Below are 72,089 nucleotides of genomic sequence, written 5' to 3' on the forward strand. Positions count from 1 at the left end.
ATTCATTTTTAGCACTTCATCCCTAACATAAAAAGCATCATCTCTATCCTTCTGAGTTTGATGGAACATGACTAACTCTTTTTCTAAGAAATCATTTCTTTTCCTAAAAGCAAGATTTTCAGAAGTTAATCTTTCACATGTTAAAGTTTGATCTCTATAACTAACAAATATGGTTTTAAGATATCTTCTCAACTCATTAATATCATCAGTATGAAAAGCATAAGTAGTCTGAGGTACCTTTGTTTCAGCAGCTTCAGAACTGCTCTCAGAACTTGATTTATCAGCATTTGCCATCAATGCATAGTTCTCCTCACTTTCAGAGTCTGAGGTGTCTGTCCAGCTTTTCTGCTTTGTGACAAGAGCTTTGCCTTTGTCACTCTTGGTTTTCTTGCAATCAGGAGATATGTGGCCTTTCTCACCACAATTATAACATTTAACATTAGCGTAATCTCCTCTGTCAGACTTTCCTCCTCTTCCTTCAGATCTTCTGAAATTCTTCTTATCAGAACTTATGCCTTTCCTGGAAAACTTCTTTCCCTTCCTGAACTTCCTGTATGCAATCTTTGTGATTCCTTTCACCATAAGAGCACACAGCTTCATCATCTCCTCATCAGCATCAGTTTCAGGCAAGCTTTCAGAATCTGAGTCATCATCACTCTCAGAACTTGATGACTCAGTATCAGACTTTATGATAAGAGCTTTACCCTTGTCTTTCTTTGAGGAAGGTGGTTTGGGGGATTCCTCTTCAGCCTTGAGAGCAACTGTCCTTGACTTTCCTCCTTTCCTCTTGCTTCTTTGTTCCATCTCAAGTTCATGAGTCTTGAGCATTCCATAGATTTCATCAAGAGTTGTTTCATCAAGATTGTAGTTGTCTCTTATTGTTGTTGCCTTCAAATCCCAACATTCAGGAAGAGCTAACAGGAATTTAAGGTTTGTATCTTCAAGATCATACTCCTTATTAACCAATGACAAGTCATTCAAGAGTTTGACAAATCTATCATATACATCAGTCAATGACTCATTAGTCCTAGAGTCAAAGTGTTCATACTCTTGAGTGAGTATTGTCTTCCTGTTCTTCTTAACTGTTTCAGTTCCTTGACACCTTGTCTCCAGTGCATCCCATATCTCCTTAGCAGTCTTGCAGTTGATTACCCTGTTTGACATTACATTATCAATGGCACTATGCAATAAGTGTCGTACCTTGGCATCCTTAGCAATAGATGCTATATCTTCAGCAGTGTAATCACTCTTTTCCTTTGGTACGGTCTTTGCTGCTTCACCTGCAACTACAACAGCGAGCTTGGTAGGTTTGTGAGGCCCTTCCTTGATTCTATCAAGGTATTCTGGATCTGTTGCTTCCAGAAACATGGTCATCCTTACCTTCCATATGGGATATTCAGATGGTCTCAATATGGGAACTCTGATAGTCTCATATCGACTCTGAGTTGATGTCTTTGATGATTCCTCAGTTTTGGTAGGCTTAGTTGGAGTTTCTGTGTCAGACATGATTGTGTTTGGATCTTTAACTGTATGTATGTTAACAGAAGGCTCTGATACCACTTGTTAGGTCACACTTTCACTGTAGAGGGGGTGAATACAGTGTTTATTACAATCAAATCAAACTTCAAGAACTTATGTAACAGAAAACAAACTTTATTGAAAAAATAAACTCTGTTACAATCTGGAACTGTTATCTCTCAGTGATGAACAAAATATCACGAGAGCTGCTAGGGTTACAGTAAATAATATTCTCGATAATGATAACACTTATAGTGTAAACCCTATGTCTGTGTTTATATATTACACAGTTACAAAATAATCGCTAATTGATATGGAATATAATTCTGCTTCCTAATATATATCAATCAGATATCTTTTCTTCCAAGTATTCCATTCTTTACGGAATTCCTTCTTCATGCATATCTCTTCTTATGTTTATCTTGATCTTCTTAACTTTAATCAGCTACTGTCCTTATCTGATCATCCTTCAGCACTTAAGTTCTGATATCTATCTCCTGATGTTTATCTCCTGATAACATAAGTAATGATATCCCTTAAGTTCTGACGTCCAGTATAAGTACTGATCAGTTAAGTACTGATTTGTTCTGTTCAAATAAGATCTGAAATCTAAACATAAAACATGTTAGCCATGACATTATCAAATATATCTAACACATACCTATCAGGTGTGTAATTGTTATGTTTATTAATCCCTACCTTCCCATTTTTTTTAGATTTTCTTTTAGTTTCCTTCTTATCCTCAACCAACTTAAGCCTATTTTTCAGCTGATCTAAAGTCATGTGTCATATATTCACCTTACTGACATCTTTGGATGTGCTAGCTCCTTCTTTGACAAAGTTCTTGAGAGTTGAATCATTCTTCTTATTGAGATTTTTATTTTTAAAATTACTTGCCTGTTTTAATTGATGAGCCTTCAACGGATGCTCCTTTTCTTCCTTCAACGGATAACTTTCATCATCCGTTGATTCCACATCCGTTGACAATCCATCAATTAACCCTAACTCCTTTTTGTTTTTCTTTCAGGCATCCTCACAGAATGATTCAATTCCCTGAACCTTGGCAATCTGAACGCTAACATCCCTAGATGTTTTCCAGGCCTTGATTACCTCTTGCTCACTTTCTAACTGTTTAGAAAGAATTTCTACTTTCTTAACAGCTTCTTCTAGTTCACTTTCAATAGTCAAGCATTTAAGTTTAATCTTTTCAAGCTCAATTACCTGATTCTCTAACACAGCATTCCTATCACTTAAAAACATATTATTCTCTTTGATCCTAGTGTTTTCTTTAGCTAGTAATTTAAGGGAAACACGCAAATGATATAATTCATTGGACATATCATTTATGGCTTCATTGCATTCATGTTTAGAAAGCTGAGAGAGATCAGTAGTAATTACCTGGTTGCTTGATGAACTAGTTTCATTTTCATCAGAATTAGCCATCAGGGCTAGGTTGACATATTCCATATCATCATCTTCATTGACCCCATCTGCTGCCCAATCATCTTGAGTGAGAAAAGCTCTTTCCTTTTGTTTGAGCAAATCAAAATACTTCTTTTTGTAATCAACTTGCTCAAATTTCTTTTTATCAGAGGTTGGCTTCCTACACTCACTTGCAAAGTGTCCACTAATGCCACAGTTGTAACATTTGAACTTTGATTTGTCCACCATATTTTTGTTTGGATTAGTGAATTTTGTATTTTTCCTGAACTTCATCTTTGCAAATCTCTTGGCAGAAAAGCCAGATGTTCATCAATATCATCAGAGTCATCCTGACTGGAATTGTCTTCATCCTCAGCTACTTGCTCTTTACCATTGCTTGATTCTAATTTGCTTGTGCCAATTTTGAGACTTGGCATTGTCTTTTCCTCATTCCTGGCTTCAACATTCTCACTGTCAGCTACAAGTGCAACTGATCCTCCTTTTCTCTTTCCCTTTTCCAACAGCTCATCTTGCTCCATCTCAAGTTCATATGTCTTCAAAATTCCATATAATCTTTCAAGTGTGAAGTCCTTATAATCTTGAGAATTTCTTAGAGAAACAGTCATAGGCTTCCATTCCTTTGGTAGAGACCTTAGAAATTTTAAATTGGAGTCCTTGACTTGGTAAATTCTCCCATACAGCTTCAATCCATTCAACAGTTTCTGAAATCTGTTGAAGGTATCATTCAATGATTCTCCTTCTTCAAAGTGAAAATATTCATACTGTTGAATGAGAAGCTGCATTTTGTTTTCTCTAACTTGCTCAGTGCCTTCACAGATAAGCTGCACAGTATCCCAAATTTCCTTAGCAGTTTGGCTGTTGATGACATTGTCAAACATATCTTGATTCAGGCCATTAAACAGAATGTTCATGGCTTTCTTGTCCTTGTGGACCTCTTCAATATCTTCAACAGTCCATTCTGCCTTTGGCTTGGGAATAGACTGTCCAACAGCAACTGTTGCAGTAGCAGCTGTTGCCACCTTATGTGGGATGTGAGGACCATTTTCAATGCAGTTGATGTAGCTTTCATCTTGAGAGAGAAGATGTAAATGCATCTTCACTTTCCAGTGATGATAGTTATCTCTTTCCAGGATTGGAATCTTTACACCAATATCCTTCTTACTCATGATGTTAGCAGAATAGATCTTTAAACTCTTTGTATGTTAAGAGCAAGCTCTGATACCAATTGTTATTCCCAGTGGACTAACAATGAGATTTACAGAAGGGGGGTTGAATGTAAATCTCAAAACTTTTTCAAGTTTTGAGTAGTTTCTAAGGCTAAATGTTTTAGTGAACAAATGTGTGTAAATTGCTTGAAGCTAATACAGACATATATATATATATTCAAACACAAATATAAAGAACACAAAGAACTTAAAAACTTTTCTGGTGGATTTGTTGTTCCACCAGATATGTGTTATTTCAGAAAATCTGTGATTCAAAGAATTAAATCACAGCTGCTTCCTAGTACAAACTAGATGATTTTCTCTCTGGATATTTCTAAACAGCTCAGGAAAATTCTTATCTAATTACTAGCTGCTACTTCGTTTATATATCACCAAGTTTACAAGTGAAGACAAAACTGTAAAATACAATTAAAAAGATTCTTCACATGTTTCTTCTTCATTTCTCTATCAAATGCAATTTAGGCTTGGCTGTAGATCTTTGAATACTTCCTTATTTGCATCAGAATGGAAATGCTGCATTTTCTTGATTCCTCCTAGAGGCTTCCACATTCCAGTTTGTCTCTGTGAACCCATGTGCCTCTGTCAGCTTGTGAATTGTCACTATCAACTGCTAATGAACTAAGCATCCGTTGAAGCTTTCATCCGTTGATGCCTTATCCGTTGAGGCTTTATCCGTTGAAGCTTTATCCGTTGATGCATTATCAGTTGAAGTCTTTATCCGTTGAAGCACTCATCCGTTGATGGATATTATCCGTTGAAGCATTAGAGACATCCGTTGAAGCTTTGTTTCTTATCCGTTGAAGGTCTTCAATATCAGTTGATACTTCTTCACTTATACAAAATTACAAGGCATGAAATATTTACAATTAGCCCTCCTATTTGCATATCCACTAGTAGTCGACATGACTGATAATTTCCTACAACATCTAAGAATTACAACTTGAATCCAGAGAATGAAATGTGCTACAATACTAAACTTATTGCTAAGTAAAGCTACTCCTTCGACGGATAGCCAAGATGGTCTTATCCGTTGAGGCTACAAACACTAGATTTCTACTTAAGTGTTTTGTTTAACTTATCATCAAACTAATACACATATTCCTAACAAACACTCACTGCCATGAACCGACCATTACCATGATTAGAATGTTTGTGATTCAAGCTTAATTTTGATATGTCTTTCGCTTAGATCCGATTTACGGTTTAGGAGAAACGACCGTTTTAAGTAACGGCATTTCGCGAACAAACCTTTACCCCTCGCTTTACTTTGAGACCTTGTTTAATTCCCTTAAAAGACTAATGGGAATACGAAACAATTATGTAAGGTGGATTAGGCAGTTGGTAAAGTACTCGCAAAAAAGTCGCCTTAAAATTTGTAATGGTTAATTTATTAAAATTGGTGGAGTCGAGGGTACGCGAGCGATTAACGCAAATCGTTAAGCGTATAAGCGACCGTAAGCGACGGTTAGGGTATGAGTGAGTTTTGACTAGTTTCTTAAGCGACCGCGGTCTAATTCCGGATTATGTTGTTGTTCATAGGTTACCGGACCCACTCTAAGCTTAAGTCTATCCCGGAACGCTCAGGCAAGTTTTCTACCTGTTATACTGTTGTTGTGATGTAAATATATATATGCATTATCTTGTGATAAGTGCATGATTGTTATTAGCAAATCTTGCGATATATTGGAGCATGTCAATATGATATATATATATATATGCATGCCTGTTTCGTAATCTTGATATCTCATTGTTGATTCAATTGATTATAAACTGCATAATACATATGATATAGATAAGCAGTACTTGCGTTACCCTTAGTATAGCAGACCCAGAGTTGAACATTTTTCTAAACCGGGAGGCGATGTTCCCGAGTATATTATATATATATATATAATTTTCAAAACTATTAATGGAATAATTTTTATTCGATAGTTTTAAATTATAAGTGAATATTAGTTTGAATATTCATTCGAGGACTTACGACTCTGTTTATTTTATTAAATAATATTCATTATTTTCTTAAAGAATAATGTTTCGTTATTCGCCAAGTATTCGAGAAATGATTGATATCGTCAATCAATCTTACCTTAAATATTTTCATAAAGTTATTTTCAAAACTTTTACTTCATTTGCTTTGATGAAAGCTATTGGTTATTTGAATATTATTTATAGCATAATATTCAGATATTCTTTGATTATTTTGGAATTGATTTATTCTATCAAATCATCCTTATTCCAAACGCTTTCAAAAATATTTCCGAGTCTTCAAAATGATTTTAAAGGCTAGAGCGGATCCCAAAACTCGTTTTCAAATTTAATATCTTCCTTTCAAAGGGGACTTGAATACTCGCTCAAAAAGTCTGAGGGATCCGGATTTGTGGTGTATTTTATATTCACAACGAGGTTGCTGTTTTGAGAAAATAATTTGATTACTTGCCCAATGTTCGGGAAGTAAGTCCATCTAATTGAGTCGGCATTAGCGACAGGCCGGGGTACGGTCTATCAAGGTGTAAGAGGCTGGGTGACAGTCAATCAACGCGTGAGTGGCCGGGTAACGGTCTAGCGCAAGGTCCTAATACGGCCAGGGTGATGACCGGCGAGGAATTCATTCATCTACTAGTAGAAAATGTTACTTAATGGGTATCTTTGCCTGATCAGCAAGATATCGGGTTTATGCCAAAGTTTTTCTTCTTTCCAAATTCATTGGGTATTATAACTCTGTTTATACTTTTCGTAATAAAGATTTTCAAGGAAAGTATGAGATATATATAGGTGTATATATATCAGGACTTAATGAAGTATCTCGTAACTTCATTTCTTTTGAATGATTTTTCAAAGATTGAATATATTCAAGTCTTATCTTGTAGTCTCATCTATGTGATGAACTTTTGAAACTGATTATAGCTTGAACGGTGGTAGTTCGAGTAGTATTCTGAGAAGATATAAGTATATTGGAGTATCTTGTAATTTCATCTTTTCAACTTATATCTAGTTAATGATTATCTTATGCATGACAAAGATTTTCAGAAAAACGTTGAGACAAAGTTAGATATATGAGATCACCTTGCAACGATATTTTTATACAGTTATAAACTGGAACTCTTTGTATATATTATACATGTCAGAGGATTTCAAAGATTTTGAAAAGTATATATGTATATATATATACTGAATATTTTACGATTTCGTCGCATTAAGATATCAAACTTGGTTCATTTCTGCTTGACCAAGACTTTCATGAGTACTATGATAATGCTCATATATTGTTAATTAGAGTAAAGTTCTATGGAGTCCACCTTTAATTGGAGTCCTCGGAGTCCATATATGTTCTGCAAGTAAAATATAGCTTAAAATATTGCAAAACATATTATTTTTCGACAAACATCACTATTCTATCAAAAATCTTGTAGATTGCATACATTTTACAAACAGAACATTGCAAAAATATATATTCTACAAAACATGTTTAGTTTGCAGAACATAAATGTTCATGTTGCAGAACATATTGCAGAACATACATATTGTACCGTAAATATATGAGATTTGCATGATTTTGTTGAAGTTATGCTATTTGTGTAACATGTTTTGCAAAATAACACGTTTTACAATATATTTTATTTGCAGAACGTAGATGGACTCCGAGGACTCCGATAAAAAAGTGGACTCCATAGAACTCACCCCTTGTTAATTATTATACATGTTATTTTGGTGGGCTTGTTGTTCACCCTTACTTTATTCTTTCATCACACAACAACAGCTAGGAAAGATGAACGGGACCAAGATCCCAATTCGCGAACAGATTGGAAATGTCATGGAGCTTTCCATGGGCGTTGATGTCGCTGTAGTAGCTGAGGTAGAACCTACCAATAGGCTAGGTTTTCAACTGTTGATGTACCAGACTTATTTATATTTATGAATTGTAATAATGGCAAAGAATATGTAAAGTTATTCAGAAACCCTTTTGAGGTGTAATGACTTATAATTGTGAAATAAAATGACTTGTATTATTTTTGATATTCATCTCCGAGACTATAATAAATTCTAATTAAAATATTAAATCACAAATAAATAAAATCCTCGCCCAGGTCGCCTCGCGTACGCGAGACATTCTCCCAAATCGCCCTTCGACCCGGTCCGGGGTGGCGGCGGCGGCGCGCGCACGCGTGTGTGCGCGTGAAGCACACAAGAACACAATGCACCATCATACACCTTAGTAGTTGTACACTACCTATGTGTGTGATACTATATAAAGCCAACACCCCCTTTATTTATTTTCAATGTGGGACAAAAACACGTTCTCATTTTTCAAACTCTTTCAAGCTAACTTCAACTCTAACTCTCTATGGATTTCATTAAGAAAAATTCTTAAAACCATAGATGAAAGTTTAAGTTCACATATAATGGAACAACTTCCAATCATTAGATTTTAGGATTATCATCAAGAACATAATAAAAATTATGATCTAAAACCCATTTTTCTAACACAAACTTGATCATGCCTCGGATAAAAGTGTAGAAGTTTAGAATTGAATAATGTTGTTTTTAGAAAAATGTTCTAAGTCACATATCGACAAGTCACAGATCAAGATGTATAGAGATGTCTGTCGAGAAGTCAAAAATGACTTGTAGAGAAGTTCAAAAAGATATCGACAAGTCAATCTGCTTGTAGAGAACTGGAGATATCGATAAGTCAAAATTATATGTAGAGAAGTGGAGATATCGACAAGTCAAAAGTCTATGTAGAGAATTGGAGATATCGACAAGTCAAACTGCATATAGAGAACTAGAGATTTCGATAAGTCAGTCCACTTGTAGAGAACTGTAGATCTCGACAAGTCATAATACTTATAGAGAAGTAAAATATTAATAAGTCATTCTACATATCGATATGTGACTTCTCTATACAGTAAAATATATCTCGACAATAATTTCAAAATTCAGAATATAGACAACTTGAAGATCCAAGATTATCAGTCAACAAACCATTCTGTCATTAAATTGGACAGTCTACAAATGCATCTTAAAGAGTGCAAGATCAAGAGTTAAGATGAACTGGACAAAGGAGGGTCACAAACCTGTAAGATTACATGCAGATATGTTGCACTCAAAATGGAAATAGACAAATAGACTTTAGAACATGTGTTACTCCATTTTAGTGTATTCTTTTTAAGCTGTACATGTTGTTCTGTAAAACATGTCACAGGTCCTTTTGTTTAAGGGTAACAAAAACAGATTTATAAATTTGGTATTCTCTTAAGTGAAGTAGATGAGTTCTTATCATTCAATAACACGGATTTGGAGCACAACAAATTTGATTTAAATATAAATCAAGTCAGTTTTGATAAATTACTTGTGTTTTTTACATTTAGTTACTTATCACTGCAAATTCATATGTAGCTGTTAAGTTCCAAATCCTAAATACTATCTGATTTTTAAGAAAGTAAAATCAAACACATTCACCCCTCCGTGTAGAACTTCATAACTAACAATGACATATGTCGTGTTTTTATAGGATATTAACTTAAATGTCGTGCGATGCACGAGTCTCTTTAATATTAATTTTTTTTTTATTTATCTTGTCATATTATAATTTTGAAAGATTTATATAAATATATATAAATTGTAAATATTTAACAAAATAATAGGATACCATGTGATCGTAGTTTAATAAGATAAGTATACTATGTTTAGTATTTTAAGAATTTAGTAATTTAGCGATTATATAAAACTATTTATTTATTTTTAAATAATAAGGTAAGCTATGGTCGAAATTTAGTAAAATAAGTAAACTATATCTAGTGGTTTAACAATGTAGTAGTTTAGCGGATTTATAACACTATTTATTTAATAATCAAATTTAGGGGATAACCTTTGAACCAAATTATAACTCGTTTCGGTTATTATAGTATAGTATAGATTTTTATATTATCTCAGGAACCTCTGAGGAACTTTATTCTCTTAATTTAATTATAAAATCATTAAATGTCTAGAAAGGGGAGGAAATTGTGGGGGAAATTTTTTGTTAAAATAATATTCAGAAAAAAATCTCGAAAAAGATTTCCAAGATAAAAAGTTTATGGGGGAAATTTCCTGAATTCTTTTCCTAGAGAATATACATCATATTTATATTCGAAATGAGATTCTTGTATCCTAATACCGTGAACTGACAGATCTTAGGAAAATTAATGAAAATATTTTATTTAATAATAGAAATATAAAAATAATCGAGAAGGATATTTATCAATAAAATATAAAGTATAGAATAACAGATATACAAAGACGTAAAGAGTCTGGAATGAACATGGGAGTGGTCAGGCTTGAGCTTACAAATATATTTTTTGTCGGGCTTACAATTCTGTATGTATTTGTTTCCCCAAAAGCCAAGTAAAATTGTGAATATTGTATTTAGCAAAAATGAAGAATTGTTGAATATTGTTGACAGTTGACTGCCTTTTTATTGGATTTTTGTCATTCACACAATATTTCTTTTAAGAGGAATCATCTAGTGGAGTATCTGCGTATCAAAGAAAATTACAACCAACAATAATTCTTTTGACAATATTTAATTGTTAACTTTATTTGAGAGTGACCCATACAACAATCACTTTCTGTAATCCTGGGTTAAGCTCAATAATTAGGGACTATTTATGATTCTCTATAGTAGTTTATGAAAGTAGTGTGTTTCTCTTATAACGCGCTTATAAATAAAAAAATAATATTTATCCATATTATTATACTAAAAATGTAATATTAAATTTTTGTTTGTTGATTATTTGATCATTTAATTCTGAGACGTCAGATTAAATTGACGAGTACCGTTAAATATAATCTTAAAAGTTACTATTAAAGCGGAATAAAGTTCGAATCCCAATAGTTACATATTAAAATTATAATTTATAATATATATTGATAATAATAGCCGTACATCACACATTTTATATACTAATATTTTTATATTTTTAAACTTATAAACTAATTATAAGATATCTCATACCAGTCATGTTCTACTTAAACTACGAAAAATACATGAAAACAAAATACACCACCAAATGTAATGTTGATTTTGTATTTAAATTTTGGATATACTATACGACACGAAATACACAAACTAAATATATTTCTAATCAAATATCCAATAACAAATAAATATTAATATAAATAGATAAATTTGTAATAAATACTTTTAAAATATTACATATTTTTATAATATTGTAATTATAACTGATTTAAATGTATATATTTTATATAATTTCACAAATTTTTATCTAAAATCCAATATTTACATTATTTATTTAATTAATAATATTTATATTAATATCAATTTTACACGAAATACGACATGAAAACAAATATATATGAACACGAAAATACCTGAACTCCGAATCAATCAATTTTATATTTAACTTTTGAATATACAACACGAAAAAGTACATGACATGAAAATATACTATACAAGAATGGACCGGTCTACTCACCATGGGGAGGAGCATGCTTTTTTCATACTAAATATTACAAATATACTAATACAGTAAAATTTCGATAAATAAATATTTGATAAACGAATAATCTCGTTAAATAAATAATTTTTTTCGATGTCAACATAATACACACAAGATATTTTTAAACTCGATAAATAAATAAATACGTTAAAGGAATAAGATTTTCCGGTTTCAAACATATTTATTTATCGAAGTTTAACTATATTATTCAACAATTAAAAATTAATAAAATTTGGTTAGAATAATATTTGTTGTAAAACAAGATTACATTGCAATCTTACCCTAAAACATTAAAGATTTGACATATTTTGACTTGTGTTATGGGATATCTAAGTTTTTCCTTAATATGTTTAATTTAAAAAAACATGTAAAATGAGAGAGGGTAAACAGTATTACTCAAAGTTGGAGTATAAATGAGGTTGAAGTTATTTATTTTAGAAAATTCAATTTTTATTTTTTTTAAGAAAGAAATAAATGTATATAGCACAAAATTCAAACACTCCATTTCCTTCCATATCGCTGGCTTTGGGTCTTTTTTGGGTTGCTCATTTGCTGTTAACTTTTCCTCCATTGGAATGCATACCACGAAAATTTATATAGAAAGTGACATCACTTTTTCTATCTTTTTCAGAATAACATACATCACTTGTATTTCCATGTAACTTTTGACTTTGTTTTTTCCATATTTAGGAAACAGATTTGACCGCATATTTATAAATATAAAAATTATTTTAAAAATTAAGTAGGAGTACGTTTTTTGACAACTTTATATACTTATTTTAATGTTCATTTTTCATCTATATCAATTTTCTCTTAATAGTCGTTCGGCTATATTTAGAGTGAATAATTACATACTCGCTGATCAAATAATATAATCTTAATTTAAATGAGTTGTTTAATTATAACTTCGTTAATAAAATTATTATTAGTTTGGTACTTTGTCAAAATACTTTTGGATAATCTGAAAAAATACCAAATAAATTTTATCATTCATGACGATTCTTTCCGTGAAAACCCAAATCATTTGATTTATTTTATTTCTTGTTTGGGAATGATTTCTACCTATTTTGTTTGTTTTCTTATTCTACATCTCATCGGAGATTTGGAGTCTTTCGTTTTCAACAGAACTTATTTTGAATTCGAGAATAAATCAATATTTATTAATGTGATTTTGTTTTTTAGACCTTGGAGTTTTATTTAAATTTTCAGCTTGCAATTTCAGTTTGTTTGTTATACTCGATGAAAGGGTGTTTGTTTACTCCTTTAGGTGTTTGTTTACTCCTTTAGTGTAAGTAATTGTTTGTAGTTAACGATAAATATTTATATACGATTGTATTTATATTCGATAGCTCAAACTTATTTGTTTTTATGAAACATATATTTGTAAATATATCATCTTCACCGTATCGCTTGATTATTTTTTATATGAGGACTGAAAATTGATCAATTTCATATTTATTCGACTCGATCATTTTTTACATGTCACGTATTATTGAACTATCTTTGATTTTCTTTATTTTTCTTTTAAAAAAGAACAACGTATCAAATATTATATAACAATTCAAACATGAGCAAATCAAATTATTACATAATTTTTTAAAATTTTAATATATATATATTTTTAAAATTTTGACAACAAAGACCGAGGCTCATTACTATCCCTTAATTTCACCCCAGAATTTAAATGAATGAATTTTTAAGTAAAACTATTAACGATACTTACTTGAGTACAATCAATTATTCACATGGTAATTTTTAAAGATTGAAAAAAATATATGAATGGAGAGTTATAATTTGAGTCGAACGCTCACATGTTCGTATGCTCGAACTTGTTTAAACGAGCTGGATTTACCTGACTCGTGAAATTAAATGAGCTGAATTTGAGTAAAAGATTTAGGCTCTATTAAATATAAAATTAAATTAGTAAGTTTGCCGCTAATTCATTTAGCTAATCGAGCCGGTTCGACTCGTAAAATTATCAAATTCACATAAAAGTTTAAATTCGATTAGTTAAACCAGTCGACTTAGCTTACTCAATTAATCTGGACTCCAAATTCGGATCATTCGATCCTGATGACAGCCTAAACCCAGGGGTCGGGGTAAAGGCGCGAAGTTCAACAACATTGGTCCAATGGCGAAAGTCAGGTGCGGCGCCTCGGGATCGTAGGATTTTCCATTCATTAACAGCTTTTATACAGGGATAGCAGTAGTAATATACAGTTAAATATAATACACACAATATTAAAAATACAAAAATATTGTGACAAAGATTCATTATGATATAATATAAGTAATTTCCTAGCAGTATCTTTTTTTCTCTATTACAAAAATTGTCTAGGTGCATCACATCCTGCGGCTGCGGACAAACAACTACTTGCAAGATTCTTCTTCTTCTTCTTCTTCCTCCTCAACGAATTCTACATACACATTTACATTTCATCTTCATTGTATATCAACCCTTATACATACAACACCACAGGTAACTCCTCGTTTCATTTTTGTTCTACCATATTGTTTGATGATTTGTCCAACCCATTTTTTTAATTATTTAATAGCTTCCTCAATATCAATTATATGTTTATATCACTTCATGTATTTTCTTTTACAATTTAGTTATATTTTTTAGGATTACCACTGAGTTTTTTGACTCATCTTAAATCTTAAGATGTTACCAGAACCTTAAGGTGTTAGAAGGAGGTCTCTGTGACGTGCCATGAGACTTTTGATTAATTTAACGGGCTGGCATAAAGATTAGTTATTATGTGTGCTTCCCAATGAAACTTTTGTTTTGGTTGGCAGTTGCAGATTCTGGGATACTTGTTTTCTTATGCTTTACCATTAATGGCCTCTACTTTGTTGGCTGTTACCTATTCTCTGTTTTGTTTTTACCTATGTATTTTTAGCCTTCTATTCTCATTACCAAGCTTTTTCTTCAAGAATGTGGGGCCCAATTTTGAAAATCTATGCATGTATATGTACATACATATAAGGTTTTGGCCTTCCACATGTCCTTCTCTTGGTAAAATTTCAAGGGTTAAGTCTCCCAGGATCCCTGTTGTAAGTTTTTTGGTAATTGAGTGCAACCAAAATCTTTTATGATATGCAGATAATTTGTTGAGATTTGGCTCATAGTAATCCCTTTTGTGTGGAGGGGATGTTAGTACCTTATTTTTGCAAATAAATGTGATGCAGAGATATGTGTTTAAGATTATATAGTTTTGCTTGCAGAAGGATTGCAATGACAAGCAGTGTAGCTGCCAGAAGTGGTTATTTGCAATTTAGAGAGTCAGCTTGCTGTGGGAGACAAGTTTGTGGAGGACTGACGTCTAGAATTTCAAGTTTATCACTAAAGAGATGCATACCAAAGGAGCTTTCAAGGTATGTGCGCGTGTATTCAATTTCCCACTTGGCATGTATAACATTCTTGACAAAATTGTTAATATCTCTTCTTATTCACTGCAACTGATATTCCTAAATGTTAAGATTGTACAAGATAATTTGACAAAACTACTACATGAACTTCAGTGTAATGTTTCATCTTTATGCTCCTTGCTCTCTATGTGCTGTTAAAAAGATACTGTTAACTTAATTGCAAGTCTTATGATTAACTTGCCTAGACATCAGGAGATTATTTCAGCTCCTACATGGCTACATCTGGACATAATTTTTAGTTGAAAGATTAGCTGACCGCTGACCTCACAGTTATGTTTGTATATACTTTTTCCGAGGACCCTATTTCTCAGATATGCTTTCTAATAGGCAGATATTGTAATATCTAGCGCAAGAGTATGTATCACATATATGTCATCCTGTTTAAATTATTATTATTTGTAATATAGCTTCTAGCAGTGTAAAGAGTGATTTTCTTTTTTAATGCTACTTTCCAGCTCAAGCAATGTGTCTAAAATCCTGAGGTTCCACAAATCTGGCTATTCTCATTCCCAAATTGTTAAGAAGTTGCAGTGCCATAAAACAGTGGTCACAGCAGGCCCGAGAGATGGTTCCCCACATTACTTTGACTTTGTAGTTATTGGCAGTGGAGTTGCTGGCCTTCGTTATGCCCTTGAGGTTGCAAAACATGGAACTGTTGCAGTGATAACCAAGGCTGAGCCTCATGAAAGCAACACAAATTATGCTCAGGGAGGTGTAAGTGCTGTGTTGTGCCCTTTAGACTCGATAGAGAGTCACATGCAAGATACTATCATAGCAGGGGCCTATTTATGCGACGAAGAGACTGTCAGGGTAAGTTCCCAAGTGCAGAGCTTTTATTTAAATTAGTTATTTAATTGTCTCCAAAGTGTCAGGCATATTCAACATGTTGTCTACATATGTGTATTTTTGGATTATTTGCAACCTTTTATATTAAACAACTAAGCTTCTTGTAATTAAACATACATGAAATATTTTTTTTTGCTAAGCTACATGAAAATTTTAAAAAAAGAACTTAAATTTTATGCAGTCTAGTACAGAGATATGCAAAAGTATTTAATCACTCTCTACAAGCTCTTAGAGTTGGGATTCTATTGGTGTTTCATCCTAGAGATACTCTTTTAGGGATGCCTTAGTCTACGAGCATTGGAATATTGGATTATGGCAGATGTTTAGGTAATGTGTGATCCCTCAGCTTATAAATATTAAGTAAGAAGAGGGAAGTGAACCTAGAAAAAAGGGGTAATACAGAGGAAGATAGTCAAAATAGGTAGATAAATACTTAAAATGCATTTATCAGTTACCAATACACTGCAATCTGCCACAACACATTAATGCCTCGACTTATAAATAAGTAGGAAGAGGGAAGGGAACCTAATAAAAAAAACAAAAATAAACTTGTTGTCCAAATTGAAAATGCTAGGAAATCCTAGCACTTGTTTGTGCACAGTAGTCAGAATTATATAGTTCATGGACTGTATGCATTTTATTTGCATGTTCTGGTTTACATGCTGGCCAAATTTTTCTATTAAATAGTGTTTATTGTAAGGATTGGTTTCTATATTGCATTTTCTTTAAGCATGTGAATAGAAGATTGTTTTTTCTCAGCCATCTGTTCCTGCATTAATATTAAAGAATTTTACATATGTTATTAGCCTGTAATACAATGCCTTTCTTGGTCCTCAATATGTATTTAAAATTTGGCCACACATATTCAGGTGGTCTGTACAGAAGGGCCTGATAGAATTAGAGAACTCATTGCAATGGGTGCATCTTTTGATCACGGGGAGGATGGAAATTTACACCTTGCGAGAGAAGGGGGGCACTCACACCACAGAATTGTGCATGCTGCTGACATGACAGGGAGAGAAATTGAGAGGGCACTACTGAATGCAGTTGTAAACGATCCAAATATTTCCGTGTTTGAGCATCACTTTGCGATAGATTTGCTGACATCCCAGGTTCGATGAATTATTTTTTTAATATTGTATGTGTATATTGCTCCTCAGGCTGGCATCTTAGAGGAATTCCAAAAATATCTATAAAGATACACCAACATTGATTTGTATTCCTGGGATGTAGGATGGTCCAAACACGGTTTGTCATGGTGCAGACATATTGAATACTGAAACAAAAGAGGTGAGTATTTGTTTGTAACTCCTGGCTTATTTTTTTTTATCAAAATTTAGTTTGAGCCATTTAGTCAGTAAACCGTTATCTCTAGATTTATATATCTCATCCACCTTTAATGCCAGGTATTACGGTTTATCTCAAAGGTAACTTTGCTTGCATCAGGGGGTGCAGGGCATATCTATCCGTCGACAACAAATCCACCGGTATAGTGAACTAGATATCACTTGCTGATTAGTAGATGCAATGGTTTCCAAAGATGAATATTATGCATAGCCCTGCTCTAGAGTAGTAATGTTTTTTTTATTCTTGACATGATCTTCCTGTTAGTTGTGGACCTAGGGTGGGAGGGAGGGGGCTTCTGGCTACCTCTAAATTTTAATCTATACTTTTTAAATATAATCTTTGATTTACATATTAGAAGTATAAAACAAGCAGGCCAACTTCATTGATGTTTAATAAGGTAACTTTCGAATATCGAGGCAAAAAAGATACATTACCACACATTTTTGTGCGTGTTATGTTTAACTTTTCAATAGAAGAAGTACTTAATTTTGAGGATAAATACTTGCTTTGATACACTTTCCAATAAATAAGCCCGCACTTTTTGAAAACACTTAAATTGGACACTCCTAGTACCGCGTTTTTGTTAAATAAATATGTCAATGAGGGTTTTTGTTTAATTATTTTTTGTTTTGTATTTAAATTCAATTGTTCAATGAACTAAAACTTGATTGATATAAGGTGCTACAGGGTGAATAATTTTTTTTTGACAATTGTTGTGGTTAGTCTGAGTTTGTTTCAATATATGAATATATCTGTAGGGTCCCAACCACCTTATTCTTAAAACTTATCTATGTTTGTATGCATAACATAATGTTGTATTTAATTATTACATATATTTTTTGCATAATGTTTTTTTAATTTTTTTGTAAGAACGAGAAAAAGATTGTGTTATGCTAAAACAATTTGTAATTATTACGTGATTTACAAAAAATGTTATTTTCTGCATAAGTAACGCCATATTTTATAATTTACAAAAAAGACATTGTATTTAGCAGTAGATTGAAACACATTGCGTTTCCCTTAAACACATTGTGTTTCCCTTAAAACAAATATCGAAGGCCAAATAATGGTTCTAAGTTCTAATTTTGACCCAATAGCTTATTTGATCATGGCCATATTATATATGTGGGAATTTAATAAACATTTCAAGTTGATAGTTTGATAAGAATCTACCTCATGATATAAAGTTCAAAGTTTTATACCTTGAAACTTTTTGTCTGCCACTGCAGGTGGCTACTGGAGATGGAATTGCTATGGCACATCGAGCTCAGGCTGTAATTTCTAATATGGAGTAAGTAAATGTCATGGATTTTATAAAATGTTTTCTTGTCATCTTTGAAGTCAGTTTATGACATATATAGCGTACCTAGGTTCTGGTAAACCATATTTTAATATAATAAAACCAGCAGGTAGAAGTAAAATTAATTTCTTGTGCAAGCGAATCCTATAGTAATTCGTTAAAGCTTGCGAATAATTGCTTTTTACAGTTAAAATATAAAGAGACGATAATATTTGTGATTTGAAACTTTGGTGTATCTTATTTCCCTTTCCCTTTTTAGGTGTCAAATATTTGTATTACAAATAAAAAAAGAGTCAAATATTTCTTAATTTGATTTGTATCCAGTTGTGTTTACACTTGCAATGTTTTCAGGTTTTCAGAAATCCTGTTAAAAGATGGGATAGCAAGTCCATTCTGATTAGATATAAAGTGGGTAGTAAACTATTTAATCGGTAGTAGAAATTAACTCCATTGTTGTTTTTTTTGCTAGATTTGTGCAGTTCCACCCAACTGCCTTAGCTGATGAAGGTCTCCCATCAGTTCCATCAAAGATGCGAGAAAATGCCTTCTTAATCACTGAAGCTGTCAGGGGTGATGGAGGCATCCTATACAATCTAGATATGGAAAGATTTATGCCTCTCTATGATGAAAGGGCAGAACTTGCTCCTAGAGACGTCGTAGCAAGAAGTATAGATGATCAGCTCAAAAAGCGTAATGAGAAATACGTGCTACTTGATATAAGTCATAAATCTAAAGATAAAATTCTCTCTCACTTCCCGAACATAGCTGCAGAATGCCTACAGTATGGCCTAGATATTACTAGCCAACCAATTCCAGTGGTTCCTGCTGCTCATTACATGTGTGGAGGTGTTCGTGCTGGTCTTCAAGGGGAGACAAATGTAGAGGGTCTCTATGTGGCAGGTGAGGTTGCATGCACCGGTTTGCATGGAGCAAATAGACTTGCAAGTAACTCATTGCTTGAAGCACTAGTATTTGCCCGAAGAGCTGTGCAGCCTTCTATAGATCACATGAAAAGTTCTAACTTTGATGGCTATGCTGCTGATTATTGGGAGAGACCTACTGTTCCCATGTCTTTAGGGAATAATGTATTACATAAAATCATAAGAAGGACAAGTGAAGTGCGGAAAGAACTGCAATCAATCATGTGGGATTATGTAGGCATTGTTAGATCAACAACAAGGCTCACAACTGCTGAGCAGAGGATTGGAGAACTGGAATTGGAATGGGAAGCGTACTTATTTCAGCAAGGATGGGAACCAACAATGGTGGGACTCGAGGCTTGCGAGATGAGAAACCTATTTTGTTGTGCCAAGTTAGTAGTAAGTAGTGCGCTTGCTAGGCATGAAAGTCGCGGCCTTCACTACACCACTGATTTCCCCGACTTAGAAGAAAGCAAAAGGATTCCAACAATCATCTTCCCTGGTCCGCCACTGAATAATACATGGAGTTCACGGCAGGTCCACAAACAGCAGATGTGCTAGCAAAGTGAAGTTCTTAAATTATATGTTCTGGCTACTTGTATTGCAGAAGGAGCCATTTGTCATATAGTTATAATTGATTATTTGCCATTTTTAAGAAGTCTTGGGTGCAACCGTGCAAGTAGAGTATGTCTTGGCTGGCTTTAAAATGTTCATCTTGACTTACAGTATTCTTTCAATTTAGATCCCCCTCCCTCCTCCCCACATATAGTTGTAAGTGTAACAATTTAATTATAGCTTTATTATAATTCATTATTCATATACTTCTATTCATTATTTATATACTTCTATTTAGTCCCCTTGCGTATTTGGATACCAATTTTTTTTAGAGGTTGTTATTTACCAATGCAGTAAAAATTTTACTGGAATAGTTATTTAGGGCTATAATTTGAGCCAGTTTTTTATGGTAGACTTCGATGGTAGAGGTTGTTGTGTTTCAGTCATTTCTCAGTCTTACCTACATGCAATTCGAGAGGCTTGTTTCAGTTATCTATTAAAAACTGCTGTGAGAAAAAGTGTTGTGAAGAAAATTAGATGACTGTTTGATAATTTTTTTAATTTATACATATTTTGAGATATAATATATAAAATAATATTTTTAGAAGGTTTGATAATGAAACTCATATGTACTTTTTGTATCCAAAAACATAGGAACATATGTTTGCTAACAACAGCATTTGAACCGAAAACGTTTTTTCAGACAACAGTTTTTAGAATTTATCAAACAACTTTATAATAGATTTTTAATGAAAAGTTGTTATAGCTATTTAATACCAAACGGGCCGTTGACTTATGTGCCATTGTGGTTGAACCTTGAGATTCCGCAGTTCTAGTTTTTTTTTTTTGACGAAAAATGAGAAACTTTTATTAACTCAAATCAGCTGCAACACAATTTTTCACCACAATAGGAACAGACCCCCTATTGAAACTACGATCAGAATAAATATGAGAAGCCCTAGCAAGCTCATGGGCAGCCATATTGGCAGACCGTTTAATAAAATACAACTCCAAGTTGTTTGACTGATTAAACTGTTTACGACACTCCATAATAATCTCTCCAAACTGTGATCTCATGGAAGCTTTACTCCGAATCGCCTGTATAACTACCAGACAATCCGATTCTATCACCACCTTCGACTCTCCCCATCGCATGGTCCAACTGAGGGCCTCTTTAATCGCCATTGCCTCAGCAAGTTCTGGCCTAACACAACCTTGAAAAAGCTTCGATCTTGCTTCAATCAGATCGCCTGTATAGTCCTTTGCGATTAAACCAACTCCATAAGCATTCTGGTCATCAAAAGTAGCCGCATCAACTGTAATCTTAACTGTATTCAGTTGAGGTTTCACCTAATTCTCAACTCCATCACCATCTGCCATAGGCTGGAGACGAGCCTTTGTAGACCTTCCTTGGGCAGCTGTCCATTGTGTAAGATATTCCTTTGATGTTGCAACTACACTATTAACCATCCATGCTTTATTATTCCACACCTTGTCATTACGAGCTCGCCAGATCGCCCAACAAACTGTGACTATCAGAGCTCGATCTTTGTTATCACGCCTCCTTAACACACCTTCCAGCCAATCTGAGAAACTCTGATCTTGATCAATATGAATGTGAATATTAATTACCCTCCAACACTGACTAGCAAAATGACACCCAACTAGAGCATGAAAACAGAACTCGACATCGTTTACACAGACTGGACATAACGTCGAAACTAGAACATGTCTTTGTTGTAGAAGTGTTAGCGTAGGAAGACAATTAGATAGAGCACGCCACACTGGATTTAGCACTTTCGGGGGAGCTTTAATTCTCCACAGAAGCTTCCAAATGCTGTCCGAAAAATGATCACCCAAAACTCCTTTTTGCAATTGCAGCATTTTATACGCGCTCCTGACTGAATAATCATCTGAGTTTTCAGACTTCCAATACAAACAGTCTGTGTTAATCTCTTCTTCAAGGTGAGTATCAAGAATGCATTGTTGATCCCGATCATTGAAAATATCTCGAATTACATCAACATCCCACTCCTTCATATCAATGCACATAAGAGCAGAAACATTATTATTTTCAATAGCTGGAGACACCGTAGTAATACATGGGTTCTCCTCACACTGAAGCCAAGGATGACCTATGATTTTGATCTCCTTTCCCGTCCCTATTTTCCAACGACTCCCCTTCAAAATTACTTCCTTTGCTGCCAAAACGCTCCTCCATATAAAACTAGGGTTGCTCCCTAAACTCGACTCCAAAAAATCAGAATCCATAAAATATCGCGCTTTATACAATCTTGACACCAAACTATCTGGGTTTGTCAAGAACCTCCAACATTGTTTTCCAAGCATGGCTAGGTTGAAGTCCATAAAATTTCTGAATCCCAAACCACCCGCATCTTTGTGAATGGTCAGACGATCCCAGCACATCCATGAGATTTTCGAGTCTTGACTTGTGCTCCACCAGAATTTTGACAAACTTCTCTCAATATCTTTTGAGATCTCCAAGGGCAACAAAAATACATTCATTGCATACGTCGGTAAAGCCTGAACCACTGACTTTATTAATGTTTCTTTCCCTGATTTCGACATCCATTTACCATCCCAACTATGGATCTTCAATTTCACTTTCTCCTTCAAGTAGCCAAGAAGCACATATTTGTTTCTCCCCAATAAATTTGGCAAACCAAGGTATTTACTATGAACATCAGCTTCTCCCCTTTGAAACACTCGGCAAACCTCTTCTCTATTATACTGAATCACGTTCGAACTAAAGAAGATTGAAGACTTCTGGCTATTAATTTTCTGACCTGAAGCTTGCTCATACAAGGCTAATAACTCCAGAACTTTCATTGCTTCATTTGTATCCGCCTTACAGTAAAAATAATTGTCGTCCGCGAACAACATATGAGATATTACAGGAGCTTTACGATAGATTCCGACACCATGAATCCACTTATTACTTTCATATTTACTAATCAGAGCAGACAAACCCTCTGCACAAATAATGAATAAGTAGGGAGATAAAGGATCTCCTTGGCGAATTCCCCTGCTAGGAACAATCGGGCCCATGTCAAATTCCCCATGAACAATATTGTAAGACACAGAAGTGACACATTTAAGAACTAGCTGCACCCATTTCTCACTAAATCCCATCTTCTTCAAAATTGCCTCTAGAAAAGACCATTCAATACGGTCGTAAGCTTTACTCATGTCAAGCTTCAAAGCCATAAACCCTTCCTTACCATGTCTTTTGCGCTTCAGATAATGCATAACCTCAAATGAAATCATGATATTATCTGAAATAAGTCGTCCTGGAATAAATGCACTTTGAGTGTCTGAAACAACCGTATTTTGTTGAGTAACCAACTCATCTAAAACCTTAAGGTGTTAGAGGAAGGCCCCAATAGGATCATATATTTAACACTCCCCCTCACTCGAAAGCCCATTTATGGGTCGAAGAGCTACGGCTCCCTTCTTCCTGAACGTTTGTAAACCCTATAACCATGACATCCACAGATGACCAGCAATCCTCTTCCAATAAAACGAACCCTACAGCCCTACACCCTGCTTATTCCGTATCCAATATTCAATCCAAAATAAGAACCTTAGATGGCACAACTGTTACCTACTCTTCCTGGGTAAAACTTTTCAAGTTTCACGCCATTGCCTACCGTGTCTTGAACCACATCGACACCACCCCACCTCCAGTAACTACGGATTCCAAATATCTCGCCTGGAAAGAACTTGATGCTTTGGTCTCCCAATGGATCTACAGTACTGTTTCTGATGATCTACTCACTCGTATTCTTGACACTGAAGCCACAGCTCGGAATACTTGGCTTAAACTCGAACGTATCTTCCTCAGCAACAAGAAAGCCAAAGCAGTCGCCCTCGAAACCAAGTTCGTGAACCTCACCCTCTCGGCAGTTGTTCCAGTCCTTTCGCTCCAGCTTGAGCGTCTGTCCTCCGCTCGCTCAAACTGCGAGGGAGTCTTAACCGGTGGCCAATGCTGTGGGGTGGCTGGGAATCGAACCTTAGTCCTCCCGCCAGCCTAAGCTCTGATACCATGTTGAGTAACCAGCTCATCTAAAACCTTAAGGTGTTAGAGGAAGGCCCCAATAGGATCATATATTTAACATATTCAACACCTCCTTCAACCTGTTTGCAATAACTTTCGTAATAATCTTCATCAGTACATTACACAAAGCAATTGGTCGTAGTTCTGTGACAGTGCTCGGGTTTTTATTCTTTGGAATTAAAACTATGTTTGTATCATTCAGACCATGCAATAACTCACCCGTCTCAAAAAATGACTTTGTTACCTCCACTATGTTTTTACCCACAATAGCCCAATGCCTTTGAAAAAAGGCAGGAGACATACCATCAGGACCCGGGGCTTTGTCCGGGTGCATTTCAAACAAGGCACACTTTACCTCTTTCTCCGTTACACACATTAATAACATCCTATTCTGGCTCTCCGAAATTGATGTCGGGACACAGTTGATCACTTCTAATGTCTCTGTCTGCGAGGAAGTGAATAAACTCTGGTAGTAATCCATAATATGATCAGCTAGACCACTACTCCATTCTTTCCAAACCCCCTGATCGTCCCTCAACTTAAGAATCTGATTAGTTCTCCTTCGCGTACTACACGATTTGTGAAAGTATTTGGTGTTCTTATCCCCAGATTCAAGCCACAGTTGCTTGGATCTTTGACGCCAAAATATCTCTTTCTGATCTAAAATTAAGAACAACTGTTGTTTAATAGCCTTATAAGTCTCCAACGACTCAGCATCTCTCCTATCCCTGTACAACTTCAATCTTTCTTTGCATTCCTTAATTCTTCTATTAAAACAGCCCGTAATTTCTTTACCCCAAATCTCCAAATTTCTGCTGCCCGCAGTTCTAGTTTAAGATATCATATCAATGATCTCAGACTTTCATATAAATTTTTATTGCCAAACAAGACATTGTGAAAATTCTAGTTTAATTTGATCTGTCTTTCTAATGGGGTCCGTTGGACACACATTAATCACTAACTCCAATAAAAATGGACTCTTTTTATTGATGGAATTGATATGGATACGGAGGGCCATTAACATTTATACATTTATTATTCAACCATCAATAAAAAAACCCATATATATAGGAGTTAGTGACTGTTACGTGCCCATAGAAAATCCCTAATTTGATTTTTAATGCCCGCTCATTTATCCTTTTTGATAAGAGTCACTTGTCTGCTTGAAGCTTTCTCGGTTTTACAACTCGGTCTCTGTCAAAAAAAAGTAAGGATTTTTGTTAGAATTTCTTAAAATTATCACCTATTTCTGTATTCATCCAAAAATTTCACATTTTGATTAATGACATACAGACTATTAAACAATAAATTCATTTCCGATTTTTTTCAGCTTTATTTTGATTATGCTAAATTATCAGATATAATTTGTTTATCTCGCTAAACTACGATCAAAACTTATCCAACTAAATTACGAACACAACTTCTTCCTAAATATTTTATTATTTTTATTATAAATCAATAATTATTATATATTTATATAAATATATTAAACTTATTATGTAATTAGAAAAATAAAATTTAAATATTATATAAATATTAACGGAACCGTGCATCTCACGAAATTTAAGCTAGTTATATATAACTATTGGAATATGATATCAAATAATTCTGGCAAGAAAAAATAGAAAGACGATTTAAGCTTCTTCATAAAATTTCATAAACAGAAAAGTAAGTGCAAAAAATAAACCCAAACCATAGTCCTTAAAAAATAAATCCGAAAACAGTAGTACAAAATTGAAAAAAAAAAAACAATTAATAAACCAAAAACCGTCGGAGCCTGACCCTTTGCTTGATATGGCAGTCAGTTGAACGTCCTCGTCATATCGGGTCGAAATCCCGTTATTTTCGCGCCAACTGTAACAACAAATTACCCTCGTCTTAAAAACTCGAAAATAAATAATATAATCAAAAATACGAAAAGACAGCGAACTTACAAATATTATTTTGCATTCGATGTGTCATCGTTGGTGGGGGGAGATAATAGGTCGTCTTCATTTTGCTTCCACATTCCCATCATCACCACCCCCCCCCTAGCTATATTATACACACACACAAATCTACCGTTTTTAATCCCTCACCATTTTTGTTTCTTCTTGTACATTTTGATCCTTTTTATACGAGAAAGAAACAGTTGAGGAGTTTTTTAAATAACATTTTTCATTCCCGTTTTACCCTTTAACTACCCTTGTCTCCCCCCTGCATATAAGTTTGTATGTTACAAATTTTTGTACATTTCTGTTTCTGTTTCAGTTTTTTCTCTGCAAGTTTAATTTAGAAACACCAGAGTCAGAAGAAAACTATCACCTGCTTCTTGACGTGTTTATTAAGGTACATGTTGGTGTTCGGTTTCGGTGTTTTTAGGACTTCTTAACTGAATTTTTGTATGTTGATCATTGTACATTTACTTAAAATGCAGTTAATTTTGCCTTGCTTGCTTGTGAAATCCTATATGTTGTTCTTGTTAATTCTTTAGACTCCTATGATGAGTAGCAAGATGTTCGTTATCTTTCGAGCCAAATGAATTGTTATTATAAATTAAGTTTTAGGATTAGAAATACGAGTTAGAATGAAGCCCAAACAGATACTTCTCATGCTGTAAACGGCAACATATTCCCATTTTGTTAGGCTTATCTGGATGGAAGAATACAAAAAATATATTTCTTTATTTCTTTGAATTATGACATTGTTCACAAAGTTCAGATGTTCTCAGACAGAAGTTAAGTTGACGCTTTGATGATTTAGTATTCTTGATCAAAGCTGATACTGGGGAAAAGTCTGAACATCAGAACATGCATATCTTGTAAATGGAGTTCACATGTGTCGCTTTAGGGGGATTTATTTATGTCTATAATCTGTGTTTTTATTGATTGGATATGATGACTACCTTCTGGTGTTCAAATTAATATGATAACTAACATTTTCCTCTATTTATAGCATTGCATTGTATGGCTGAACTTGATGGAACTAGGGATGGAACTCCTAGTGAACACAGTGGACGCTATTTGCCTAATAAAGAAATTTTCAGTAATGCATCTCCTAGAAGTCCCTTGAGTACCCACAGTCCTGATACTGACTCTATTGATTTATCCATTGATGGACCTGCTAATAATATCGAGCAGCTTTATCACAATGTGTACGATATGCAGAGCTCAGACCAATCGCCATCGAGGTATAGTTTGCTGTCCTATGGCCAGGAATCAAGAATTGATTCTGAATTGCGCTTTCTTGCTGGAGGAGATGTTAATGAGGAAAAGACAAAAGAAGTTGTGATGGTGAATGACAAAACAGTGGGACAGACTGATCTGGAGAAGCCAGAGAGCGAGCAGACAAATGAAAAACGTATAAATAAAACAAGATCTGCTCTTTCAAAATCTAGAGTACTATCAACACCTATTACCAAGAACAGGTCTTTACAGGATAAGCCTCCTTCTGGCAAACGAAATTCAAAGACATCAAATAAGGGTTATGGCCTGAAAGGTGAAAAGTTTTCCCCTTCTGGAGCAGTGAAGCTGAGGAGTGTGGCTGAGGTTTCTTTTGATGAAGGATACCTTGGACCTTACTTGCTTAAACAGACAAGGGATATGGTTTCATCGGGGGAAAATCCTAAAAAAGTTCTTGATGTCGCACTACGAGCACTAAAAACATTTGAGGCGAGTACAGATGGGAAATTCAATTTAGATTATGTAATGTGTTTACATGTTGTATCTGCATTGTACTGCAGCATGGGCCAATATAATGACGCAATTCCTCTTCTTGAGCGCTCCATTGAGATTCCAGATATGGATGAAGGCCAAAAACATGCACTTGCTAAATTTACTGGATGTATGCAGTTAGGGGACACATATGCGATGCTCGGCCTGATTGAGAATTCAATCATGTGCTATACAGCAGGTTTGGAGATTCAAAAACAAGTTCTAGGTGAAAAGGACCTTCGTTTTGGAGAGACTTGCAAGTATGTAGCCGAAGCTCATATTCAGATGCTGCAATTTGAAGAGGCTGAGAAGCTTTGTCAGAAAGCACTTGACATTCATCGTGAGAGTGGTACATCTGCCTCTTTAGAAGAAGCAGCTGATAGGAGACTTATGGGGCTTATATCTGATTCCAAAGGGGACTATGAAACTGCTCTTGAGCATTATGTATTAGCAAGCATGTCTATGGCTGCTAATGGCCAAGAAACGGATGTGGCTGCGATTGATTGCAACATAGGTGATGCTTATCTATGTTTAGCACGGTTTGATGAGGCTGTTTTTTCTTATCAGAAAGCACTCACTGTGTTTAAGTCCACCAATGGAGAGAAGCATTCATCAGTTGCGTCAGTTTTCGTTAGATTGGCTAATGTGTACAACAAGATAGGGAAATTCAGGGAATCAAAGTCTTACTGTGAAAATGCACTTCGTTTTTATATGAAGCCCGCCCCTGGAAGCCGTAAAGAAGAGATTGCTAATGGTCTAATTGAAATTTCCGCTATTTATGAATCTATGAGTGAACTGGACCAAGCCCTCAAATTGCTCAATAAGGCTCTTAAGATATTTGATGGCAAAGTAGGCCAACAGAGCACAGTGGCAGGAATAGAAGCTCAGATAGGCGTCTTATATTATATGATGGAGAACTACTCAGAGTCTTATAATTCCTTAAAAAGTGCAATCGCAAAGTTTAGAGCCACTGGGGAGAAGAAATTATCAATGTTTGCTGTTGCTCTTAACCAAATGGGACTTGCATGTGTGCAAGTATACTCACTTAATGAGGCTGCAGATTTGTTTGAAGAAGCAAGAACTATTATGGAGAATGAATATGGACCTTATCACCCAGACACACTCGGAGTCTACAGCAATCTAGCTGGTACTTATGATGCAATGGGCAGGTGAGTCCTTTTTATTCTTTAGATATGATTATTCGTTTAGCACATTGTCTGCAGATTGAATGGTATAAGGTTTTTTGTGTTAAATATTTTTTACTACATTGACGCGAATTCAGGTGGAGTGATGCAATAGAAATCTTAGAACACGTTGTGGCGATGAGAGAGGAGAAGGTAGGAACAGCACATCCTGACGTTGAGGACGAAAAGAGGAGACTAGCCGCATTATTAAAAGAGGCAGGCATGTCCAGGAACAGGAAATCAAGGTCGTTGGAAGTGCTACTTGATAGCAACTCTCCGATTGTTCCAGAAAATAAAGTTGAGTAATTACGATTTACTCTATAGATTTCTGCTTAAATATGAAGTCAGTGTGCTTATGTATGTTTAGTGTATCTTAGGTGCTAGGGTCACAGTGCTGCAAATGGTGATGAGCAACAATCTTTGAGGATATGGGAGAAAATGTTGTAATATGATTGTAAGAGTTGATGAAACTTCTGTGTCAGTATGTTATTTGTACAATAAGTTTGTAAACTTTGTAGTTGATAAATAAAACGTGGGAAGTTCCGATCAAGGCAGTGGTGAGATTTCCTTTTCTTTTGCTGTTGTGAATTTCAAATTAGGATAAAATGACGCCAGGACAAACCATCATGGAATCATGATTCTGTACCTTTCACCAAATTTTATAATTGATTTGCACAACTTTTTTTGTTACATCCTGTGGCTTTGAATTTCTGGGATCTCTGTTTTATTATGTCATGTCGAATATTGATGGTTTGTCAAAAACGTATTTAGGTTGCAAAACTAAATAATTTATTTTGTTATGACTTTTTATTAAAAATCCCTTCTATATATAATAGCACAACAAGGAAATAATATTTTGAGATTAAAAAGTCTCATTAAAAAGACTAAATTACTCCTATTTTTAATATTTATATAAAAGTTGTGTTTTGTGGAAATCAAACTCGAGTTGCTTCATTTTTCTATACATATTGTCACATGTTTCTTTTTATCAAACACATAATATGTAATTGTGCTAAAAAAATCTTTTATTTGACTTTAAAGATAGTTACTTGAATTCCGCAAAAAAAATGATAGTTACTTAAATATTCGCACAAATTAATTTTAAAGCACTGAATTCCAGATATAAAGTTAGGTATAGTACATAAATGTATTATTATCTTATTTATTATTATTTTTTAGTTTGAAAATATATCTCATATATTTTTAACATATTTTTTATTATAAAAACTAATTAAAATGTACATATATAATTTTTAAAGAAAATATTGAAAACAGAATCGCCTATATATAAATAATCTAGATTGGTATTAAATATTTAGATAAGTTCAAATTATAATGAGTCAATGAATTTTAGTTTATTTTGAATTTGAAATCAGAATTTGGTCCATTATTCAAAAAATACTCGAAATTTGACTACATGACTAGCCGAAAAACATTTTCACATTCTACGTTTAGTAAACAAGTTCGACGAGAATATCTTACCAATAATGTGAAATTTTTTGATATCTTATATTAATATAAATTAATGTGTTTGAGGTATTTATAGGATCAAGTCAATTGATTATTTGTATTAAAATTACTAATTTCACTGTTAGCGCAATAGTGTTTTGGGACTTGTCCCAATTTTAAAAATATTTGAAATTTGATATGATATCTCACGAGATTTGTTAAAACTACGATATTATATTAAATAGATATATTTTTCATTTTTCACTTTAAAAAAACTAGCATTTTAAAAAGAATTCTTTTAGATGAACAATATTTATTTATCAAGATAATATTGTACAAATATTTTGAATTATTTTAATATTTTGAATTATTCAAATAAAAGTTATATCTATACTATATTGTAGCATTTGATTCAATACATTTTATACCATTTAAAAAAAATATATATTGTTCAATAATTTGAAGAAATTAACCAGTTCAACTAATATTTATAAAACTTTATCAAATTGAAAAATATTTAATTTTAGGAGAATAACATACAATATTATCAAATTATTATATGAAGAAATATTACAGTTGTAATGAAAGAAACTTAAAAATAGTTTAAATAACAATATAATTACAATTTTTCCTTCAAATTCTTGAAAAAAATCATGAACATCAATAATAATAAGTCTTACAATATATAATTTATTTTTATGTTACATGATTGATACTCGGTCGCGTAAAAAACAGATATGAATTTTTTGTTAGTGATAATATGAATACCATATATAAATTATTGCAATTTATTTATTACATAATTTTAATTTTTGAATAAATTATAAATACATGTTATTTAACTAATCAATTGTCTCACTAAATATTAATAATGATTATATATGTACATAAATCAGATATTTAGCATATAAATAATTGAAACCATCGTAATTTCCTAAGAAATGTAACATACGATAATTCACATGCTAACATAAACACATATAACTTAATTGTATTTTGTTAAGAGTAGTGTAAAAAAACTAACATTTTTCCAAAAATACATACGTTAAATATCAAAAACTAACATTTTTCATTAAAATCAACTTTTATATTAACAATAATGTAAATTTTATATTATGATTGCAAGTAATTCTGAATTCAATTATTCATTTTTTATCTTTTTAAATTGAGTAAGTTAATTATAAGTTAGTAGAGAACTCAGAATAATATAGACGAGTTATATAGTTTATTTAAATAAAACTCAAAATTTTTGGTCAACTCTGTATTCAACATATATGTTAGTTTTTAACTTTTTCTTTGTAAACATATCAACGACATTTTACATATTAAGTTTATTTGTTTCATTTCAAACGTACACTGACTACCCAATTATATTCAATCATTAAATACAGTTATACAACACAAACACAAATATATATTTTTCTTAATAAGCTATATTGGAAATATTGTGTAATTGTGTAATTGTGTAATTTAGTAATGTCTTGTATGAAAATAATACACATAAATACGTTAGATATTATACAACATTTATAAATAAGAATATAACTAAAATCATTATAATTGCATGTATAAAAAACTTTAGAAAATAACCCATATCTCGCACGGGTTATTATGCTAATTAAATTAATACATTGACAATTAAGTAATTATAAAATAGTAAATTACTAATAATAATATGAATGAATAATATAAAAAGTAAACAAAACCTTATTGTAAAAGGGTTCTGGCAAGTAACAGAAGAAAAAAACACGCAAAACAGGGGGGCGCTGGCTTGCAGGCTGCAGCCACTTATCAATTCTCTCTGAACAATTGGTAAGAATCTCTCGCGTACACATCTCTCTCTCCACAAGCAATCGGCTGCCCACCACAAGCGATTGCACCAGGTCTCACTATATTCCCTCGGTTAAATCGACTGTATACGGATAAACTAAAAACCAACTAGTAAGCATTTTGCTCCGGTTTTCGATTATTGGTGCAATTTTTGGCACAATCCTGATTTATTTAAGTAGATATGTGCGTATTTGTGCGTCGTCTTAAAAGCAAATTAGTTGATTATCATAAAATTGTGAGGAATTTATTTAAATTGAATTAGAGATTATGACACCGCGTTGTTTTTCTAGTCTTTGGTTTTTCTAGTCTTTGCTGCATCGCAAGTGTTAAATCACGGTGGAGATTATGTGATTGTATTCTACATGTTTTGATTATTACCGAATATCAACTTTCTTCTTTCAAATCGTGTTGATTAAATCGTGATTCTGTAGGTAATTAGCAGTAGACATTTGAATTTTACGATTGCAATGTTTGATCAGCTCATTTTCAGTTGCTGCTAGTCTCTTTATAAGTGTATTGTTCGGAGCGAGTTATATTGTGTTTGTTTGATGATTTTATCTATTAAATGGATTTGTAGTTCTTTGATGTTCTGAGCCAACTGCTAACATATGTTCCATATACCACTAATTGCAATTAAGTTGTTTAACATTAGATTAAAAAATTACTAATAATAAATAATATAAAACATAAACATAACCTTATTATAAAACCGGGTTTTAGCAGGAACAGAAGGAAAAAACACACACAAAACAGGGGCGTTAGGCTTGCAGCCACTTCTCAATTCTTTCTGAACCGGACAGTTCTCTTATAAAATCTCCCAGGCAGGCGTGCAATTAATATACATCAGTGCTTAATTTCAACAAATTCATAAGAATCTCTTTTCCTTAGTAATCTCTCTCGTACACACACACATCTCTCTCTCTCTCTACATTCATAATACATTAGTATTTTTTCAGGAAGCCATCTCGTCTTATTCGCGTGTATATATATTTGGAATTTGATTTGTATAATGTTCATGTGACCCCTATTTGAAACTGTTTCGAAGTTTTCTATGTTCCAAGTAGCTAGTTACGTGTGTGTGAGTAGCTGTGGAACCAGGGTTTTAGCTCAGGGCGTGCTAAATTATGCACAAAACCTGAATTTTACGGCTAAAGAACATATTATTTTTATTCGGTTTGTTGTATAACTAGGTCTTTTTGGTTGTCTTTAATAATTTCTTTTTAATCAAGTTTATATATGTGTTTAGTTGGAGTTGTATTTTAAGTTATTAACATTTTTATATCTTTGTTAGATTATATAAAAAATAAAAAATATGTAGAAGCCAATAAAGGAAATAAATATTGATAATGTTTAAACAAACTAGTTTATCAACATTGTAACAAAATAGTAAGATGCAAGCGGCAAGACCTTGAAACTATAAACCGCAAAATTTCAATGTTTCGAGGTAATACTCTAATGCATTAGTTTGACATTATATAATATAGATATTTTGACAGCAGTTTTAGCCCTAACCTAGACACCCCTCGTTCAAAACTCAAACATTTTCACTTTGAGCAGCCGTATCATAGCTCTCCTTTCCTGTTTCCTCGTATAGACTCCCAAGTATTTAATTTCTTTAACTTTCTATTTTTTCGAAGCTCACATCGTTTTGCTAATATTTGCTCTTCTGAGTCATGTCGATTCCACCCTCCCTTGCCATGCTGATTGCTGAGCTATTTAGGAATCAAATCGCTGGCTATTGGCCTCGTTAATAAGTATTGGTTGATCTTTTCTGTAAAGTATCAATTTCTATTGATATTGGTTTGCTTCAGTTTGTTTTTTTCCTTTTTGCTACATTTATGCCGGGAATTTGGTAGTACCACCATTGAGGTCCTTTAGACGTTCACTGAAGTGTCCAACAGCCACTCTATCTGAATAAGCATTATTGTCTTGACTGCCCATTAGTTAAAAACGGAGAATGAAAACGAAAGTGTGGGAAGAGCAAACAAAAGCAGGGATTAGTGAAGGGAAAGTATTGATCTGATTGACCAGTGATTAAAAGTGGTTTGGGTAAAAGAGTGAGAAGAGAAATGAGAAATATAAGTTCGTGAAAGCTATATTATTAGATCTGACGGAAATTTAGGTGGCGGCTATAATGAAAATAGGGTTTAGGATCCAAAAGTTGGAGAGAAGGGGGGCATCTCTCTCTTTAATATAGATTACAATTGCCACCTGCAACTTTTTCTTTGAAGTTGTATTTTGAATTATATGCAGGTAGTAAATAGGAGTAACTTGTTAAACTTGTCATAAATTTGTAACCGTTAGTTATGGAAGTGATATACAAATTTACTTAAATTATTTTGTTGCATTTTTGAAGATTCACTAAATCTCTATATTATGGACATATATGTACTGGCAGCACCATAACTTAATATTTGGTTGTGTTGTGCTAATAGATGGCTTTTAGAGGCCGAGGACGTGGTGGTAGATTTGGCGGCGGCGGTGGTCCCTGCCATGCAGAAAAAATTAAGTTTGAACTATTTCCAGTAAGCACTGACTGTCTTTTGGTTCTTTAGCGTAATTATTATTCTTCTGTTTGTGTAGTTTTCTCGTTCACACCATATCAGTTTTATATGCAATTTACGATGATCAAAATTCGCACTGATAAAATACACATAAATTTTCCAGTAGTAAAAGTTAGATGCAGAATATCTTGAACATCCAAATTGGTGGCTAATGTGAAATGCTCAATGAATCCTGTGAAACCTTTATATCATCGCCTGTTGATTTGTAATTACAAGGGTTCAACCGATCAGGAATGTCACTGATTTTTACCACAAAAAATTCCCTTAGCTTCATTATTTGAAATCCATCTGATCCTATGAACACTGATAAAACTGACACCAATATGTTAATTAATCTTTAAACAGCTAAACATTTCATGGAATTAATTATTATGACTATTAGAAATTTATAGAAATTCTGATTAGGATTGGATTCAAAGTATGGAAAAGTTATATTACAGTGGTGGCTACATCATTTTGGTTTGTGAAGCTGAATCAAGTCAAAGTGTCAAACAAGTAAAACATGAAACATGATAGATTACCAGCATGGATTTGTAGTTACGAACTAACTCCCAACTTTTGTTTTCCTTTCTTACTTATACTCTGTGATTTTGATAGAAAATCGAGAATTTGCCCGATGTCCAAAATGTGAAACAAGACCTGGTTTCTTTTTCTTGGAGCTACAGGTTGCAAATGTCATGGAAATTATCTCCGTATAATTACAAGGGGGTGGGAAACGAGATTGAAGGTAAGCCTGACCAAAATACTAATTTTCTTGAACATGCAATTTAGCAAAGTGGCAGAAATGTATGCACTATGTAGAGAAATTATGGTATTGGTTATATGTTAATTATGCATTATGGAAAGGCTTATTTTAGGGGGAGGTTAAGGTTTGGCATGCCAAACGCACTGTCAATGGATAAATTAGATGGGAGTATGGGTACCAAATTTCATCCTACAATTCTTTGTATTGTTCCGGATATATTGTAATTAAATATATATATATATATATGTGTGTGTGTGTGTATATATATATTACTTTCTAGATTTCCTACCGCAAAATAAAATAAAATTTAGTCACGTATATTTTTAAAATATCCCACAGGAAATAGATGGACAAATTCAAAATTAATATTGCTTATTACACCTAATCATAGCATATGAGGGTAAGATTGACGAACACAAATATTGATATACTTGACACATAAAATTGGAGGGGTGAAACAACTACACTTGCACCCGCGCACACACACACACACGTGCGAGTATATTATTTAGAAATTTAAACCTAAAAACCCAGTATTGTAAGGAATCCGGCTGAATAAAGCTGACCTTATGTTATGCTTTCTTGTTAAACCGACAAGGAATTTGCAGTAACATTAAAGGTATTTGGTGGCGAAAAATCTACTTCTCTGTGATTAGCTGCAGAAGTGTTTACTAATAAATTCTAAATAAGGAATTTAGTGATAATAAATTAGTTAGTAGATGCTTTGCATAAATATACCACATTTATGATTCTCTAAGAGGTATAGACACCCTTGTTTTTAATAAATTAAGAAGTCTGAAGTAGTTGTGTAAGCTTCTCTGTGTTGGTATTCAAGAGTCTAGAAATTTAGGAAAAGTTATGTGAGATCCTTTGAATTGACAATAGTGAAAAAATCCAGTGATAAGTTAATAATCAAATGAACTTGACTTGAGTAGTGATTACAACTGTTTTTCTAGTGGATCTAAACCAGTACTACCCAAATCTAATAGTCATGTTCGGTTCACGGTTAATGAGCCCGGATAACGGGAATCAGAACCTCAACTTCATTTGATAGTGTTTGGATCAGTAATTTTATTGTTAGGAATTGGAAATTCCATCAAAAGAATGAAGGGTATGGGAATGTGAATGATATGAAATCCCCAGGGGTGGGGAGGGTATGATTTACCCTATCAATAAAATTACTAATCCAAACACTATTAAATGGGAAATCCCAAGTAGAAGATAACTACTGACACAATTATCCTAATTCTGGAGTATTCCTACTAATTATATATTATACTAATAACTAATTACAATCTGATCTTAAATTTATACAACAGTAGATAATAATTAACATAATAATTAATAGTACTTAAGTTCTTTGTTACTTATCAGATAATGCAGGCCATCAATTTGATCATTTTTAATGTAGATTGTTGTTGATTTATTCTGTAAACCAATATTTTTCTGTTAACTATGTTTCTGGTAGTCTCTACATCCACTTAAGGAATCTTAAGTATCTATCACAAATGTATATGATAGGCCATGAAAGCATAGATGTCGAAAGGTATTCTGCTAAGGATTCAAAAAAAATTAGGCATAAACCCTCACTTTCGGACTACATAAGGATGACTGATGAATACGTTCCTGCAGAACTAGGTGAAGATGCTTATCACCAGTCACACCTTATTCAATTCAGATTATCATCTGCCATATGTTTTTTATGGTTAAATTTCTTGACTAATTGCAACAGCTGTAAGGCACCAACGTGGGCGAAAGCGAGTGCGATGGAATCAGGAGTCAGGTTAGATGAATAATCGATTCCTTAATACCTTTTGCTCTTTGCTATATCTTGTTTCTAAACCTTTCACTTCCAAGTAATTATTCGAAGGTTTCATATGTTGTAATGTTGTTAATGTCTCGTGGTCAATCCTTTGAACATTTACAATATCCTATTCCTATCAGATAATTTAATAGAATGTAGTGAAGCAGCATTCTTGTAGATCTTTAATTGAAAAAAAAATAAACTATCAATTTTTTTAAGCACTCGAAGACATGTTTTTTTCCTATCATCTTATTACAGTTTTTGATGACATTTCTACTTGATCAAATTCCGTTAGTCTGTAATTTTCATCATGAACAGAAAGATGTTGTCACCGATGAAGTTTGCAAGTAAATGTGAAAGCCTATAGAAATTAAAAGCGAAATTTAGAAATTGACGTAAACAAGAAGAGTTAAACTAAACAATAAATAAAAGAAGGCACAGGAAAAATGCATATTAATCCCCAGTTGTGTGATACAGTCGTTTAAATGAAAGATAAAAGAGAAAATCATAAATAACAATTGATACAACTTAATAACATTTCTGAAAATTCCGTGGTTACTGGTTAGCTTCTTGTTGATGGTTGGGTGCTTTAGTTCATAAGGTACAGCCTGTGCTGGTAGACCATCTATGGTGTCCATGATGACTATTGAATATGAATCCATTATTAGTTGTCTAGCAAGGAACAGTCCTTGGCAATCAGTACTTTTTTGTAGTTCAAGCTAAATTTTTAGTTCTATTTTCACTTTTACTTTGAACACTCGTATAATCATAGCTTACTGAGTGATGGGTCTGGACAACATCTGCATTTAATCAAGAGATATCTGTTGGTACTAGGTTGTGAGTAGCTCTTGTTTAATGAGATTAAGAAGTTATAAGTTCCACTATATTAGTAGCAAACAACAGAACTGGAGTTTAATTTACTGAATTTGTGACAGATATGCAAAAGTTGGATATCTTTGAGGAGCTTGAAAAGAAGTCCAAGGTATTTATTTTTTTTTACTTTTTCCAATATTACCTGTATCTTGTTTCAGTCATAACAGAATACTGAACTTCAATATTTAAGAACAGTAATTGATGGAGGTATATGTATAGAAATAAATATTGGTTGACTTTTGTTTATCTGTCAAACTCTAAAATGACTTGCATGAAGGCGGAAACTGATAAGAAAGAAGGTGATGCTGCAGAAGAGGATGAGGAAAAAGTCGAAGAGGAAGAAGAAGAATACAGCGATGATGGTGATTACGAGCAGGTAGAAAAGTGCCCGGGTGCAATTTTAAATAATTCTACAAGTATATGTATTGTGTATATATAGCTTGTACATGATTAATTGTTTAGGAAGTGGACCAATTTCTACTACCCTCTGCTCTCTAGAAAGCAAATAGGATTGTGTAATGCCAAGTGAAAGCCAATAGTTCTTTCGTCTCAGCTGATAAAGATGAACTTACTGTTCAGATGAATATTATGTTAAATCTAAAGATTCTTTAGCAATTGGCATTGCAGAAAAAAAGGAAAAAAGAAGAGTAGCTACTTGGAGCTACTAAATTCTAATCCACAAAAGATGACTGGCATTGACCTCCATTTACCGATGGAGGAGAAGATGACAAATTATTTTTAATCTTCATCTTTATCTCCCCCTCCTATTTTTTGCACATCAAATTGCTCTCTTCACTGTCTTCTGCTGTGAGTAGGGGTGATACAATGTCATTGGGCGGTTGGGCCATGAATAGGTTAATTATGAACTGTGGAAGTAGCAACCTTGTGGCATCCCTTCTCTCTTGTATGCGTGTACATGCTCTTGCCTACAGAAAATGACTGTTACTATTTTTCTGGCTTAATAAATAACAGTTTCTCACTTTCCACCCACTGAAAATGAGTGAATTTGTCTATTTAAATTGACTGCCAAAAGTATCACCTTTATTTCCTGAAAGAAACAACTTATGAAATTCTGACCTATATGCAGAATGAAGTTTTTGATGATGATGAAGACGACTTCAACATGGCTGATGATAATGATGGTATGGACTAGTAGCCTCAACTACTTTTTTCATTTTTACTAAATAAAGAATTACATTTTTTTTGTTGGTTATATGTTACTTTTTTCATTTTTACTCGATAAAAAATTACATTTTTTTGTTGGTTATATGTTATAGATCCTGTATTTACTTGTGATTTTTTTCCCACTGACAAACGTGTACACGAGTAACATGCTCAATACAGTTTATCAGTGGTAATTGAGGATATTTTGGGTTCTTAAAATAGATGTTATATCATCACTATTCACACACATGCACCCCACATTAATCTGTGCATGGAATTAGTACCAGCTAGACTAGTGAACTACGGAGCCAGTTTGGAACTATTGAACTAATGTGTCTGTTTGGTGCAGATGAACCATATTACTGAAGATTGCTGAGGAGGATATACATCTTTAGCTTTTTGCATAAATTTCTTCATTAGCTTTTTGAAAGATGATGTTACTAGCAGGAATGGATATAGGAGGCAGCGGGTTCATGACTTGTAAAATATCAGCATATATTCTCTACGGTTGGTTGAATCGTTAGCCTTGACCGATGCAAAATCATTGTATTCTCAACTGAGTGACGTGAGATTTAAAATTCTGCTGTCTTGTTCACTTTTTTTTTGTTAGAATTTCTTATTTACTTGACTCAGTAATCTACTGGGGAAGGCTACTGATCATTTTTTATTCGTTGTACCTTTCTTCACTATCTTAGACTGGAGTCTGTTTCTTATTTATTCTTTTAAATGGTGTAAAATATTGTTGTGCATTTGTGCCAATGTTTTATAGGCTCCCGGGGATTAAGATTCAAGGTATTAGCTTTGGTTTATATAATCCAGAAATCCAGGTCATTGATAAAATGATGTGCGTGCCTGAAAGTGTAATTATTTGATCATGGATATGGACATTCCAAGAATGAATTACAAGTTCATTGGTAAGACTAAGTATTAGAGGATGAATATAATTTAGTTGTATCTTACAATTTAACAATAATGATTTCAATCTAATTTGCCCTTCGAGCATAATTTATAATTTCACAAGATTTCATGGGAATCAGATGGAACTTATAACAATTTCGAATCAATTTGGTTATGTTATAAATATAATTCAAAGTCCGAAGCAATTATATTTTTCCAAATGAAAGATTTTAATATCCCATTATACCCTATATATGACATTATGAGTGATAATAACAAGATGAGCTGGCCCAAGACCCTCTTTTTTTTGGTGGTATGTAGGCTTAATTGTATGGATGAGAGAGGGTAGAAAATTCATTCTTAATACAGATAAATGGGAAAATTAATTTTTGTATGAACTCTTCCTCCGTCCCTTTTTAATTGTCATATTTTTATTTATATCGATAAAATTGACTAATTTTTTTATCAAGGATTAAAAGTTATTATTATATCATTTTTAAAACTTGAAAATTACATATTAAATAGCATAAATATTCTATATAATATAATGATATAACTTTTTTATTTTATTAATTGATTAAATTTTAATCAAATTTTAATCAAATTTTGATCAATTTGACCGCACAAAAGTTAAATGTGAAAATAAAAAATAGACGGACGAAGTATTTTTAAAGTTTTGCGAGAATAGAGTGCTAAAATACCAACTCTAAAATGAAAAATGTTATAGTGTGGATAAATAAATATTGGATAATATAAATAAACAACAAAAATATGTTAGTTGTATTATCCGGATGCATGCATTAGGTGTATGTAAATGTAAATAATAGAGGAGGGTGTGCGAGTGGGAGTAGCTAAACTGTACGTTACAAGAACGAAACCGAAATCTGTTTTGGCAACTCTACGAAAAATCAAAGTGTATTACATAGACAAAGTTAGCAGATAGGTTCAGCGAATGTGAGTGTGTCATCTCTAAAATCATCGTGTACCTTACTAGTATAAATCAAGTTGCGTGTCTCTCTTTCCTCTCTCCACAAAACACATCACCCTTTATATCCCCTCCCCCTCCCTAATTATTACTACTATTTAATAGTATAATTTGCTTTTGTGATCGATCGAAAGAGATACATAAAAATGGCGCTGAGACGTGGTGCTTCTTCTGCAATTCGTGCTTTAGCTTCCCACCGTTACTCTGCTTCTTCTTCATCCCTTACTTCTAGATTATTCTCTGTACGCCTCTCTCTCTCTCTCTCTCTGAATTATAGTTTAACACTTAGGATCAGGCTGATCTACTTCACTTGAACTCTATAAAATCATTTAGGTATTTTTTTACATGATATTTAATAACCTGCAAATTATACTACATACTTCAGTTTTGATGACTGAGCCAGTAGGAATCAGACTCCTATTATATTTATATTAAAATAATTAAAAATCGTGGTCCAGTGTTACAAAATGACCAGAATCTCGTGATTTTCAGTTGAATTCTTAGTAGGAGCATATATAAAGGCACGGTAACTTTTTATTGAAGCCCCGCTGATTCTTACAAGTTCCTCCTTTTACAACTAGTAAATAATTAAATTGTATTTTTTACTCTTTTTCTAATTGTCGTTTCCATAATTAATCAGGCTTCCGCAGAGAGCAAGAAAATTGTTGGAGTCTTCTACAAGGCAAATGAATATGCTTCTGCTAATCCCAATTTTCTCGGTTGTGCTGAGAATGCTTTAGGCATTCGTGAGTGGCTGGAATCGAAAGGCCACCAATACATAGTCACTGATGATAAGGAAGGACCTGATTGCGGTAAGATTTATTGATCGTTGAGCTACATTTTTAGTTAAGTTAGAACCTTGGTCTTATTGTCAATCCATCATATAGTTGCATAGGAAAAAGTGTGTTGGACGATGAAGTCGGTGTTTGGTTTACTAAAGTCTTCTTTTTACAAACAAAGAAGTATAGTTTACACTTTACAGAGTAATATATAATATTTTAAGAAGTGTTGTCTAAACTCAAGAAAAACTTACTAATCCTATACTACATTAAAGCTGAAATGATGGTGTCATAGCTATATATGGATCTGGAAAAGATGACTAGATAGACAACTGAGGTGTCTGTGGTCACCCTGCACCATGGGATTTATTTTACATGTACCATAAAGGGCAGTTCAGATTATTTTTTTTGCTAATTACAGTTCAGAATCTTTTTTTCATTTCATATGCTTATTGCAATACATAGTTCTCATGTTAGTAAAATGCGCTATGTTGTAGGGAAATACCATTGCCACTACCTCTATACCTTCATATGATACAGACTATGTGCAAGATCGTTAAACTGTAGCATTTTGTTTGATGATTTTTCTCGAGATCCAGCTTACATTGTTGACTGAATGATTTGTAGCATTTATATATTATGTGCTCTTCCTGATTTCAGAATTGGAGAAACATATTCCTGATCTTCATGTCCTCATAAGTACTCCCTTCCATCCCGCCTATGTTACGGCTGAAAGAATTAAGAAGGCAAAAAATTTGCAGCTATTGCTCACAGCTGGAATTGGATCCGACCATATTGATCTGAATGCTGCAGCTGCAGCTGGGTTGACAGTTGCAGAGGTTACTGGAAGCAATACTGTTTCTGTTGCAGAAGATGAGCTCATGAGAATCCTCATTCTTGTTAGAAATTTCTTGCCCGGATACCATCAGGTTGTTAATGGCGAATGGAATGTTGCACAAATCGCGCACAGAGCTTATGATCTTGAAGGTAAAACTGTCGGAACTGTTGGCGCGGGACGTATTGGGAGGCTTTTACTCCAGAGGTTGAAGCCTTTTAATTGTAATCTCCTTTATCATGATCGCCTCAAGATGGAACCAGAAATCGAGAACCAAATAGGGGCGCAGTTTGAGGAGGATCTTGATAAGATGCTTCCAAAATGTGACATAATAGTCATCAACACTCCCTTGACTGAGAAAACCAAGTAAGAATCGTTTGCCCAACTTTGAAACTTAAGATGTCTTGATAATTTGCCCTTCAGCAATACAAGAAAATTGTACTTACCAGTAAATATCTGTAACATAGGGGATTGTTTGACAAAGCTAAGATATCCAAGTTGAAGAAAGGGGTTCTTATAGTTAACAACGCTCGAGGAGCTATTATGGATACACAAGCAGTCGTTGATGCTTGTTCCACTGGACATATAGCAGGCAAGTTTCAAAGTCCTATATAATATGTTAATAATTTTAAGCGTGAGGAAAAATTCTATATAGTTCTTGTATATATTCTACTTAACCTAATGTGCAAATGTCCCCGCTTAAACTATCCGCTGTGCATCAACCTCTAATCATGGTTTTTATCCTGAGTCTGAATATAGGTTATAGTGGAGATGTTTGGTACCCACAACCTGCTCCAAAGGATCATCCATGGCGTTACATGCCAAACCAAGCTATGACCCCTCATATTTCAGGCACCACCATTGATGCGCAGGTCTTCAGATACAATTCCATCAACTGTTTTTTTACATTGTTTTATGTTGAAGATATTACTAATGTATATGTAAATGATGACTGTGCAGTTGCGATATGCTGCTGGAGTCAAGGACATGCTAGATAGGTACTTCAAGGGAGAAGATTTCCCTGCTCAGCACTATATAGTAAAAGAGGGTGAATTAGCACCCCAGTATCGGTAGATTCTTGTTTTGCAGTTTGCGCTAATGGATGTGTACTGAGATATTGTTCTCCTGGATGTTATGTTTTAATAAGTTGTCTTGAATCAATAAGTCATGTTTCCTTCCCTGTTGTGATGAAACAAATGAACTTGTTTTTAATAAAACTCAACAACCTAATGCTCTACCGTGCTATGTAGTTTTCGTTAATTATGCATCTGGTTATTCATCATGTGTTTTGCTGGTAGTTATCATACTACCACCCAAGCAGGTATAAAAGACAGCTATTGAGCAGCCAAGTTGTATGACCATATTTGAAAGCATGATTCATATTTGAGCATATAGTTTGGTTAATTTCTGGTACTCTTTTGTTGTCATGTATATAAAAGTGATCATGGAAATATTTATGTTCTGAAGTCTGTAGGCCAACTTTTGTTGGACATACATCTAAATTTTATTAGTTCTACAGACTCAGGTAAATATTGTAATCTGCTGACCAGTATTAGCAAGTTGCCTGAAAGTGTAGATAAATTTTATAAAAACATTGTTCCTCTTACTGCTTTCCGTGACAAGATCCGAATACTCAAACATCAAGTAAAGGCAGCGACAGAGATACTACTATACTAAGAGGTGTTGGGTAATAAATAACAATTTATTAGTTACTCTTAAATTATTGTGCTAAATAAAGAGACTCTTGCATAACTATTATGGGATTTTGGGTTTACGGTTAATACATGAAACGAAACCTCAATTTATGTGTTAGTATTTGGATTATCCTCTTTCCTTCTTGGTGGATAAATTATTCCCAGAACATCCCTTAGAATACCATATCATTCTCGTTTAAACCATCCCCCTCATTCCCATTCTCAATAAGAAACTAACCATCAAAACGCTCCTTTAATCTAGTCTTGTTGCATGTTTTTTTTTGGGCGGAAGACCCGCGACATTGTTGGTACACGCTGTTAAAACTTGCTCATCTGCCCTTGTTTTAATAGCGTATGTGCTATCTGATGTGTACTTGTCCAGTTTAAGACTTAAGCTCACAAACACCTGAGCAAATATAGCTTCATTTCAAGTGAATGGTTTATTTGCACAGTCCAAATAAACAGAATTCCAAAACTAACCAGTCTATAAACTTAAACTCCCTTCACTTCAATATTTTTCGTGTGCTTAGACACAATGTGTGGTCTAAAACCACAGTTTCGTATTTTCACTATGTAAATACGGTGGAAAGCAGAAAATAATTCTTTTACAAATCACACTTTGAAATCTGAAAACAGAACATCAAAGATATGAGCAGCCATTTAGGTCTCACTATTCTGTCTAAGAAACTGCAAGTCCTTCATCTGCAGTTGTACAGCTTCTTTTGAAAGAGGTTTGGGCTCCGGATATTTGTCTTCAACTCCTTCAGCAACTCTATTTGCCTTGTCACTAACAATCCTATTTATTTCTGATTTTCCAACTGATGGAAAAACAACAGCTAGCATGATGCATAGTAATCTCTCATCCACTTCTTCTATCGGGTCCCTTCCAAAACAGCAAACATATATTGCTTCCATAGCTTTCTCCGCTCGAGCTTCAATTGGGATGGTAGGAGCCGGAGTTTTTGATTTGGATCGTCTCTGCAGGTATATAAACGAACTTTATAAGTAGACTGCAGGTATATAAACGCACTTCATAAGTAGATTGCAGGGAAGTTGGACTCTGACCAAATTGTTTAAAGTTTTCGACACTTTGTTTCCTAATCTGCTATTCAATTATGCAGCAGCTAATGACTGTGTCATAATGGATAGACTGGAGTGGATGATAATATGTGATACATATATGCGACCCTTTCAGTTGTTACACAAGCGAGTGTTTTAAGAATCACTCATGTCTTAATCAAATTTCTGTATCAGACTTGGTTTTAAGAATGCATGGTTTAAACATTATTCACCAACAATGAATTTTATCTGGAGTACAAATCTGACAGAAGCACTCAAGTACTTAACTAAAATATGACAATTTTTTGTCCATCTCAATGGCTGAGCACAACTTTGGTATCTGTATTCTGTAGGTGTCCTATCACTGCTTATTATATCTTCTTATGAGATTGTTTTCAGGACCGCTTACTGCTTTCACTTCACTCGCTATGGAAAATCAATAGGCAATCCTTTCGATCAATCTTCACAAGAACTGCTAATACTACGCCACCACCAAAACGACTCCAAAAAGATGGCTTGAATAAAAGATAGATGCGAGCGAGCCACCCGAGAAGCAAGCTATTACAGCAAGCGGCTGCCCAGCTCCAACTGAACGTGATGTAATCAAACTTATAGTTGACTACCAGTTCTAGGTGGCAATATCAATCAAACAAGATATAATGTCATTTATCATAGAGACCTTTGACTAGCCTACATACCAAAGACTCCTCTGCTTCCATCTCATTATCAAACAGCCATTCAAATTTTTTTTCTTCCAAAAGGTGGATCATAAGCCTCCACCCAATTTGCTCCAACATACGGGAATTCACAAGTCTTTGACAGCTAAGGTTGCAAAGCACGTAATGCCATCTAACATAGAGTTTAGGATCAAATTTCCTAATCCACCTTATCTCAACTCTTCCACCTTTCCTAAAGCAGGCTTCTCTCCAATTCCAAAAGTTTAGTGCAGAAAGCAATAACAGGCTGCCATAGGTCCCAAACAACATAAAGATCTCGACTTAACATTCCTGTCTTCGGGGCGAGTGTCAGCCTCGACCGGAGTTCTTGAGCCGTGTAATAGGCAACCATTGCTGGGAGCAGCAAGCGTACCCTATGTTGAGTAAGGGGTGAAAAGGGATATGCTTTATGTAACTTCTTAGCGCTTAGCTAAATGTAATTAATTTGCCATAGAATTAAACACATATGAGGTTGGAAAATATATCATCACGAGTTAAGCCTACAGAATTTCATGTAATTAAAAGTATAGTGACGACCTCAAAGCCTCTGCTTATATTATTTATCAATATGTAGACAACGGTTTGCACTCCTAACGCACATTCTTGTTGCAATTAGGTGTGTGTGCGTTTTCTTTATCTAATAAAAACACGGACGGGTTGAACGCAAAAAGAGTAACCAACCTCTTTTGCCTCTTTCATCAATGCAAGAAATGTCTCTTCCTCAAACTCGATATCATTGGAAAGCCTAAGCCTTGATACCCCCTCCAAAATTTCCTCAGATTTGAGCAGACCAGCTCCAACAGCTGCTAACCAACAGCATGCAAGCACATAAATAGGATCCCCTGCCTACAAAAATAATGCAAATGTTCAAGTGACTACAAGATCAATAGATTCATAACATTTCACCCTAGCATTTGCAGAAACTCACCCTTAGTGGTTTTAGGGTTCAAGCCTCGTAGTAGGCATAGGTGTGTGGGTATTTTTTGGATGTGATATAGGATCCGATTTCATAGAGCCTGATATATTTAATTTTTGTTACAAAAGTAACCCAAAAAAACTACAAGAAAACAATCACAAAGACAATCATGACATAGCATTTCAATACAAGATCTAACTAGCATTTTCATAAAATATCATATGTCAGTGATACTAATTACTAATATAGCATCTGGAGACACCAAAATACCAAGTCATCTGTACTTATTTACCCTATACTAACCATGATCCGAGGTAATATCTGCGTACATCTTAAACGCTAAATTAACTCTAAAACCTAAACAAACAAGGTATCTTCAATTAGGTTTACACACAAAATCATGTAACAGTCGCAATATTACCTAGCAAATACTAATCCACAAAAATTCAACAAGAACAAGTAAACCAACAAACAAAAGGATAAAAATTACCCGGCCTCTTCTTTCTTGAAAATCAATAAAAGCTCTAGAATCATTAACAGAAGAATTATTGCCTACTCTCCTCCTAAACTCTGCGAAATCGACAACATCGCCACCAACACCACCAACATCACTAAAAATTCTAGCAACAAGGCCAACTAAAGGAAGTGCTCCAATAACCTTATTAGCAAAACCAGACACAGAGTTTGAGTCTTCCATGTAACCCTTAACTACCAAGATTCCATTACTTGAGCTACAATTCTTAGGCCTTATGGGGTTTCTATTGTTACAGAGTTGTTGCAAGTAAAGCAAAGATGGTGAAGTAGGCTTGCAGATAAAAGTGTACAAGTTTGAGTTTGAGCTTGCAGAGGATGAATGAAGAGTGTTATTATTACAAGGAGATAAAGTACAAGTGGTGTTGATAGATGTCACCACCACCATTGTTGTGGTGTTTTTTGAGTTAACAATGGCCTCTCTCTCTATATATCGGAAATCTTGAACTGGAATGAGATAATATGATAAAGATTATCTTGTAGTCTTTTGACATTTTACGTACAGGACTTGAATTTACTGCTTAAATTTCAGACAATGCTTTTTAACCTATTCCTCGCTTATTTTGTCACTTTTAAGTTTTACCAATTTTTGATCAAATTAATTAAATTACTCATTTGATGATAATTACAATTTTTTAAATATTTATTGTAACAAAATAAATTTATGATATTATAATATTTAACTTTTAAATATAAAATCGAAAAGTAAAATATTTTAATTAACATATTTTCGATTATCAAATTTATTTAGTTTAAATTGTATACCTTTTAGGTTTCCGACGGATCGGGATTGCGATGCACAAATTGTTATTAATATTATATAATTTTTGAATTTAATTTGAAATAAAAATTTTAAATTCTGAAATTTATTTATTATAAATTTTTAATAATATATTTTGATAATAATTCTAAATATACAAGTGTATAAGTTAATGATATTTTAGTTTAAAAATTGTCACTGATTCAAAAATATAATTTTACTGATGTTTATATGTATTTTTATGAAAGATAATTTTGTTTTAATTTATAGGTAAATTTTAGCTCATATACGAATTATCTTTAATTTGGTATAGTTTAATTTGTTCGAACCCGAATTTATGGTAAAAAAAATTATTTATCAATGGTAAAAAATTTATGTTAACTTGGATAAAAGTACATTTTATTTTATTTTAACTGGTCTAATTATTTTCTTATATTAAGTTTAATTTGAATTTAACATAAATTAATTATTTAATTTTTTAACCCGGATGAATAGCATATTTTGATTTATTTTAGTACGACACAATTATACTGATTAACAAATCATCTATATCTTTGTCTTCTTAATATATATATATATATAGGGAAATTATCCACAGTGGGATACACCAGCCGCAATATTACATTACGGGCTGCCGCAATGTTTCATTGCGGCGGGTGAATGCACCCGCAATTAAACAATCGGCTGCTGTATCCCATCCAACGATGGCTGGAGATCAATTCCCATATATATATTACAAAAATTGAAGTGAACACGTAATTATATAAACCAAATATTACACTCACACACCTAGTATCAAACTTTTAATATTTGGTTGGATCTCAATTATCCTACTCTTTTAAACCTACATTATTCCTGCCAACGAATTAGTTAGATTTTAATTTTATTTTAATAATAATTAATCATATAAGAATCATCTTTAGTTGAAATTTAATTTTAGTTTAAGATAGATCAATAATATACATTTGTTTTAATATCAGACCTGTTATATCAAGCACCTAGTTATATTTAACTTGTTTTTAATTTTAAATTAGCTCAGGGTGAATATTATTTTATTTTAAATTGAATAAATAATATATTATATTTTAGCGTGATGACATTATATCGACCAACATATTACATTTAAAATTTCATTTTTGTTTTGGCATGGTTCAATAAAAGAAATAGCCAGATACATAGTATTTATCATATTGGTTTAGCATGAGATAACAAATCTTGTTTTTAGTCTCAAACCCGTTATATCAACTAAATCCAGCTAATTATATTTAATTTTTTGTTTAATTTTATTTTAGTCTGGGGTAAACATTATTTTGTTTTAGAACGAATGAATAATATATAATTTTATTTTAGCATGATGACATTACATCAACTAAATATTTTTTTTTTAAAATTTGATTTTATTTTTAACCCGTTTATTATTTTGTTTTAGTTTGATGATATTATATCAATCAAACGAATTTTCTGTCAAATTCTTATTAGTCATTATTATTTTGTTGTAGTCTGAGGCTGTAAATCCAACTAATTGTATGTAGTTAATTTTTAATTTTTATTTAAGGTTCGATCAATATTATAATTTTTGATAATCCGGCTCGGGTGAATATTATATATTATTTTATTTAAATCAAGATCATTAGACATATTATTATTTTATTTGTATGTAAATAACTCCATTTTAAATATTAATCTATTTATGAAAGTGTTTTAATATTAATATAATTACAATGACCAGATCGACTATCAACCAAATTTTAATTGTTTCGTTTTTAATATAATAGTATAGATGCATGGGGTTCGATTTGAGAAGTCTAAATTGGTTGATTGCCATCTCTAATATAAAAACGATATTATGGATTAAGGAATTAAAAGTATATGGTGGATTTTTCTGTATAAAATAGAAGAATATAAATCACTTTAGAGTTCGAAATATATTATCACATAACCCATGTTTTGATAAATAAATATAGATACATCACTTTTGAAAAGATCAATCCAAAACTTACTTTATTTCTGGCAGATTTTATTTAAGTTTTTTTAACCATCTAAAATACATTTTCTTGAAAAACATAAAATATGAAAGCCATGGAGAACGAAAAGTACTTTTCGAAAAGTCCAAATTCAACAATTTTTGACTTGTGATGATTTTACGATGAATTTTACAGAACTACAACTAACCGAAAACTTGCAATTGTGTCATTCAACTCAAAAAACTTTCAATCACGTCATTTTACTCTTAAAAAATTATATTCAGGTAACTCATTTTTATATTCCGTTAAAAAAATTGACGGAATGCTGATTAAACTTGGTGACTTAGCTTAAATAATCCCCCCGTCTCATGTATAGTCAACTGAAGCGACATTTTGACACTCAACTGTCTCGAAACTTGTAATGTGGTCATCAAACTGAAAAAACTTTCATTCAGGTAACTGACTATTATGTCCATTAAAACATAACATCAGTGGTTTCACCCACAAAAATTTAATCTTTGTTAGTTTCTTGTCATTTTATATATTTCTAGGTCATTTTGAAAAATCTCATCAAATATTTCATGGGCTTTACAACAATGACCTAAAGATCAGTGTTCCAGGTGACGGTACCTTCGAGAGATTATTCGGCAAATCGGAGATTAATCGAACCGATTAATCGATATATTATTCAGAAAAATATAAATATTATTTTAAATTTTTATAAGACGGAATTGCACTATGGGTGACTAAACTATTTTGCATTTGCACTTTGATGGCCGAAATAAAAAAAATAGACAAATGCATGGTTAATTGCACAATTTTCTTTCAGTTTGGGGGCTTCGCCCATACGTCGTCTACCACTTAACGGATGCCGTTACCTTTTTTAATATTATTTTTATTAAGGAATTAAAAAGACTCTTATTGAAAGGGTATCATTCATTCCCTCTATTTCCTTTTTAGTAAAAAAACCTAATAGCCGATCATCACTCATTTTGTTTGAAATTCAATCGCAAACAAGAATCTTCCGAAAATGAGTTGGTATATGATGTTTGAAGCGTATTTGAAATGTACAAGCCACGACAAAGTCCTCTTTACAAATGTACGACTCCATTCTTAGGGTTTGAGTGTGTTCATATAAACCTATATGTGTGTCACCTAAAAAATTGGGGCTTTTGATGTGATTGTTTTAGTTGTTATTATGCATGCTCCTAGATACAATTTTTGTTGTATGTGTATAAGTGATTACTATGTAATTCTATCGAATGTAGTTCCAAAATTAGGATTTTTAAATTTATCTTACTTATTCGTATAATATGTCCTGTTTTTGTTAGAAAAGTTATATGATTATTTAGGGAATTTTGATGAAATGTGCAGATTAGGATGATTTCACCATAAACTACTTCACTGGAGAGAGATGAAAGAAAAACTATTGTGTTAGGTCACACACACTGTAGAAGGGGGTTGAATACAATGTATACTACAATCAAATCAAATTAAGAACACAAGTATGAAACACAAAATAATCTTATTAATAAAACAACATTACAATGGAATTATTCTCTCTCAGTGATGAACATATATCACGAGAGTTGCTAGGGTTACAATGAATAATATTATCGATTAAGATAACACTTATAGTGTAAACCCTATGTTGTGTTTATATAGACACACAGTTACAAGATAATCTTCTAATTGATATCGAATATGATTATGTATCCTAAAATATATCAATTAGTTATCTTTTCTTCTAAGTTTTCTATTCTTCATAGAATTCTTCTCCATGCATATCTCTTCTTGTTTTAGTCTTGATCTTCTTTACTTTCAATCAGCCGCCTTCCTTATCTGAAAGTCTTCTTAAGTCTTGATATTATCTCCTGATAAATATCTTCTGATATCTTAAGTTCTGATAACTTAAGTTCTGATAACTTAAGTTCTGATATCTTAAGTTCTGACTTCAGTATAAGTACTGATTTCCAGTTAAGTCATGATTTGTCCTGTTAGTCAAGATCTGAAAACTAAACACAAATCATTATTAGACATGACATCACAAATATATCTAACAATCTCCCCCAACTTGTAAATTAGCATAATATACAAGTTCAATAAATATTTGATGATGTCAAAAACATTAAGTACAAATGCATATGAAAATTTGACTAAATAACTACAACTCACAATCCTTGTAGCTTTTACCATCCTTAAAGTCTGATATCAGCTTTAGCCTGTATATCCTTCAAAATTTATCAGCTATATTTCTTGACTTGGCTTCAGTGTGTAATCTCTTTAATGTCAGGAGTTGTTCTGAGATAGTTCTTCAATAGACTTCTCTCAGCATATTCAAGTTCATTCTGCATCCTCCTTTTTACATCTTTAAGTTCAACTGTATCTTCACTTGTTTGAAAGATAGCAGCCCTGAGATCATTTATTTTTGCTTTTCTTATCTCCTGATCCAGTCTGATGACATAGGCTTTATCAGACTAGATTGAATTCAAGTCCCTTAATACCAAGAAATGTAGTGATTTTGGCAGTATTAGGCTTCATCTCAACTATATCACCATTGTGAGCTCTGTACTTAGGATAGTATGGCCTGTCAGACTTTACAGAGTAAAGTTTCATCTGCCTTTGAATATCAGATTTTAAGTAACTGACAACACCATCTGTTGACCTGTTTTTCACTTGAAGTAGAAATAGCACATGTTGCAATTCTTCAAAGTACTTCAAACGAATAACATTCTTTCTAATCTGGAATACCCTCCCATCTGTCATGAATATAACATGATATCTTCTTTCAATACAGAGTGGTAGACCATTTGTATAGACTCCAGTTGATTCAATCTTTCAGGAGTTGTTCCTACTCCTGGTTCACTCAAAGAGGTTGGATCAGAGGTAGTATTATTTACTCTCTTTTCTTTAGAACTACCCAATCCTGATTTGTCTCTAGCTTCCTTTCCTCGAATAACTCTTGCTTCAAAACCACTTGATGTAGTCTTCAAAGGTTGAGTATACTGTTGAGCTTTAGTAAACCCAGATATTAGAATTTTTGAAGGTTTAACATGAGCAATGTCAGAGGTTTCCTTTTCTTTATCTTCTGATATCAAGCCAACTTGAGCTCTGTCAGAGGTTGCTTGCTTCATTGTAATATCAGAATTTACTAAGTCCTGATCTTAAACAACATGAGCTCTGTCAAAGGTTGTTTGAATATTCTTCTTCTTCTTCTTCAAAATCAGACTAGTATCTTCATCAGAAATTACTTGTTCATCCATGGTTGACAGATAGATTTTCACAGAATCATCAACTTTAACTTTGCCCTTGAACCTTGGATCTACCTCTATTTGTGATTTGGATCTGGATTCAAATTTGGTTGCCTCAAAGTTTGTCTTCTCTTTAATCACAATGCCCTTAGGCTTTGGAGGTTTCTTTGCAATAATAGAAGCTTTAGACTTGGATTTGACATTTTCTGCTTTAAGTATGGCTTCTTCTTTCTTCAGACTTTCAAAGTCCATTCCTGGATTGTCTTTGAGAAATAGTCTTTTTGAAATTTCTTCATCCAGCTTCTGTAACTTGGGGTCTTGATAGTAGACTGTTATTTCCTTCCCCTTAAGCTTCAGTGTCTGCATAAACTTCTGTGATTCTTGACTCTCACCCTATATCAGAACATCAGGCTTAGTCACAACTTGTTTATCAGAACTTTTTCTTCTATCAGCATCAGAACTTGATCTCTGTGTAGAATTTCCTGCTTTCCTAGATGAAGAGCCTTTGCCTTGACCATGACCTCTACCCCTTTCAGAGTTTCCCTGGTCTTCATTATCATCATCCTTACCCTTTAGTGGTTGATCAGATTTGCATTTGGACTTAATCACTTTTTCCCCCTTTTGGTATCATCTGGTAGAAGGAGAGAGACAAGCAATTCCACAGAGTTTTGGATTTAATTGAGTTGATCTTGTTGAGCAGCTTGATTCTTTAAAATATCAGATATTTGAGCTTGCTGCTTTTCTTGAGTCTTTTCGATATACCCAATACGGTCAAAGGCTGCACTTATCACAGGTTCAGATGCATGAACCCGTGCTTCAATTATTTCCTCAAATCATCAAAATTTATTATTGACCATTATCAAATCAAAACATTCATCACAAGATAAAGTTACAAAACGATGAAGTAAAGATTAACAAATTGTAATTAAAACATGCACAGTCACATAATTTGAGAAACAAAAACCAAATCTTGCAATTTAAAGGAAAATTCATTAATAAATCAGATGAGTACATTTCATGAAATTTATCAGTTACATGCAAAAATTACAAGATAGTCCTATTCTAAGAATTCTTAACATCAACAGCCTTAGTCCTAGTCTAAGAAGACCTAACGACTAGCTCCTTCTGCTGCTGACGAAGAGCACTGCAAGACGGATGATCTGTTCTTGCTGACGGAGAGCTTCTCTCCTTTCCTCTTCCAAACGATCACAATGGAGATGATAGTCCATATAAAAGAATAAGAGGTCTGTGTGAACCTCTTGTGGAACTGAGTTCCAGATCTCTTCAGGAATGACATTTACATGCCACTCCTGTCGCCAATCATCACAACTCAACTCGATATTGAAAGTATCATAGTTCAAGAGCAAGCTGAAACGAACCATGTTTTTTATGAGTATGTAAAAAAAAGTGAGTTTGTGAGAAAATGGAAGATGTATTGGCTGGAATGAATAGTTGGTTTAAATAGCCAATAGAACACCAAGAGACGCGAGAAGTATTTAATAATTACAAGTAAAAATAATGATACCTCGTCTCCCTAGACCAATGTGTAATAATAACAGTCAGTAAAAGATCTAAAGCCAGAGTTAATGGGCACGGGAAATAATGAACAATTACTGTGCACATGTAGGTTTTCAAGACATACACGTTAACCACTAACCCATAATGATTATGACTGGTTTATCTCATATAAACCAATATTCTGATAAAATATAACCGTTCAAGTAGTGACCAAAAATAAATCAAGTAAATAAATACTGCCACGTCAGCATCAGAACTTAATTATTATCAGAATTTAAAGGTCATCAGAGTATGGCTTCTTTACTCAAAAAGTGAATGTTTATTTCTGTAATCCTTCACACAAATACTGATATGGTTTCCTTAGAACTTAATCATCAGAACTTCCATCAGAACTTGTCCTCAAAATTTATGCAACTGACACTTAAACTGTTCATCTAAAACAACATGTATCACCACGGTAATTTTCATCATTCATATGGAGTGTAAGTGTGTGCTTTAAGCTAAATATCAGACAAAGAGTAAAGTCTGATTCACTTCAGTACATCTTAGAAATAAGGCATAACTAAGAACTTTGCTTAAAATCTGTCATTAGTCTGAAGTCTACTATAGAATGAGTTCATGCATGAGTCCACCTCAAGTGTTTTGTGCTCATTTTATGCATCTTTTGAAATTCCTTTTTACAGTGGCTTCTCAGTGTACGTGAGTCATGACTGCTTATCAGAATTTATGTTATTATCAGAGTATTTCTCCAGTAATCAGAGAATGTGAAAAGTCACCAAGAAAAATTTATTTTGCTTTTCTAATGCATATTACTTAATATACCAGCAATGCACTTAGGTCTTCCCTTCCACATATATTTTTCTCTAGATCTCAAAGGAGTACCTGATATTTATTTCTTTTCTTTTCTTTCTTTTGATAAGTGAGGTTTATCAGCACTTAGTACATCCATCAGATTTACAAACATCAGAACTTAACAGATAAGAAGCACCATTCTAGTTTTTGACTTAGTAATAAGATACACAAAGTAAACCTAACCAAGCTCAATATCAGAATTTGCTTGTGTTAAAAGATTTTCACATAAACAATTACTTCAAATATGGGATCTTTAGTATATTAAAGACTACTAGGACATCATCTAGCACAGTTATCCTCATTGGATTGAATAGTCACAGAAACATTCATATCAATATCAGAGTTTAGAAATTCACATCAGACAACAATCAGCACTTAGTAAATTTCAATTTAAGCACATATTACATAAAGATACTAATATCTGTAAATACTGATCATAAAGTCTGATGTATCAAAACATAAACTAAGCAGATTTAGAGAAAGAACCTGAAACCATTCCAAGTTCATTTACCAATTTTGTAAAAGTAGCTTCACATAGTGGTTTTGTGAAGATATCTGCTAGCTGTTGATCTGTTGGAACAAAATACAATTCCACTGTACCTTCTATCACATGTTCCCTTATGAAATGGTATATAATGCTGATGTGCTTTGTCATTGAGTGTTGAATTGGATTACCTGTCATAGAAATAACACTTTGATTATCACAGTAAATAGGGATTTTAGAAAATTTTAACCCATAATCCAGTAACTGATTCTTCATCCAAAGAATTTGTGCACAACAGCTTCCTGCAGCAATGTACTCTGCTTCTGCAGTTGATGTGGAAATTGACTTTTGTTTCTTACTAAACCAAGAAACTAATCTGCCTCCAAGAAATTGGCAGCTTCCACTTGTGCTTTTCCTTTCAATTTTGCACCCTGCAAAATCTGCATCTGAGTAACCTATTAGCTTAAAGTCTTATTCCCTAGGATACCACAATCCCAGATCAGCTGTACCCTTAAGGTACTTGAAAATTCTTTTCACAACTGTTAAGTGAGGTTCTCTTGGATCTGCTCGAAATCTTGCACAAAGACAGGTAGCATACATGATATCAGGTCTACTTGCAGTGAGATAGAGTAATGAGCCAATCATACCTCTGTAATCAGTAATATCTACTGATGTACCAGTATCCTTATCCAATTTTGTTACAGTGGCCATATGAGTGGATGCACTTGAACAGTCTTGCATTCCAAATTTCTTCAACAAATTTCTGGTATACTTAGATTGACAAATAAAAGTTCCTTTTTCATTCTGCGTGACTTGAAGGACCAGAAAATAGCAAAGTTCTCCCATCATACTCATTTAATATCTTGACTGCATTAGCTTTGAAAACCTTTTACAAAGTCTGTCATTTATAGAACCAAAAAATGATATCATCAACATATATCTGCACCAAAAGTAAGTCCTTTCCATGGTTGAGATAGAATAAAGTTTTGTCAATAGTCCCTCTGTTAAATCCAATTTCCAGAAGAAACTGAGCTAATGTCTCATACCATGCTCTTGGAGCTTGCTTAAGGCCATAAAGTGCTTTATCAAGTCTGTCGACATGATGAGGAAAGTTTGAATCTACAAAACCTGGAGGTTGTTCAACATATACTTCTTCTTCCAATTTTCCATTAAGAAAAGCACTTTTTACATCCATTTGAAAGACTGTAAACTTTTTGTGAGCAGCATAAGCCAAAAATATCCTTATGGCTTCCAATCTAGCAACTGGTGCAAATGTTTCATCATAATCAATTCCCTCCTGTTACGAATATCCTTTTGCAACCAGCCTTGCTTTATTCCTTGTAATTATGCCATCACTATCAGTTTTATTTCTGAACACCCACTTTGTACCAACAACAGATATGTTCTTTGGTCTTGGCATTAGGGTCCATGTAATAACCCCAATTTTTGGAAATTTTTGAAACCCTTATGAATAGTGTTTTTGCCGAATGGGAAAACTTTTCATGCCACACTATGTAGGGGTTCTGGTATGGATATTCTGAGATTTTATTAGTACTTTATATGGGATATAAGTGTATGTAAAGATCGTCAGAATCCAAATTCCGAACACTTTGATTTTCCCGGAAATCCACTAGATACGGAAAGAATTGAGTATAAGGTAACAGGATAAAAAGGATTTAAATTAAAGGATTATAAGAGAGGATCATAAAAGGAATATAATATATTGAGAAAGGTTAAGGGAACCTAAGTAATAAGATCCCGGGTATGATCCCTCAAACGATAAACGAAAACGAAAGTTAAGCGAACCGTATAACAGATCAGCGGTCATTAGGCAAACAATTAGGAAGTTAATCAAAGGGATTAGAGAGGATGATGTCACCCAACCAATGAGAAGAGGACAAGGAGGGGACGATGGCATCATAGCATGACATAAGCATGACATGGGAAGGAAGGAGATGTGGTTGAAGTAGAACCACACAAAGTTAAGGCTAAAAAGGTAATTAACCAAAACAAAAAACAAAATTACATCCACCAAGCCAAACAAATCATTTCATCAAAACAAAAGAAATCTATTTCTCTTCAACAAAAGCTTGCTCTCGGCTTTTTACAATTTCAAAGGAAAGGATTTTCAAAATCCAAGATCCAAGCCTCCTAAATTGGTAAGATAATTCCCTAGTGTTCCTTATGCATAGATATGGCTATATTATGAGTTTAAGCATCCCATTCATTCTATATCTTCTCCAATAAATCAATTAAGAAGACAATGAATAGTGATTTCAAGGTTTTTAACTTGATTTTCTTGCTTTTCCTTTAAGATCCAAGCTTTCCTAAGACTCCTCAAGGCTTCCTAAGGCTTCTTAGCTACTCACACCACTTCAAGGAAGGTATATCATCTCCAAACCCTAGCTTTAATTTGTATATTAGGTTGATTTTGGTTTTTAGAGTAAAGAGTAGCTTGAAACTTGTTTGTTTAAGAGTTTGGGTTGGAATGGTGGTGATTGATTTGTTGAAATCTTAATATTTGGTTAAAGAATGTAGTATAGTTTAAATTCAAGTTTTAGGAGTAATTAAATGGATTATAATGAGTTGGTTTGGGGCTGTTGTAATGTATTTTGGATGGAGTTTGGATTGGGTTGTGAATTGGGGTTGAATTATGGTTGTTTTGAGTTGGTTTAAATTTGGGAAATCGCGTAAACATAGCCGTCGTAATGTCCGATTTACTTTAGACTGCTTTTGTTCATAACATTTGGACCCGAGACTCCCTTCTAGGTTTTGACCATTGCCATTTTTAGATAGTTCATGTTACGATCTTAGTTTTGATATGTGGTTCGTTTGATTCCGATGAACGGTTTAGGAGAAACGGCCGTTTTAAGTAACGACGTTTTGCGAACGAAACATTACCCCTCGCCTTACTTTGAAACATAGGTTAAAGACCTTAAAGGAATAATTGAAGTATGAAACATTTATGTAAGGTGTAATAGGCAGTTGGTAAGACACTTGCGAAAGAATCGCCTTAAAACTCGTAATGGTTAATTTATTAAAAATGGGGGAGCCGAGGGTACTCGAGCGACTTAAGCAAATCGTTAAGCGCGAAAGCGAACGTTAGGACTCTAAATGGTTAAAGTCTAGTTTCTTAAGCGACCGGGGTTTAATTCCGACTTATGTTGTTGTTCATAGGTTATCGGACCCATTCTAAGCTTAAGTCTATCCGGGAGCACTCAGGCAAGTTTTCTACCCATTATACTGTTGTTGTGATGTATACACTTGTATATGCATTATCTTGTAATAGATGCATGATGGTTATATTAGCAAATTCTTGCGATATATTGTAGCATGTGATATGGTATATATGCATGCCTGTTTCGTATTCTTGCCATATATATCTGTTGGTTCAGTTGATAATACCTATGCTAGAGAATAGCGGTAATTTGCATATACCCTTAGTATAGGGACCCAAAGGTGAAAACATTTTCTAAAACCGGGAGTCGAGGATCCCGAGTAGATTTTATATATATATATATATATATATATATATGGTTATAGTTTTCAAAACTATTAATCGAATAAGGTTTATTCGATAACTTTATTTTATTAATGAATATTATCTTGAATATTCATTCGAGGACTTATGACTCCTTTATATTATTTATTGAATATTACTTGGATATTCATTTGAGGATGTATGACTCCTTTATTTTATTTAATGAATATTATTTATAATATTCATTCGAGGTATTATGACTCCGCTTATTATTTATTAATATTCTTTATTTTATTAAAGAATAATGTTCGATAATCAAACTTACTTTTGATATTCAAATAAAGATATTACTTTTGTATAAGTATATCTTTGATTATTTATTATTCATTTCAAGTATAAGTTTTAAAAATTCTACTTCAATTATTTTTATAAAGATTATTCTTTATGGGAATATTATTTAAATAATAATATTCAGATATTTTCTAATATATTGGGACTGATTTATTTTATTAAATCAGCATCACCCCAAACATTCTTAAAAATGTTTGCGAGTCTTCAAAATGATTTTTAAAAGTTAGAGCGGATCCCAAAACTCATTTTTTTATTTAAGATCCTCCTTTCGAAGGGGATTTAAATACTCGCTCAAAACCTGAGGGATCCGGCTCTGTGGTGTGTTTTATATTCGCAACAAGGTTGCTGTTTTGATAAATGAATTGATTACTTACCCAACACTCGGAAAGTAAAATTCTTGGAACAAGTTAATCCATTAACAGGCATCGCCTGGGAAATATCGGTGAATTCTCCTTTCCAAATAGATACGACTTCTTGGTGGAGCCGTATCAACAAGTTTCTACTTGGGGAAAGTGGGGACGTGCTTTACATTTCAGAGTCATGGATTTCATCTGAAATAGGAGTGGCGTAAGTGGCCGAGTAGCGCCGGCCCAACCTTATTTTATTGGCCCAAATGGCCTGGAAGTTCCGCTAAGGCGGTCCATTCCTTAGGAGTTCAGTGTTCGGTTGACAAGTAAATTCGACAGGTTCTCCTCTACATGTAGAAAATGGTGGGGTTGTACTACTACGACTGATCATCGTAAGTGGTCTTCCTGGTGCGGCAAACTCCCGTAATGAGTTCATCATCCAATTGGATATTTCTGCAACACTACCCAGAGCACTTCGATAGAAAGGCTACGATTGGGCGATTGTTGAGTGTTGGCAGGGTCAAGTTTTCAAAATGATGTTTGCATCAAATGAAGTATCTCGTAACTTCATTTTATTTTGGTGATATTTTAAAGATTTAATCTATTCAAATCTGGTCTTGTAGTCTCATCTATGTGATGAACTTTTAAAACTAATTATAACTTGAACGGTGGTAGTTCAAGTAGTATTTGGAAAAGATATAAGTATATTGGAGTATCTTGTAACTTCATCTTTTAAACTTATATCTAGTAAATGATTATCTTATGCATGACAAAGATTTTCAGAAAAACGTTGAGACAAGGTTAGATATATGAGATCACCTTGCAACGATATTTTTATACAGTTATACACTGGAACTCTGTGTGTATTATGCATGGAAGAGGACTTCCAATATTTTGAAAAGTATATATGTATATATATATACTGAATATTTTACGACTTCATCGCATTAAGATATCAACTTGGTTCATTTCTTCTTAACCAAGACTTTCTTGAGTACTATGAGAATGCTCATATATTGTAAATTATTATACATATTATTTCCGTGGGCTTGTTGCTCACCCTTGCTTTCTTCTTTCATCACACAACATCAGAAGATAAGATGAACATGACCAAACTCCCAATTCGCAAGCGGATAGGAAACGTTCCGCAGCTTTCGGGAAGCGTTGAGGCCGCTGTAGCTGAGGTAGAAATTACCAATAGGCTAAGTTTTCAACTAATGATGTACCAGACTTATGTATATTATGAATTGTAATAATGGCAAAGAAATGTAAATTTATTCAGAAACCTGTTTAAGGTGCATTGGCATATAATTGTGGAATAAAATGACTTGTGATTATTTTTGGATATTCATCTCTGAGGCTATAACTTGTGGTGTGTGTGTTTATTGTGGGGTCACGGTACAGAGTAGTTGATTATTTATTAAGATTGGGTGTTATTAAGGGAAATGGAACTCGTGACAACCCGGATCCCCGACCCCGGATTTGGGGGTGTTACAGAAGTGGTATCAGAGCGAAGCTTTATAAACCTCAGAGATGATGTGACGTAAAGATAATAAGTTCACTAAGATAATAAGAACTCTTGCCAAGTTCATAGTCGGGCTACCTAACGTAGTACTGACAGTTAAAACCCTTACGGGAACCCTTATAAATATCGTGATAGTAACATAGTTCGTTCTCGTATAGGGCAGCGGGGCACCGAACCCTGAGATTCAGGAGCAACAACATGAGGATGTTTTATTACAAGCTGGAGATCAAATTGTGAATCCGATGGAGTAACCTAATGAGGGACCGGATGAGATTCATATTGAGAATGTTGCGGTTGAGGATGTTATTCCGGAAAGAACTGTGGCTGAGGAAGATCTCATGGAGGATCCTGATGAGAATGAAGAGAGGACCGCTGAGGAATTGATGACCGTAGTCAGGGCGACTATCAGAGCAAGAATGGCCGCGAGGGTGGCACTAGAGGATGAAGAGTTACCAAGGGCACAAAGGTTAATGAGGGCAGAAGGAGTGGGGCCTTCCACGACCCCAATTATACCAGTATCAGACCCTCTTCCAGAGGTTCCTGTAGACATCTATGAGGTTCCACCGATTCCTGTTCCCTCCCCTGTACAGAGCCCATCACATACTGAGGAAATGCCACCTTTATCTCCTGCACCATTGTCACCTGATACCGTGCTTGGTTATCCATTTGGATCTCCTGGGTCTGCGCCACCTGCACCCCATGGACTGCTAGATGCTACCACTCAGGCTTCTCTTATCGCCAATTATCATATGACTTTGGGTGGCCTGTCTGAGGCCCGTAATGTTAGGAGTGATCTGTTAGACCGACTTACTGCACCGAGGATTGAGGGTGGGGTACTTCCGGTAGGATTAGCTCATAGCATGGAAAGGATTGAGGCTACCATCCGTGTTACAGCTAGAGGCCATCTTGAGGGTCAGATTGATCCAGCTCTACTTGCAACTATCCTAGACCTCATCACCGCTTTAATGGAGCAGGTTAGGGATGTCGTGCGTGCCCGCATTTCTTGATCCATAATAGTGTGCAGAGTCTGAACAATCTGACAAGAATTGCATGCAGCACCACTTTTGGAGGATTAGCCTAAGTTATGGATGATTAGTTTTAATGACTAGATGATTATCTATGGTAGTACTTTTGGGTTATAAGCGATCAGATCAAATGATATAATTCTCTTTAATATGTTCAGTTGTTGTACCCTCGAACAAATGGTTATGTATATATCCGTTAATTTCAGTTCAGATCAGTTTGTTTGTGATAAGATCACATTGTTAATTACACTATTAACACTTAAGAGAGTGTCATGAAGTTTATCGAACTTAAGAATTCATAATTTGCAATCGTGCAAGGACTAAACGAGGGAAAGACTTAAGCAAAGTAAGTAAGACAAATATCCAGAGATTCTCAAAATTTTTCCAAGTAATATGACCCCACAAGGAATAAGATTAGGGTCAAACCTTGAATGTGATAATCAGGGAGGTCGCAGTTAAGATATAAGGAACCCAGAATATAATAAAGTGAAAAATGAGGATTTTAAATTAAAAGATGACCCCAATTATGGGGAGTAGGAAGAAATATTTAGACTAAGAAAACAAAAGTCGAGCGAGATAAGGAGACCCGAGACGGTACTCCTATACGGAAATTCATGGACCTGTCTAAACAGAACTTATACTTTATTCCCAACCACCACCTTAAGGGAAACAATGTAGTGGGAAATTCTTTCAGGACCTTTAAATCGCTAAGCTCTCAGTGTTCCAAGGAACAAGTTGACCCAGTCGAGGCAAGAGCCTGACTAAAGGAAATATAGGAATCATTTGAGATTCTAAATGATTGACGAACCATAAAAGACTGTTTTTGTCACTTACCCTCCTAAGAGAGAGACCACCCGCTGGTGAAAGGCCAAGGAAGGCACGAAGCAAGAGATTATAATAAACTAATTTAAGTTCAGTCAATTTGTTAGGAATATGTGTATTAGTTTGATGATAAGTTAAGCAAAACACTTAAGTAGAAATCTAGTGTTTGTAGCCTCAACGGATAAGACCATCTTGGCTATCCATTGAAGGAGTAGCTTTACTTAGCAATAAGTTTAGTATTGTAGCACATTTCACTCTCTGGTTTCAAGCTGTAATTCTTAGACGTTGTTAGGAAATAATCAGTCATGTTGACTACTAATGGATGTACAAATAGGAGGGCTAATTATAAATATTTCATGCCTTGTAATTTTGTATAAGTGAAGAAGTGTCAACGGATATTGAAGACCTTCAACGGATAAGAAACAAAGCTTCAACGGATGTCTCTATTGCTTCAACGGATAATATCCATCAACGGACAAGTGCTTCAACGGATAAAGACTTCAACTGATAATGCATCAACGGATAAAGCTTCAACGGATAAAGCCTCAACGGATAAGGCATCAACGGATGAAAGCTTCAGCGGATGCTTAGTTCATTAGCAGTTGATAGTGACAATTCACAAGCTGACAGAGGCACATGGGTTGACAGAGACACACTGGAATGTGGAAGCCTCTAGGAGGAATCAAGAAAATGCAGCATTTCCATTCTGATGCAAACAAGGAAGTATTCAAAGATTTACAGATTATCCTAGATTGCATTGGATAGAGAAATGAAGAAGAAACATGTGAAGAATCTTTTTAATTGTATTTTACAGTTTGTCTTCACTTGTAAACTTGGTGATATATAAACCAAGTAGCAGCTAGTAATTAGATATGAATTTTCCTGAGCTGTTTAGAAATATCAAAAGAGAAAATCATCTAGTTTGTACTAGGAAGCAGCTGTGATTTAATTCTTTGAATCACAGATTTTCTGAAATAACACATCTCTGGTGGAACAACAAATCCACCAGAAAAGTTTTTAAGTTCTTTGTGTTCATTACATTTGTGTTTGAATATATATCTGTCTGCATCAGCTTCAAGCAATTCACACACATTTGATCACTCAAACACTTAGCTTTAGAAACTGCTCAAAACTTGAAAAAGTTTTGAGATTTACATTCAACCCCCCTTCTGTAAATCTCATTGTTAGTCCACTGGGAATAACAATTGGTATCAGAGCAAGCTCTTAACATACAAAGAGTTTAAAGATCTATTCTGCTAACATCATGAGTGCACAGAAGAATCCTCCTGCTAACATCATGAGTAGGAAGGATATTGGTGTAAAGATCCCAGTCCTGGAAAAAGATAATTATCATCACTGGAAAGTGAAGATACATTTACATCTTCTTTCTCAAGATGAAAGCTACATCAACTGTATTGAAAATGGTCCTCACATCCCTCACAAAGTAGCCACAGCTGCTACTGCAACAGTTGCTGTTGGACAGTCCATTCCCAAGCCAAAAGCAGAATGGACTATTGAAGACATGGAAGAAATCCGCAAGGATAAGAGAGCTATGAACATTTTGTTTAATGGCTTAGATCAAGATATGTTTGACAATGTCATCAATAGCCAAACTGCAAAGGAAGTTTGGGATACTGTACAAATCATCTGTGAAGGTACTGAGCAGGTCAGAGAGAACAAGATGCAGCTTCTTATTCAACAGTATGAATATTTTCACTGTGAAGAAGGTGAATCATTAAATGATACCTTCAACAGGTTTCAGAAACTGTTGAATGGATTGAAGCTGTATGGTAGAGTGTACCAAGTCAAGGATTCCAACTTAAAATTTCTTAGGTCTCTGCAAAAGGAATGGAAGCCCATGACTGTCTCTTTGAGAAATTCTCAAGATTATAAGAACTTCACACTTGAAAGACTATATGGAATTCTGAAGACTTATGAACTTGAAATGGAGCAGGATGAGCTGTTGGAAAAGGGAAAGAGAAAAGGAGGAACAGTTGATCTTGTAGCTGACAGTGAGAATATGGAAGCCAGGAATGAGGAGAAGACAATGCCAAGTCTCAAAATTGGCACAAGCAAATCAGAATCAAGCAAGGGTAAAGAGCAAGTTGCTGAGGATGAAGACAATTCCAGTTAGGATGAATCTGATGATATTGAAGAACATTTGGCCTTTCTGTCCAGGAGGTTTGCAAAAATGAAGTTCAGGAAAAACACAAAGTTCACTAAGCCAAACAAAAACATGGTGGACAAATCAAAGTTCAAATGTTACAACTGTGGTATTAGTGGACACTTTGCAAGTGAGTGTAGGAAGCCAAATTCTGAGAAAAAGAAATTTGAGCAAGTTGATTACAAAAAGAAGTATTTTGATTTGCTCAAACAAAAGGAAAGAGCTTTTCTCACTCAAGATGATTGGGCAGCAGATGGGGTAAATGAAGATGATGATGTGGAATATGTCAACCTAGCCCTGATGGCTAATTCTGATGAAAATGAAACTAGTTCATCAAGCAACCAGGTAATTACTACTGATCTCTTTCAGCTTTCTAAACATGAATGCAATGAAGCCATAAATGATATGACCAATGAATTATATCATTTGCGTGTTTTCCTTAAATCACTAGCAAAAGAAAACACTAGGATCAAGGAGAATAATATGTTTTTAAGTGATAGGAATGCTGTGTTAGAGGATCAGGTAATTGAGTTTGAAAAGATAAAACTTAAATGCTTGACTGTTGAGAGTGAACTAGCAGAAGCTGTTAAGAAAGTAGAAATTCTTTCTACACAGTTAGAAAGTGAGCAAGAGGTAATCAAGGCCTGGAAAACATCTAGGGATGTTAGTGTTCAGATTGCAAAGGTTCAGGGAATTGAATCATTCTGTGAGGATGCCTGGAAGAAAAACAAAAAGGAGTTAGAATTAATTGATGGATTGTCAACGGATGTGGAATCAACGGATGATGAAAGTTATCCGTTGAAGGAAGAAAAGGAGCATCCGTTGAAGGCTCATCAATTAAAACAGGCAAGTTCTTTTAAAAATAAAAGTCTCAATAAAAAGAATGATTCAACTCTCAAGAACTTTGTCAAAGAAGGAGCTAGCACATCCAGAGATGTCAGTAAGGTGAATATAGGACACATGACTTTAGATCAGCTAAAAGATAGGCTTAAGTTGGTTGAGGATAAGAAGGAAACTAAAAGAAAATCTATAAGAAATGGGAAGGTAGGGATTAATAAACATAACAATTACACACCTGATAGGTATGCTCCTAGAAAAAGCTGTGTGCATTGTAAAAGTGTTAATCACCTATCTGCTAATTGCAAATATGTTAAAAATGCTCCCATGCCTTCAAATCCCTCCATGCCTAACATGTCTATGTCACCTCTGCATGCTATGCCTGTTATGTCTCACCAGAATCCCCATGCACATTTTGCAAACATGCCATATATTAATAATCCTTATTTTACTGTATTTAGTATGCCTCAAATGCCATACAATATGCCTATGTGGAATAACATGTTTGCACAACCTATGCCTTATCAAATTCAATCAAATGTGTTAAATGATTCTGTGACTAACCCTACACTTCAACCAACCACATCTGAAACCAAGGTTGACCCAAAGTTACCTAAGTCAAAAGATGCAGGAGGAATGAAGTCTAGGAAAAAGACTAACAAGGCTGGACCCAAGGAAACTTGGGTACCAAAATCAATTTGATTGATTTTGTTGTGTGCAGGGACAAAGAAGGAATCTATGGTACTTGGACAGTGGTTGTTCAAGACACATGACAGGAGATTTCACCCTGCTCACAGAGTTTAAGGAGAGAGCTGGCCCTAGCATAACCTTTGGAGATGACAGCAAAGGATTCACTATGGGATATGGCTTGATTTCAAAAGAAAATGTCATCATTGATGAAGTAGCATTGGTTGATGGTCTCAAACACAATTTATTGAGCATCAGTCAACTATGTGACAGAGGGAATACTGTTTCCTTCAATTCTGAAGCCTGTATTGTCACAAGTAAAAAGGACAATAAAGTGGTTCTAACTGGAGTTAGAAAAGGGAATGTGTACTTAGCTGATTTCAACTCTACAGATGCAGAATCCATAACTTGTCTTCTCAGCAAAGCAAGTCCAGTTGAAAGTTGGCTATGGCACAAGAAGCTGTCCCATTTGAATTTCAAGACAATGAATGATCTAGTCAAAAAGGACTTAGTTAGAGGAATGCCTCTAGTGGAATTCACAAGGGATGGACTGTGTGATGCTTGTCAGAAAGGAAAGCAAAAGAAAGTATCATTTAGTAAGAAGCTTGAATCTGCAATTGATGAACCACTACAACTTCTACACATGGATCTTTTTGGACCAGTCAATGTATTGTCAATTTCTAGGAAAAGATACTGCCTAGTGATTGTAGATGATTTCTCAAAGTTTTCATGGGTTTATTTTCTTGGATCAAAGGATGAAGCTAGTGAAATCATCATCAATCATATCAAGCAAGTCAACAATCATCTTGATTTCAAAGTAAGGAATATTAGGAGTGACAATGGAACTGAGTTCAAGAATTCAACCATGAAGTTGTTCTGTGAAGAAAGTGGGATCATGCATGAGTTCTCAGCTCCAAGAACTCCACAACAAAATGGTGTGGTGGAAAGGAAGAACAGATCACTAATTGAAGCTGCAAGGACAATGCTTGAAGAGTCAAAACTCCCAACTTATTTTTGGGCTGAGGCTATTAACTGTGCATGTTACACTCAGAATATTTCTCTAATCAATCAGGCAAAATGCATGACTCCCTATCAATTATTCAAGAGAAGAAAACCAACTTTAAACTTTCTACATGTCTTTGGTTGTAAATGCTACATCTTAAGGAATCAATCTGATCACAAAGGGAAGTTTGATGCAAAGGCTGATGAAGGAATATTTGTTGGTTATTCTGCTGGAAAATCATATAGGGTCTACAATCTAAGAACCAACATTGTCATAGAATCTGTACATGTTGTGTTTGATGATAAAAAGATTGATGGACTAACAGATGAGGGACATCATGAAGGACTCAAATTTGACAACATTGAGATATACTGTGATGATAGTGAAGATGAGAATGATAAAGAAGGCATCTCAAGAAGAATTCAGAATCTGCCTTTGGATAATGCACAGAATGCTGCATCCGTTGAAAGTCATAATTCAGCTTCCGTTGAAAGAAGCAATGCAGCATCCGTCGAAAGACAAAGTGCATCATCCGTTGAAGTTCATAATGAAGCATCCGTTGATCACAGACTAATGAGATTCGTTTTTTAGGCTTGCGTTAGTAACTCATATGTACTCCTAAACTCCTGAAATTAGGAAGTGGTTTGAAAGCTTCATTCATGAGCTATCTTACTAAAGGAATTCCAGTTTCCTAAACTGCCGTCGGAAACAGGCGAGAAAATAGATATGCCCTGTCAACGGATGATCAATTCACTTCATCAGTTGATAGAGCTCCCAATTCCTTTCAAAGGATCAACAACTCAGGGGGAGTTTCAACAAATCAACATTCTATCTCACATCATGACAATACTGAGGCAACCTCATCTAGGGCTAATCTACCACCTCAAAGGAAATGGACCAAGAATCACCCTTTTGAACTGATCATTGGTGATGCTACATCAAAAGTACAAACTAGAAGGGCTACTCAAGATGAATGTCTGTATAGTAGCTTTCTATCACATGAGGAACCTAAGAGAGTGGAAGAAGCTCTATTGGATCCAGATTGGATTTTAGCAATGCAAGAGGAGCTAAACCAATTTGAGAGGAACAGAGTATGGAAGCTGGTACCCAAGCCAAAGAACAAGAGTTCTATTGACACAAAATGGGTATTCAGAAACAAGATGGATGAAAATGGCATTGTCATAAGGAATAAAGCCAGATTGGTTGCTAAAGGCTATTCTCAACAAGAGGGAATAGATTTTGATGAAACATTTGCTCCAGTTACCAGACTTGAAGCCATCAGAATCTTTCTAGCCTATGCAGCTAATGCCAATTTCAAAGTCTATCAAATGGATGTCAAGAGTGCATTTCTAAATGGGGAATTGGAGGAAGAAGTTTATGTAAGCCAACCTCCAGGTTTTGAAGATCCAAATTTTCCAGACTATGTGTATTATCTGTTGAAAGCACTCTATGGACTAAAGCAAGCACCTAGAGTCTGGTATGAGACTTTGTCAAAGTTCCTTCTAGATAATCACTTCACAAGAGGTACTGTTGACAAAACTCTCTTCTTTAGAAATGTTAATGGCTCTAAGATACTTGTACAAATTTATGTAGATGATATTATATTTGGATCTACAGATGATAAGCTTTGTAAAAAGTTTGCTAAATTAATGCAAAGTAAATATGAAATGAGCATGATGGGAGAGCTAACTTACTTTCTTGGTTTACAAGTTAAACAAGTTAGTGGTGGAATTTTCATTAGTCAAACTAAATATATTTATGATCTTTTAAAGAAGTTTGACTTAATGGATTGTTCACCTGCAAAAACTCCCATGGCCACTGCCACTAAGCTTGAATTAAACAAGGCTGAAAAGTCTGTGGATATTACAAGTTATAGAGGCATGGTTGGCTCACTTTTATATTTAACTGCTAGTAGACCTGATATAATGTTTTCTACATGTCTCTGTGCTAGATTTCAAGCTGACCCTAAAGAATCTCACTTAGTGGCTATTAAAAGAATTTTCAGATATCTCAAGGGGACTCCAAATCTAGGAATCTGGTACCCTAGAGAGTCTGGTTTTGATCTAATTGGCTACTCAGATGCAGATTATGCAGGTTGCAAAATAGACAGGAAAAGCACAACAGGCACCTGTCAATTTCTAGGGAACAAGCTTGTATCATGGTTCAGCAAGAAGCAGAATTCTGTTTCCACATCAACAGCTGAAGCTGAGTATATTGCTGCTGGTAGTTGCTGTGCACAGATACTATGGATGAGGAATCAACTATTTGACTATGGTCTGACTGTTGACAAAATTCCAATATTCTGTGACAACACAAGTGCCATTGCCATTACTGAAAATCCAGTGCAGCACTCAAGAACCAAGCACATTGATATCAAGTACCACTTCATTAGGGAACATGTGATGAAAGGTACAGTGGAACTTCATTTTGTTCCAAGTGAAAAGCAGATTGCAGACATATTTAACAAGCCACTTGATGAATTAACATTCACAAGATTAGTAAGTGAGTTAGGTATGCTTAATTATTCATAATCTATGTCATCTATATAATCTGTCTTGAAGCCTGAAATGAAATTTGCTGCAAAAACAAAGTTGGCTTTAATTAAGACTTATCCTATCAACGTTGAAAGCCAAAATTGTTCTATCAACGGATGTTCATTATCCGTTGAAAGACAAATACATTTCTGGTAATTTTATCCTTCAACGGATAAAATGGTGTTGTTCATCAACGGATAACTATTTCCCTTATCCGTTGAAGTGTCACGTCAGTTACTATAAGTGAGTCACAACCGTTGATTCTTTTACTCAACCGTTGATACAGAGATACAGTGTTGCATGTATTTGTATTTAAGGTAGTTTTCAGAATTTCTACAGTTTTATTTATTCTTGAACGACTGTAACTTACTTAAAAGTATCAGTTAATCATTTTATTTACGTTTTAATTCAAGAAAGTATAAAAGCTCAATTGAACTCTTATTCTCACTTTACGCTTTCTTGCAATTCTTATTCTCTTTCTCTCTAAATTCTCAAGTTTTTCTCTGCAACCTCTACTCACAACAATGGCACCAGTAGTCAAAATTATGTCTCAAACAGGATTTGTTTATGAAAAGAATAATTTCATAGCCTTGGTTGAAAAGA

At 34.1% G+C, this 72,089-nt stretch overlaps 5 protein-coding genes across 13 annotated transcripts; 4 read left to right on the forward strand and 1 right to left on the reverse strand.

Annotated features, from left to right (window-relative positions):
* Positions 1-14,001: 14,001 nt before the first annotated feature.
* On the forward strand, positions 14,002-20,388 carry LOC141684730 (L-aspartate oxidase 2-a, chloroplastic). Of its 2 annotated transcripts, none has more exons than XM_074489832.1 (8): positions 14,002-14,165; positions 14,915-15,064; positions 15,574-15,928; positions 16,834-17,076; positions 17,198-17,254; positions 17,371-17,451; positions 18,541-18,602; positions 19,081-20,388. In XM_074489832.1, exons 2-8 carry the CDS (start codon positions 14,925-14,927, stop codon positions 20,090-20,092), a joined length of 1,950 nt encoding a protein of 649 aa, XP_074345933.1. In that variant the 5' UTR covers positions 14,002-14,165; positions 14,915-14,924; the 3' UTR covers positions 20,093-20,388. The 2 variants fall into 2 exon arrangements, with proteins under 2 accessions (XP_074345933.1, XP_074345934.1); XM_074489833.1 differs by lacking the exon at positions 14,002-14,165 and adding an exon at positions 14,184-14,743.
* Positions 20,389-26,290: 5,902 nt separating this feature from the next.
* Positions 26,291-29,590, forward strand: LOC141682666 (protein KINESIN LIGHT CHAIN-RELATED 2-like). The gene is made up of 3 exons (XM_074487369.1): positions 26,291-26,492; positions 27,099-29,025; positions 29,139-29,590. The coding sequence occupies exons 2-3, from the start codon at positions 27,110-27,112 to the stop codon at positions 29,344-29,346; spliced, it is 2,124 nt and encodes a 707-aa protein (XP_074343470.1). The 5' UTR covers positions 26,291-26,492; positions 27,099-27,109; the 3' UTR covers positions 29,347-29,590.
* A 2,599-nt stretch (positions 29,591-32,189) lies between these two features.
* On the forward strand, positions 32,190-40,218 carry LOC141684278 (uncharacterized). 8 transcript variants are annotated; one of them, XM_074489186.1, is made up of 10 exons: positions 32,220-32,430; positions 33,040-33,140; positions 34,755-34,844; positions 35,481-35,610; positions 37,150-37,266; positions 37,361-37,411; positions 38,368-38,414; positions 38,583-38,681; positions 39,393-39,447; positions 39,819-40,218. In XM_074489186.1, exons 3-10 carry the CDS (start codon positions 34,755-34,757, stop codon positions 39,833-39,835), a joined length of 606 nt encoding a protein of 201 aa, XP_074345287.1. In that variant the 5' UTR covers positions 32,220-32,430; positions 33,040-33,140; the 3' UTR covers positions 39,836-40,218. The 8 variants fall into 8 exon arrangements, with proteins under 8 accessions (XP_074345286.1, XP_074345292.1, XP_074345287.1 ...); XM_074489187.1 differs by having other exon boundaries at positions 33,043-33,140; XM_074489189.1 differs by having other exon boundaries at positions 32,275-32,301; positions 33,043-33,140.
* A 1,043-nt stretch (positions 40,219-41,261) lies between these two features.
* LOC141684655 (formate dehydrogenase, mitochondrial) lies at positions 41,262-44,202 on the forward strand. Its single transcript, XM_074489729.1, has 6 exons — positions 41,262-41,593; positions 41,992-42,163; positions 42,791-43,331; positions 43,433-43,557; positions 43,725-43,837; positions 43,926-44,202. Exons 1-6 carry the CDS (start codon positions 41,498-41,500, stop codon positions 44,037-44,039), a joined length of 1,161 nt encoding a protein of 386 aa, XP_074345830.1. The 5' UTR covers positions 41,262-41,497; the 3' UTR covers positions 44,040-44,202.
* A 924-nt stretch (positions 44,203-45,126) lies between these two features.
* LOC141684656 (photosystem I assembly factor PSA3, chloroplastic) lies at positions 45,127-48,348 on the reverse strand. The gene is made up of 3 exons (XM_074489730.1): positions 47,841-48,348; positions 47,116-47,280; positions 45,127-45,637 (listed from the first exon to the last, which is right to left on the reverse strand). The coding sequence occupies exons 1-3, from the start codon at positions 48,267-48,269 to the stop codon at positions 45,320-45,322; spliced, it is 912 nt and encodes a 303-aa protein (XP_074345831.1). The 5' UTR covers positions 48,270-48,348; the 3' UTR covers positions 45,127-45,319.
* Between the last annotated feature and the right edge of the window lie 23,741 nt (positions 48,349-72,089).

Source organism: Apium graveolens, chromosome 9, assembly GCF_009905375.1.
Source record: "Apium graveolens cultivar Ventura chromosome 9, ASM990537v1, whole genome shotgun sequence".
In the NCBI taxonomy this organism is placed as follows: domain Eukaryota; kingdom Viridiplantae; phylum Streptophyta; class Magnoliopsida; order Apiales; family Apiaceae; genus Apium; species Apium graveolens.

Coding starts and splice junctions, on each gene's coding strand:
- LOC141682666 (XM_074487369.1), top strand. CDS start 27,110: ATGGCTGAACTTGATGGAACTAGGGATGGAACTCCTAGTGAACACAGT. Junction 29,026..29,138: donor ACTTATGATGCAATGGGCAG/GTGAGTCCTTTT, acceptor ACGCGAATTCAG/GTGGAGTGATGCAATAGAAA.
- LOC141684655 (XM_074489729.1), top strand. CDS start 41,498: ATGGCGCTGAGACGTGGTGCTTCTTCTGCAATTCGTGCTTTAGCTTCC. Junction 43,332..43,432: donor CCCTTGACTGAGAAAACCAA/GTAAGAATCGTT, acceptor TCTGTAACATAG/GGGATTGTTTGACAAAGCTA. Junction 43,838..43,925: donor GCACCACCATTGATGCGCAG/GTCTTCAGATAC, acceptor ATGACTGTGCAG/TTGCGATATGCTGCTGGAGT.
- LOC141684730 (XM_074489832.1), top strand. CDS start 14,925: ATGACAAGCAGTGTAGCTGCCAGAAGTGGTTATTTGCAATTTAGAGAG. Junction 15,065..15,573: donor ATACCAAAGGAGCTTTCAAG/GTATGTGCGCGT, acceptor GCTACTTTCCAG/CTCAAGCAATGTGTCTAAAA. Junction 15,929..16,833: donor GCGACGAAGAGACTGTCAGG/GTAAGTTCCCAA, acceptor ACACATATTCAG/GTGGTCTGTACAGAAGGGCC.
- LOC141684656 (XM_074489730.1), bottom strand. CDS start 48,269: ATGGTGGTGGTGACATCTATCAACACCACTTGTACTTTATCTCCTTGT. Junction 47,281..47,840: donor TTCAAGAAAGAAGAGGCCGG/GTAATTTTTATC, acceptor TTATTTTTGTAG/GCAGGGGATCCTATTTATGT. Junction 45,638..47,115: donor TGATGAAAGAGGCAAAAGAG/GTTGGTTACTCT, acceptor ATATACCTGCAG/AGACGATCCAAATCAAAAAC.
- LOC141684278 (XM_074489185.1), top strand. CDS start 34,755: ATGGCTTTTAGAGGCCGAGGACGTGGTGGTAGATTTGGCGGCGGCGGT. Junction 38,415..38,582: donor AGCTTGAAAAGAAGTCCAAG/GTATTTATTTTT, acceptor ACTTGCATGAAG/GCGGAAACTGATAAGAAAGA. Junction 38,682..39,392: donor ATGATGGTGATTACGAGCAG/GTAGAAAAGTGC, acceptor ACCTATATGCAG/AATGAAGTTTTTGATGATGA.